The following is a 72,089-nucleotide window of genomic DNA, read 5'->3' on the forward strand; positions in this document are numbered from 1 at the left end:
TCTTGATGAATTGAACCGCCGTGGCTACGTCACACTTACTAACTGGCTCTGCCTCCACCCAATTGTGAACTTATCAACTGCCACCAAAAGGTGGGTCTTCTTGTCCTTGGACCTCTTGAAAGGCCCAACCATATCCAGCCCCCAAGTTGCAAACGGCCAGGTGATTGGAATCATCCTCAATTCTTGAGCCGGTACATGAGCGCGTCTTGAGAATTTCTGACAGCCATCACATCTTTTGACCAAGTCCTCAGCATCAGCATGAGCTGTCAACCAATAGAAACCGTGACGAAACGCCTTGGCCACCAAAGATTTTGAACCGGCGTGGTGACCACAATCTCCTTCGTGGATCTCACGCAAAATTTCACGGCCTTCCTCAGGAGACACACAGTGTTGAAACGCCCCTGTCACACTGCAATGATGTAACTCTCCATTGATAATAGTCATGGACTTGGACCGCCGGATTATCTGCCTGGCCAGAGTTTCATCCTCTGGTAACTCGCCCCGGTTCATATACGCCAGATATGGAACCGTCCGATCCGGGATAACATGAAGGGCTGCCACCAACTGAGCCTCCGGATCAGGAATAGCCAAATCCTCTTCACTAGGGAGCTTGACGGACGAATTGTGCAAAACATCCAGGAAGACATTAGGTGGAACCGGTTTACGTTGGGAACCCAGGCGGCTTAAAGCGTCCGCCGCTTCATTCTTCCGCCGGTCCACATGATCCACCTAATAACCATTAAAGTGACCTGCAACAATATCCACCTCACGACGATATGCTGCCATTAGTGGGTCCTTGGAATCCCAAGTGTCGGACACTTGTTGAGCCACCAGATCCGAGTCACCGAAGCACTTAACTCGGCTTAGGTTCATCTCCTTAGCCATCCGAAGACCATGGAGTAAAGCCTCATATTCAGCTGCATTGTTAGTGCAAGGGAACATTAAACGGAGAACATAACAAAACTTATCACCTCGTGGGGAAGTTAATACGACTCCAGCCCCCGAGCCCTCCAATTGTCTGGACCCATCAAAATGAATAGTCCAATAAGTATGATCCGGCTTCTCCTCTGGCGCTTGTAATTCTATCCAATCATTGATGAAATCCACAAGTGCCTGAGATTTGATCGCCGTTCGGGGTATGTATTTCAACCCGTGAGGCCCGAGCTCGATAGCCCACTTAGCAATCCGGCCAGTTGCTTCCCTGTTCTGGATTATATCCCCCAAAGGAGCAGAGCTGACCACCGTGATGGGATGACCTTGGAAATACTGCTTAAGCTTCCGGCTTGCCATAAAAACCCCATACACCAATTTGCCAATGCGGGTACATCTGCTTGGACTCAATAAGTACCTCACTGATATAGTAAACCGGCCGCTGAACCGGATATTCCTTTCCTGCCTCCTTGCGCTCCACCACAATAGCCACACTAACAGCCCGAGCATTAGCTGCCACATATAGCAACAATGGTTCTTTATCCACTGGAGCAGCGAGGATCGGCGGATTAGCCAGCTGCCGCTTTAAGTCCTCAAATGCTTCATTAGCGGCGTCACTCCAGACGAAGTTATCCGTCTTCTTCAACATCTGATACAAAGGGATGGCCTTCTCGCCAAGGTGACTGACGAACCGGCTCAACGCGGCAATCTAGCTTGCCAGGCGTTGAACATCATTGATACACTTCGGTTTAGCCAAGGAGGTGATGGCTTTGATCTCTTCCAGATTAGCTTCAATGCCCCTGTTAGACACCAAAAAGCCCAAGAGCTTGCCTGCAGGTACACCAAAGACACACTTGGCCGAATTGAGCATCATTTTATAAACCCGCAGGTTATCAAAGGTTTCCTTCAAGTCATCAACCAATGTCTCCTTCTTCCTTGATTTTACCACAATATCATCCACATAGGCATGAACATTGCGGCCGATCTGTTTGTGAAGACAATTCTGCACACACCGTTGATAAGTCGCCTGGGCACTCTTGAGCCCAAAGGGCATGGACACATAGCAGAAGGCTCCAAAGGGAGTTATGAAGGCTGTCTTCTCCTGGTCCTTAACTGCCATTTTGATCTAATGATAACCAGAATATGCATCCAAAAAGCTTAAACGCTCGCAACCTGCCGTAGCATCAATAATTTGATCAATACGGGGAAGGGCAAAAGGATCTGTTGGACAAGCTTTGTTGAGATCCGTGTAGTCCACACACATACGCCAAGTGCCATTCTTCTTGAGGACCAGCACCGGATTAGCCAACCACTCAGGATGGAATACTTGAACGATAAATCCAGCCGCCAAGAGCCTGGCTACTTCTTCTCCAATAGCTTTGCGTCTTTCTTCATTGAACCAGTGGAGAAACTGCTTGACCGGTTTATACTTGGGATCAACATTGAGAGTGTGCTCAGCGAGTTATCTCGGTACACCTGGCATGTCAGAAGGCTTCCATGCGAAGATGTCCCGATTCTCACGGATGAACTCGATGAGCGCGCCTTCCTATTTCGGATCCAAGTTAGTGCTGATGCTAAACTGCTTGGACGAATCGCCAGGCACGAAGTCAACAAGCTTAGTCTCATCAGCCGATTTAAACTTCAGGGCCGGATCATGCTCTGTAGTTGGTTTCTTCAACGAAGTCATATCCGCCGGATCAGCATTGTCCTTGTAAAACTTCAACTCTTCTGTTGCACAAACCGACTCAGCATAAGCCGCATCACCTTCTTCACACTCCAGAGCAATCTTGCGGCTCCCATGCACGGTTATAGTTCCCTTGTGACCCGGCATCTTGAGCTGTAGATAGACATAACAAGGCCGTGCCATAAACTTAGCATAAGCTGGCCGTCCAAATAGGGCATGATACGGGCTTTTGATTTTCGCCACTTCAAAGGTCAAGGTTTCTGATCTCGAGTCATGCTCATCTCCAAAAGCCACCTCCAGAGCTATCTTACCAACAGAATATGCCGACTTACCAGGCACCACACCATGGAACTTCGTATTGGACGGTTTAAGATTTTTATCTGTTAGTCCCATGCGACGGAAAGTTTCATGATAAAGGATATTGATACTACTCCCTCCATCCATGAGTACCTTAGTGAACTTATAACCTCCCACCTGAGGTGCCACCACTAGAGCCAGATGACCCGGATTGTCAACCCGGGGCGGATGATCTTCTCTACTCCACACAATTGGCTGCTCGGACCAGCACAAATAATGGGGCACCGCCGGTTCAACGGCATTCACCGCCCTTTTATGAAGCTTCTGATTGCGTTTGTCCAAGCTAGTGGTGAAGACATGATACTGTCCGCTATTCAACTGCTTCGGGTTGCTCTGGTAACCCGACTGCTGCTGCTGCTGCTGATTGCCCTGATGATTATAGCCACCTTGATTACCCTGATTACTTTGATTGTTATGTCCACCCTGATTACCGTGGAAGCCTGAACCGGAATTTCCTCCGCCATAACCCGGCCCATGAGAGCCGGGGCCCGAACTGCCTCCTGGTCCATGATCATGCCGGAAAGAATCAGAATTTTTGAACTCCTGCATGATGTAACAATCTTTCCAGAGGTGCGTGGACGGTTCCTCCTTCGTCCCATGCTTTGGACAGGGCTGGTTCAACAGATAAGACAAACGGTCCGGATTAGGACTTGGCCTTCCACCACACTGGGGCGGTTTACCCTTACGCCGCTGGCCCTTGTCATGTGCATTAGTGTTAGCCACAAAGTCTAAAGCGTGGTCCGCTTTACGCTTGCCGCCGTTTCCATGACCCGCCGGGTTGTGGTGCTGCCCCTTGGCGTTGCCGCTCTTTTTTCCCTTCCCTGTCTTATCATCGTCAGACTCGGGATCCTTGGTACTATCAGAGTCGGCATACTTCACCAGTGCAGCCATGAGGGTTCCCATGTCATTATAATGACGTTTGAGCCGTCCCAACTTTAACTTCAAGGGTTCAAACCGGCAATTGCCTTCCAATGTTAAAACTGCGGTGTCAGTGTTGATGCGGTCTGATGAATGCAAAATCTCCGAAACCCGGCGCACCCAATGGGTTGTTGACTCTCCTTCCTCCTGGACATAGGCAGCTAAGTCCACAATTCACATGGGCTGCTTGCATGTATCCTTGAAATTCTGAATAAACCGGGCTCTCAACTCGGCCCATGACCTGATAGAATTAGCCGGTAAGCTCTTTAGCCAAGTGCGGGCCGTCCCTTCTAGCATCATGGTGAAGTATTTCGCACATGCCGCATCATCCACATCCAGCATCTCCATGGCCATCTCATAGCTTTCGACCCATGTTTCAGGGGATAAATCGGCGGTGTAATTCGGCACCTTGCGCGGGCCCTTGAAATCCTTGGGCAGGCGCACATTGCGTAACGCCGGGACAAGGCACGACAACCCCAAGGAACTAGAGGTAACTCCTAGTTCCACCAATGTGTTTGGACGAACCGGAGTAAGCTGACGGGCCTCATGCTGCGCCGCCAATTTGGCCTCTCTACGTGCCCGAGCCCGGTCCACCACCTCCTGAGCATCACCAACACCACCCGTCGGGTTATTGCCACGGGGCAGATCGCGGTTCCGCGCATTGCTTGACACTGTTGGTTCCTCCATACGCCTGCTGTAACTCCGGCTTGGACGGGGAGTAGAATGAATCCGATCGCGACTATATGAATAAGCCTCCTGTTGAACCAAGGCTGTCTGAAGAAGCTCCTTAACCTGACGCGTCTCGACCGCCGCTGGAGAATCGCCTTCGATCGGGATGGCCGCCAGCCGTGAAGCGGCAGCGACAATGTTGTCCATTGGGTTAGAATAATGACCCAGTGGCGTGGGGACATGCGGTACTACAATGTTGTTCTGACGAGGCGGATCCACCAAACGTGGCTGAACTGGCGCCCCTGCTCCAGGTGCCTCCGCCCGGTTTACCACCGGCGGATTACTGGCCCCTGCTCCTGGGTGTTAAAGAGATTTCTAGCGTCATAAACCGGCGGCAGGCGAGATCGGTGCCTCCTCTTCAGGACTTCGTTCGACGCACTCTGATCCAGCATAATCCGGTAAGCTTGTGCATCCAAAGCGGCCCGCTCCGCGGCTATCCTGGTATCCTCAGCTGCTAAGTCGGCTTTGGCCTGGGTGATCTGATCTTTCACTTTCGCGATTTCCGCATTGTGTGCATCCTGATCCGCCGGGTTAACCTCCGCCATCAGTGTTGCCAACGCGTCAAACAAATCAGATAGAACCTGAGCTGGTGGTCGCACAGAGCCTCCTGCCCCGGCCGCTGCCGTCGCTGCCGATCCCGAAATCATCGCCGCTGCGGTCGAAGAGTGGAGCGCCGGTTGCGTGCCGGCCATGAAGATCGCAACCCGGTTTGGCAGATCAAAGGGGTCCGGGATACTGTCGCCATCGGAACAACCCCCAATCCGGCCATCTTGTAACTGATATAACGACTCGGTCTCTCCGGTCGATGACTCATCGCCGGAATAAACAACGGTCTCACCACCAGATTCCGATCTATCCTCAGATTCCCTTCCATGGATAACTCCCACGAAGGCACGCTTCATGACAGGCTTGACCCGGGCAGATCTCACACGCTGAGCCGTTTCGACGAGGTCGGTGCAGATGTCCGACTCAGGGCCCGGTTCACCGATCTTGCCAATGAAAACGTGTATGCCACCAAAGGGGACCCGGTACCCGTACTCGATTGAGCCGGCCTCGGGGCCCCAGCCTGCATCGTCGATGTAGAGCTTGCCGCGACGACTCTTGGTCATCCGGCCCACAGCGTAACCCTTGAGTCCTTCGAAGTTGCCCTCCAAGAACTTGAAACCATCGTGCAATAGCCCCACGGTGGGCGCTAACTGTCGTGGTTTTGTCACGGTAGATGTCCTAGAGAAAGGACTTAGTCGTGGAGCCATCGCTACGGGTTAACTTAAAGGGGTTAAAGAGGACAAGGGACGCAAGAGAGTTTTATACTAGTTCGGCCCCTTACGATGAAGGTAAAAGCCTACGTCTAGTTGTGATGGAATTGATGGGGTTTCGATGACCAGGGAGTGAATACGCTTTGCCCGAATCTTGAGTTGTTGTCTGTTGTCCTTGAACCGCCGCCGGGTCGTCCCCTTATATACATGGGTTGACGCCCGCCGGTTTACAGAATCCCGAGGCCGGCTCATAATCGTGTCCGGCTCGGTCTCTGCTACTTCTATTTTACAACACACGTTTACATATCAATGCCGGTTTATGTCTACAGGCCTTAAACCGGCTTTGGGCCCTGGGCCTTCATGAAGCGTCACCGTCTGTCTTCATGGACTTCAGATACAGATGAACTACTTATGGGGTTAACCCGGCCTCTCCTGGCCGGTTTACGCCCAGTGGTAATATCCCCAACACTGTGGCTCCAGAGACTGTGATTCTAGAGGCTGTCAAGACTTCAACTGCTAATCTTCAGCCCAAGCCACAGAATCCTCACTCCAAGAAGCAGAAGTTCAAGGCTGAAGACTTCTTCAATGAGCATATTTTCTTCACATATTACAATCCATATGACTCTGCAAGACTTAGACGCAAGCGCTTCTGGACAGTGAGTCAAATGAATTTCTATTCCTCACTGTTGTTTGATAAAGACAAGATCTTTGACGATGAGCAAATTCCTCATGTGGACATGGAGTCCCTACCGTGCTTCATCCCTGTCCTTAGTGTTCTTCATGACGCTGGGCTGCTCAACTTCTGCACCGACATCTGCGACTGGAATGAAGAACTCATTCTTCAGTTCTATGTCACGTTGCACATCACTGGCAACGTTGAAGATGTCAATTCATGGGTATTGGACTGGATGACAGAAAATACTCACTATAAAGCACCGGCCTCTGAATTGCTTCGTGCCGTCCCAGTCAGTCCTCTCGTTGAATGTGCAAGGCTCATCTATGCTGAACCTTAACTCTCAGACCATTTGATGCAAGTGCTAATGAAGCCTTTGGAGCCAGGCCAAGCTCCAAGGACCAAATTCATCATCAAGGAATTGCTCTATGTGCCAAGGACTATGTACAGGATATTGACCAAAACCCTCAGTCCAATCAAGGGCCACAACTCTGATGAAGAAGAGGTTGTTGGCATCATGAAGAATCTGCTTTTCAACATCATACATGGTATTCCTATCAACTACTACGGTTTCTTCATGAGGACTCTGGCCAATGTCGCTTTGTCACCGTTTGAATTGAAGCCTTACACTCCATGGATCATGAGATTCATCAGATCAAGGTCTTCAATCAACTACAAGGCTGATTGTCAACGACATCTCATCTACTTGCCGCCTATTGAAGTCCTCAAAAGGACTATTTCCTCAGCTGATGAGAAGGGCAAGGCTGATGTGATTGATGAAGGCACGCGTCCATTGGATGGACAGTTTCGCAAAGCTGCATCTTATTCCACCAATGATGACTCTGCCACACATGATTCTGCCGCAAATGCTTCAAAGCAATATCCTCAAGCCACAGCTCCGCGTGTGATGACTGATCGTGAGCTTCTCCTCAGTCTTCATCAGAAGGTCGATCGCAATCACAAGTGGGTCAAGCGTCAGTTTGGTTCAATTCTTCAGAATATGACAATCACGCAAAACACTGTGAAGAAGAACCATTACTACTTGCATGAAGTTTTTTATCGCACCTGAGTTGTATTGTCTCACCTCTACGGTGATGAAGATCTCAAGCAGATGGCCTTCAAGCAGGACTTTGACTGGTCTTAGCCACCTTTGAAGAAATTCAAGAAGGTTAAAGTTCCTCACTTGGTGGCCAGCTCATATTCTTCATCGCGCGAGACTGATGAACATGAAGACTTGGACGACACCGCGGCAGGCCCTACTCCAACGGACGACCCCAACGACACGGGTGCTCCCCCATCGACATCATGATGATATTCTTCAGGGGCGTTAGTCCTCATTTTTCGTCCCTTTTGGTCATTCGATGACAAAGGGGGAGAAATATGAGTTAGTCTTCAAGTGGGTCAATATATATGGGTGTTTTTTGCTAAGTTACAACTCTCATTCTTCTGAAGTATTTGTTGGATCGAGTTGTAAACTTAAGTCCTAGGGTGGTTTGATACTTTTGCTCTATTTTTCTGCATGCTATTTCCTCAAGTATGTTACTGCACGCATGCTGAATTACATTAGTCACCATATTTCATCATGCATTTCAAATTCTTCATATCATATGTTAAATGCGTGTATGAATTACAAGATATAGGGGGAGATCTCCATGATTCTACTCTACAATGTGCATTACTATTCAAAGCAAATTCCTCACATGTGCACATCTTCAGGGGGAGTTATTCTATATCTTGCAATCAAATTCCTCAATAACAATATTTACATTTCATATGTTTATCCCCATTGAAAACTTAACCTATATTGTCATCAATCCCAAAAAGGGGGAGATTGTAAGTGCGTCTAGTGCCCCTTAGTGATTTTGGTGTATTGAAGACTTATAAGTTAAGGGACTAATGAGTTTGTGAGTGTACACAGGTCTATAAGTCTATGAGGAGTTTGATATTTACAGAGAAAGTCGACCCCTAAAAATGAATGTCTTCAACAGAAGACTTTGGCTTTCTGAAGACTTCGAAAGTGAAGAAATTGGTGTGACCGTGAAGACTTGATATTCATGCGAGGAATATGAAGTGTGAAGACTTTTGTTTTCGTAGTTTCATTTTTCTCTTTCTTGAGTCATAGGAAACACCGTACTGTTAAAGGGGGTCGAGGTAAAACTAAGGAAAAGTTTCCAAGTGATGCTCATCTCAAAAACCTACACCTACCAATCCTTTCGAGTGAAGCCATTGGAAATATCATACAGTTCAGTCAATTTCTTCAGTGACAGAGACGGAGATCTTATGTTCTCTGAGGAATTTGTTCTGACTGAGGAGTTAGGAATTCGCCAGTGCGACTTTCCTACAAGTGAGGAACATGATAGCCCTGAGGAATTTGATACCAAAATATCCGACCGTTGATGTGCTACGCGCCAGCTGTCCCAAAATATCTACCCACCTAACGGTCATATCATTGAAGGGCATTTATGTCTTATCATGTCGGGCTGCTCCCTAGGCTATAAATAGCCGCCCCCTACAACCACTATTTGGTTGGATGCTCCAAGAGAAACTGACACTTGTCAATTGAGAGCATCCCATCCTCCGAGGACTTTGAGCGAAAATCATCGAGTGAGGAAAACCCAAACCCAAACACCTGCAAACCCAAAGTGATTGAGCATCACTAAAGAGATTGTTCCTGTGAGGAACTGATGCTTGTTACCTTTGAGGACTGTGCATCCTTCAGATGATTAGGCGTCATGGTCTAGAGCATCCAAGATGAAATTGTGGATCGCCGAGTGCTGAGTCTGTGAAGGTTTGGAAGTCACCTAAAGACTTACCATGAGTGATTGGGCGAGGTCTGTGTGACCTTAGCTCAAGGAGAATACGGTGAGGACTGTCTGTCTGGGACTGTGTGTCCTCAGGTTTAAATACCTAGCTGCTCCAACCAGATGTACGATTGTCACAGCAGTTGGAACTGGTCTACCAAATCACTGTCTTCACCGAGCTACTGGTTCTATTTCCTCAACCCTTCTATTTCCTCATTCATATACTGTTGTACTTGATCGTTACTGTTTGAAGACTTTGACTGAAGACTTTCTCAATTTCCTCAATCCTAATTCTTCAGTCACCTTGTCTTCAGCCTGCTTATCCTGTGTTTACGCTACTTGTACTATGTGCTTGTTTTCATTTCATCATGATGACTATGCTATTGCTCTGTTATGCTTGCATCTGAGTACTTATTCCGCTCTAGTTGTTCGTGACTTGGGAATTTCCTCACCTTGAAATTCCTCAGTTAAGAATTTGTAAAAATCGTCTAATGACCCCCCTCTAGTCGATATAACGCATTTTCATGGCCGTTGTTGATCCACTCGGAGCACAAGGTCTCCTTCTTGAAATGCTCGACCTTTGATGTTTCGGGCATGGAATCGACGAAGGTCTTGCTGATAAATGGTCGACCTGATCAAAGCCATCTCTCGCTCTTCCTCCAGAAGATCTACGACGTCCTGACGTGCTTGCTCTGCCTCAGCTTCTGAGAAAAGTTCCACTCGGGGTGCATTGTGCAGTAAGTCACTCGGAAGCACGGCTTCAGCCCCGTACACCATGAAGAAAGGGGTTCGATCGGTCGATCGGTTGGGGGTTGTCCTCAATCCCCACAAAACAGACGGCAATATATTCAGTCACCCAAGCCCCAGCTGCATGCTTAAGGTCGCGCATCAATCGGGGTTTCAGCCCTTGGAGGATCAAACCATTTGGTCTTTCAGCTTGCCCATTCGAATGCGGGTGCACAACAGATGCGTAGTCGACCCAAGTGCCTTGGGAAGCGCGGAATGCTCTGAACTCATCAAAATCAAAGTTTGAGCTGTTGTCTGCGATGATGTTGTGCGGAACTCCATATCGGAACACCAACTCTCTGATAAAACTGATGGCTATGCTTGAGTCAAGGTTCTTGATAGGATTGGCCTCAATCCACTTAGTGAACTTGTCGACCGCCACGAGCAGATGAGTGAAACCACTTCTGCCGGTTCTTAATAGCCCAATCATGTCCAACCCCCACACAGCAAATGGCCAGACGAGTGTAATAGTTTTCAAAGCTGATGCTGGCTTGTGGGACATGTTCGAGTAAAACTGGCAACCTTCACACTTCTCGACGATCTCTTTCGCCATTGCATTGGCCCGTGGCCAGTAAAATCCCGCTCAGTATGCTTTGGCCACGATGGTCCGGGAGGACGCATGGTGACCACAGGTCCCCGAGTGAATCTCATTCAAGATCAGTCGACCCTCTTCTGGAGAGATACATCATTGAGCCACGCCAGTAACACTTTCTCTGAAAAGGTGTCCGCCTATAACTGTGAAGGCTTTCGACCTACGGACGATCTGACATGCTTCAACTTCATCTTCAGGGAGCTCCTGCCTGAGCAAGGTATGCAATATATGGCACTGTCCAGTCGGGGGTGATTACCAAAATCTCCATTATCAGGTCAACAACTGCTGGCACCTCGACTTCAGTCGGGTTGGTAGAACTTATTGGTTGCGGGGGCTCTTCTGTAAAAGGATCTTCTTGCACTGAGAAATTTTTCCTTAGTATTTCCTCAACCCCCTTTAACAGTACAGTGTTTCCTATGACTCAAGAAAGAGAAAATGAAACTACGAAAACAAAAGTCTTCACGCTTCATGTTCCTCAAATGAATACCAAGTCTTCAAGGTCACACCAATTTCTTCATTTTCAAAGTCTTCAGGAAGTCTTCAGAAATCCAAAGTCTTCAGTCGAAGAACTTCATTTTTAGGGGTCGACTTTCTCTGTAAATATCAAACTCCTCATAGACTTATAGACATGTGTACACTCATAAACACATTTAGTCCCTTAACCTATAAGTCTTCAATACACCAAAATCACTAAGGGGCACTAGATGCACTTACAGATCTTCTTGCACTGACGGGGCATGGAGGCACTCCAAGAACACATTACTGGGAATAGGCTTCCGACTGGAACCTATTTTCGCAAGATCATCAGTTGCTTGATTCTTGAGTCGGGGAACGTGGTGGAGCTCCAACCCTTCAAACTTCTTTTCTAACTTCCTTACTACATTGCACTATCCGGTCATAGCAGGGCTCCTGACATCCCACTCCTTCATCACCTCATTAACCACCAAATCTGAGTCGCCGTATACCATCAAGCGACGGACGCCGAGTGAGATAGCCATACGCAACCCGTAGAGAAGTGCTTCGTACTCAGCTTCATTGTTGGAGGAATCAAAGTGAATCTAGAGAACATAACTGAGTTTGTCACCTCTTGGGGATACCAGGACCACTCCAGCACCAGAACCGTTTAACATCTTAGATCCATCAAAAAACATGGTCCAGTGTTTCGAGTGAACTTGAGTCGGCTGCTGCTGCTCAATCCACTCGGCGAGGAAATCTGCGATTGCTTGAGACTTGATTGCCTTCTTTGCTTCAAACTTGATATCTAGAGGAAGAAGTTCAATTGCCCACTTCGCCACTCGACCATTTGCATCTCGATTGTTCAAAATTTTAGACAACGGAGCGTCACTGACGACTGAAATTGAGTGGTCTTGGAAGTAATGTACAACTTTCTTCGTAGTTAAGTAAATTCCATAGACAAGCTTCTGGTAATGTGGATACCTTTGCTTGGATGGAGTCAAGAATTTAGAAATTTAATACACTGGGCGTTGAACTTTATAGGCCTTGCCTTCTTCCTCTCGCTCGACTGTGAGCACTATGCTGACAACCTGTCCAGTGGCTGGAATATATAACAATAGAGGCTCTTTGAAGATCGGAGCAGCAAGCACCGGCTGGGTGGAAAGCAGGACTTTGAGTTCCACAAACGCTGCTACAGCTTCAGGAGTCCACTCGAATGTATCAGACTTTTTCATCAGTCGGTAAAGAGGTAATGCCTTTTCACCGAGACGAGAAATGAATCAACTTAATGCAGCCAGACAACCCGTGAGCTTCTGAACGTCATGCACACGCATAGGGCGTTTCATTCGGAGAATTGCCCCAATATTTTCTGGGTTTGCATCAATCCCTCGTTTGGAAATGATAAAACCGAGTAACTATCCTCCTGGGACTCCGAATGTGCACTTGGATGGATTAAGCTTGATGTCATATCTTCTTAGATTGGCAAAGGTTTCAGCGAGGTCAGTCAGCAGGTCGGAACCCTTGCATGACTTGACCATGATATCATCCATGTATGCTTCCACGTTCCGACTGATCTGAGTGAGCAGGCACTTCTGGATCATGCGCATGAACGTGGCGCCACAATTCTTAAGACCAAAAGGCATGGTGGCGTAACAAAAACACCCGAATGGGGTGATGAAGGCCGTTTTTATTTCATCGGGTCCATACAGTCGAATCTGATGGTACCCGGAATATACATCCAAAAAGACAAACGCTCACACCCCATAGTCGGTGCCATTTTATTCTTTTTCTTTCTATTCATCCTTATCAGAGTCCTTCTCACTGAGATGACCCTCTCGGAACTGTTGAATCAGGAGTCGGCACTTGATACGTCCATTTTGCATCATGCTTTTATGACAATATTTATTGCATTATGGGTTGTTATTACACATTATGTAACTTTACTTATGGCTATTCTCTCTTATTTTACAAGGTTTACATGAAGAGGGAGAATGCCGGCATCTGGAATTCTGGACTAGAAAAGGAGCAAATATTAGAGACCTATTCTGCACAACTCCAAAAGTCCTGAAACTTCATGGAGATTATTTTTGGAATATATAAAAAATATTGGGCGAAGAAAGAACCAGAGGGGGGCCATCGGCCAGCCACAAGGGTAGAGGGCGCGCCCTACCCCCCTAGGCGCGCCCCCGACCTTGTGGGCCCCCTGGCAGGCCTCCGGTGCCCATCTTCTGCTATATGGTGTCTTTTACCTTGGAAAAAATCATAGAGAAGCTTTCGGGACGAAGCGCCGCCGTCTCGAGGCGGAACCTGGGAAGAACCAATCTAGGGCTCCATCGGAGCTGTTCTGCCGGGGAAACATCCCTCCGGGAGGGAGAATCATCGCCATCATCATCACCATCGATCCTCTCATCAAGGGAGGGTCAATCTCCATCGACATCTTCACCAGCAACATCTCCTCTCAAACCCTAGTTCATCTCTTGTATTCGGTCTTGGTCCCAAAACCTCAGATTGGTACCTGTGGGTTGCTAGTAGTGTTGATTACTCCTTGTAGTTGATGCTAGTTGGTTTATTCGGTGGAAGATCATATGTTCAGATCCTTAATGATAATTAATACTCCTCTGATTATGATTATGAATATGCTTTGTGAGTAGTTACGTTTGTTCCTGGGGACATGGGAGAAGTCTTGTTATAAGTAATCATGTGAATTTGGTATTCGATCGATATTTTGATGAGATGTATGTTGTCTCTCCTCTAGTGGTGTTATGTGAACGTCGACTACATGAAAATTCACCCTTATTTGGGCCTAGGGGAAGGCATTGGGAATTAATAAGTAGATGATGGGTTGCTAGAGTGACAGAAGCTTAAACCCTAGTTTATGCGTTGCTTCATAAGGGGCTGATTCGGATCCATATGTTTCATGATATAGTTAGGTTTACCTTAATACTTCTTTCGTAGTTGTGGATGCTTGCGAGAAGGGTTAATCATAAGTGGGAGGCTTGTCCAAGGAAGGGCAGCACCCAAGCACCGGTCCACGCACATATCAAATTATCAAAGTAACGAACGCGGATCATATTAGCATGATGAAAACTAGCTTGACAACGATTCCCATGTGTCCTCGGGAGCGCTTTGCTTTATATAAGAGTTCGTACAAGCTTGTCCTTTGCTAAAAAAGGATTGGGCCACCTTGTTGCACCTTGTTTACTTTTATTACTTGTTACCCGTTACGATTTATCCTATCACAAAACTATCTGTTACCGATAATTTTAGTGCTTGCAGAAAATACCTTGCTAAAAACCACTAGTCATTTCCTTCTGCTCCTCGTTGGGTTCGACACTCTTACTTATCATAAGGACTAAGATATATCCCCTATACTTGTGGGTCATCAAGACTCTTTTCTGGCGCCGTTGACAGGGAGTGCAGCGCCTTTGGTAAGTGGAATTTGGTAAGGAAACATTTATATAGTGTGCTGAAATTTACTGTCACTTGTTACTATGGAAAATAATTCTTTGAGGGGTTTGTTCGGGGTATCTTCACCTCGACCGGAACCACAACTAGTTACTCCTCAACCTACTGCACCTACTGAAAATATTTATTATGAAATTCCTTCGGGTATGATAGAGAAACTGCTAGCTAATCCTTATGCAGGAGATGGAACGTTACATCCCGATATGCACCTAATCTATGTGGATGAAGTTTGTAGATTATTTAAGCTTGCAGGTATTCCCGAGGATGTTGTCAAGAAGAAGGTCTTCCCTTTATCTTTGAAGGGAAAGGCATTGACATGGTATAGGCTATTGGATGATATCGGATCATGGAACTACAACCGATTGAAATTGGAATTTCGTCAGAAGTTTTATCCTATGCATCTGGTTCATCATGATCGGAATTATATCTATAATTTTTGGCCTCGTGAAGGAGAAAGTATCGCTCAAGCTCGGGGGAGGCTTAAGTAAATGTTATATTCATGCCCCAATCATGAGCTCTCAAGAGAAATTATTATTCAAAAAATTTATGCTCGACTTTCTCATAATGATCGATCCATGCTCGATACTTCTTGTACTGGTTCCTATATGAAGAAGGATATTGAATTCAAATGGAACTTATTGGAAAGAATTAAATGCAACTCTGAATATTGGGATCTCGACGCAGGTAAGGAGTCAGGTATAAACCTTAAGTTCGATTGTGTTAAATCTTTTATGGATACCGATGCTTTTCGTGATTTTAGCACTAAATATGGACTTGACTCTGAGATAGTAGCTTCTTTTTGTGAATCATTTGCTACTCATGCTGATATCCTAAGGAGAAGTGGTTTAAATATCATCCTCCCATTGAAGTTAAAGTAGTTGAACCTGTTAAAGTTGAAGAAGAAACTATTACTTATAATACTGATCCTATTGTTCATACTGCTTATATTGAGAAACTGCCATTCCCTGTTAGAATAAAGGATCATGCTAAAGCTTCAACTGTGGTTCGTAAGAGTTATACTAAAATACATACACCCTCTCGGCAAATTAAAGTTGAACCTAGTATTGCTATGGTTAAAGATCTCTTGGTTGATAATATTGATGGGCATGTTATTTACTTCTGTGATGAAGCTGCTAGAATTGCTAAACCCGATATTAAAGATAAACATAGACCTGTTGTTGGCATGTCTGTTGTTTCTGTTAAAATTGGAGATCATTGTTATCATGGCTTATGTGATGTGGGTGCCAGTGTGAGTGCAGTTCCTTACACCTTATATAAAGAAATTATGAATGATGTTGCTCCTGCCTAGATAGAAGCTATTGATGTTACTATTAAGCTTGCTAATAGAGAAACTATATCACCAATTGGGATTGTTATAGATGTTGAAGTCTTGTGTGGGAAAATTAAATATCCTACTGATTTTATTGTTCTTGGTTCCCCACAAGATAATTTTTGTCCCATTATATTTGGTAGACCCTTCTTGAATACTGTTAATGCTAAGATAGACTTCGAGAAAGATATTGTTACTGTTCGTTTAGGGGACATGTCTCATGATTTTAAGTTCTCTAAATTTCGTAGACAACCCCATGATAAAGAATTGCCTAGCAAGGATGAAATTATTGGTCTTGCTTCTATTGTCGTGCCTCCTAATGATCCTTTAGAACAATATTTGCTAGACCATGAAAATGATATGTTTATGAATGAAAGAAGGGAAATAGATGAAGTATTCTTTAATCAGGGACCTATTTTGAAACACATTTTGCCTGTTGAAATCCTTGGAGACCCTCCTCCACCTAAGGGTGATCCCTTGTTTGAGCTTAAACCATTACCAGATACTCTGAAATATGTGTATCTTGATGAAAAGAAGATATATCCTGTTATTATTAATGCTAACCTTTCAGAGCATGAAGAAAAGAAATTATTGAAAACTCTGAAGAAGCACCGTGCCGCTATTGGATATACTCTTGATGATCTTAAGGGCATTAGTCCCACTTTATGTCAGCACAAAATTAAATTGGAGAAAGATGCTAAACCAGTTGTTGATCATCAACGATGGTTAAATCCTAAGATGAAAAAAGTGGTAAGAAATGAGATACTAAAGCTTCTGGAGGCAGGTATAATTTATCCTATTGCTGATAGTCAACGGGTAAGTCTTGTTCATTGTGTCCCTAAGAAGGGAGGTATTACTGTTGTTCCTAATGATAAGAATGAATTGATTCCTCAAAGAATTGTTACAGGTTATAAAATGGTAATTGATTTCCGTAAATTAAATAAAGCTACTAGAAAAGATCATTACCCTCTACCTTTTATTGATCAAATGCTATAAAGTTTATTCAAACATACACATTCTTGCTTTCTAGATGGTTATTCTGGTTTCTCTCAAATACCCGTGTCAAAAGAGGATCAAGAGAAAACCACTTTTATTTGCCCTTTTGGTACCTTTGCTTATAGACGTATGCCTTTTGGTTTATGCAATGCACCTGCTACCTTTCAAAGATGTATGACTGCTATATTCTCTGACTTTTGTGAAAAGGTTGTTGAGGTTTTCATGGATGATTTCTCCGTTTACGGAACTTCTTTTGAAGATTGCTTAATCAACCTAGATCGAGTTTTGCAGAGATGTGAAGAAACTAATCTTGTCTTGAATTGGGAGAAGTGCCACTTTATGGTAAATGAAGGTATTCTCTTGGGGCATAAAATTTCTGAAAGAGGTATTGAAGTTGATAAAGCTAAAGTAGATGTTATTGAAAAGATGTCGAGTCCTAAAGATATCAAAGGTATAAGAAGCTTCCTTGATCATGCTGGCTTATATAGGAGGTTTATTAAAGACTTCTCTAAAATTTCTAGGCCTCTCACTAATCTCTTACAAAAAGATGTTCCTTTTGTTTTTGATGATGATTGTCTAGAAGCATTTGAAATACTTAAGAAAGCCTTGATTTCTGCACCTATCGTTCAGCCACCTGATTGGAATTTACCCTTTGAAATTATGTGTGATGCTAGTGATTATGCTGTTGGTGTTGTTCTAGGACAAAGAGTTTATAAGAAATTAAATATTATTCGGTATGCTAGTAAAACTCTAAACAGTGCCCAGAGAAATTATGCTACCACTGAAAAATAATTTTTAGCAGTTGTATTTGCATGTGATAAGTTCAGACCTTATATTGTTGATTCCAAAGTAACTGTTCACACTGATCATGCTGCTATTAAATATCTTATGGAAAAGAAAGATGCCAAACCTAGACTTATTAGATGGGTTCTCTTGCTAAAAGAATTTGATTTACACATTATTGATAGAAAGGGAGCTGAGAACCCCATTGCAGACAACTTGTCTAGGTTAGAAAATGTTCTTGATGACCCACTACCTATTGATGATAGCTTTCCTGATGAGCAACTAAATGTCATAAATGCTTCTCGTAATGCTCCATGGTATGCTGATTATGCGAATTATATTGTTGCTAAATTTATACCACCTAGTTTCACATACTAGCAAAAGAAAAAGTTTTTCTATGATTTAAGACATTACTTTTGGGATGATCCACACCTTTATAAAGAAGGAGTAGATGGTGTTATTAGACGTTGTGTACCTCAGCATGAACAAGAATAGATCCTACGCAAGTGCCACTCCGAAGCTTACGGAGGACGCCACGCTGGAGGTAGAACTGCACATAAGGTATTGCAATCCGGTTTCTATTGGCCCACTCTCTTTAAGGATGCTCGTAAGTTTGTCTTGTCTTGTGATGAATGCCAAAGGATTGGTAATATTAGTAGACGTCGGGAAATGCCTATGAATTATTCGCTTGTTATAGAACCATTTGATGTTTGGGGCTTTGATTATATGGGACCTTTTCCTTCCTCTAATGGGTATACACATATTTTAGTTGTTGTTGATTATGTTACTAAGTGGGTAGAAGCTAATCCTACTAGTAGTGCCGATCATAACACTTCTATTAAGATGCTTAAAGAAGTTATTTTTTCCAAGGTTTGGAGTCCCTAGATATTTAATGACTGGTGGTGGTTCATATTTTATTCATGGTGCTTTCCGTAAAATGCTTACTAAGTATGATGTTAATCATAGAATTGCATCTCCATATCATCCTCAGTCTAGTGGTCAAGTAGAATTGAGCAATAGAGAAATTAAATTGATATTGCAAAAGACTGTTAATAGATCTAGAAAGAATTGGTCTAAGAAATTGATGATGCTTTCTGGGCTTATAAGAATCCTATGGGTATGTCTCCGTATAAAATGGTTTATAGAAAAGCATGTCACTTACCTCTTAAGCTAGTACATAAGGCATATTGGGCTATTAAAGAGCTCAACTATGATTTCAAACTTGCCGGTGAGAAGAGGTTATTTGACATTAGCTCACTTGATGAATGGAGAACCCAAGCCTATGAGAATGCCAAGTTGTTTAAAGAAAAAGTTAAAAGATGGCATGACAAAAGGATACAAAAGCTTGAGTTTAATGTAGGTGATCATGTTTTGCTATACAACTCTCATTTAAGATTTTTTGCAGGAAAGCTTCTCTCTAAATGGGAAGGCCCTTACATTATCGAGGAGGTCTATCATTCCGGTGCCATAAAAATCAACAATGACGAAGGCAAAAATCCAAAGGTGGTAAGCGGTCAAAGACTCAAACATTATATCTCGTGTACTCCCATAAATGTTGAGACCAATATAATTGATACCGTAACCCCGGAGAAGTACATAAGTGACACTTTCCAGAATGTTTCAGACTCCAACAAGGAAGAGGTATGTGGTACAGTAAGTAAACCGACTCCAAAACATTTCCAATGATAAATTTTCTTTGTTTTAGAATATTAAAAAATAGGAAAATTAAAAGTAGTCTGACAGAGACACGAGGCCACCATAAGGGTGGAGGGCGCGCCCTACCCCCTGGGCGCCCCCCCCCCCCCCCCCCCGACCTTGTGGCCACCTCGTGTGCCCTCCAGACTCTGTTTTCTTGCATGATACTTCTTTTGGTCGATAAAAATTCTTTATATAATCTCCTGAAGGTTTTGACCACCGTACCACGCAAATATCTCCTATTCTTGTTTCGAGTTGTTTTTTGCCAGAGTTTTCAAGGCTAGGCATCATGTCGTCTCCCTCCTCCAATAACGCGGATGACGATGCTTGGCTAATATAGATAGAGACGAAAAGAGAAGAACTTGGGGAGATCAACAAGGGTGATAGGATCAAGAAGGCCGAGGAGGACCAAGCTCCGGCAGCGGAAGAAGAAGACAGCCTTCAACCCCATTACAATCTTCTTACCCCTACTGAAATTGAAGCTTTCAAGATGATTGAAATAGCTCGAGTGCAGAACAAGTATCTAACTCGTGAAAATATTCTGTTGCAAGAGCATATCATCGCACTCAAGGGCATTATTCGTAAGTTGGAGCACCTCCTACATTCGATGTTGGACGATAAGCCTGCTTCATCAACAACTCCATCATCACCACCTCCGAAGAAAGAGATCTAAATACATGGGTATGGGCACTCCCCTTGGCAACTGCCAAGCTTGGGGGAGTGCCCCGGTATCGTATCACCATCACACCTGTATCTTTATCGCTTTTCTCAGTTCGATCCTTTTGGTTATGTCTTGATCTAGTAGAATAAAGTTACTAGTATGATCTAGCTTTGAGTTTTGCTTTATGTTCCCTCTATGTAATCAAGTCCGTGAGATATATAATAAAGAGTAGTTTTGAGTTGATGGCTTTGCTTTCTTGCTATGATCTTGAGGGAACTAAATAAAAGAAAGAATAAAAGAAATAAAAAGATCATATATTGATCTTATGGAGAGTAATGACTTCACATATAAAGAGTATGATGAATAAAAGTTGTTGAGAGTTGACAAACATAGTTTTGGTCATTGTTGCAATTAATAGGAAGTAATAAAGAAAGAGAGGCCACACATATAAATATACTATCTTGGACATATTTTGTAATTGTGAGCACTCATAAAGTAATTGGTGATCTGATGGCTCTCCTCTCCCCTCCACCTGCCCTCCCATCACCCTAATGGAGATCTTCGCCGGCAACTTCAATGGAGGGTCATCTACATTGGGACTTCAACCCCGGCCTCGCGGTTGCGGATCAGGTGCGTCGACGTTTTGGCTCTATGGTTCATTTCTCCCCCGTCCATGGGACCAAGGAGTTTTTCTTGGTCGTCTACTTCTCGTCGGCTTCCTTCGTTCTATCGGAAGAATTAGTTGGTTTGGCGCTCCAATGTTGCATTGGTGGTTTACCTTCGGGCTTCAATGTTCAAACCCTAAGTGATCGGCGCTTTCGTTTCTCTGTGGCTTCCAACAAAGTTGGTCATTTCATATATCACCTCAAAGATCGCATCTGGCCGGATTTCATATGCCATTTTCAGTTATTCCGAACCACGGATCATGGCGCCGCTCACATTGACAACTTTTGGCACTCTGATGAAAATGCACATGAGATTGCTATACGTTCACCTATTGCTATCAGGTCTACTCTGGAGTTTTTACACCCTCCTGGCCAATTGAATTCGGATTCTCTTCATGGTCCGCATGGCATCGGGCCATCTTTGCCTCGTCAAGATCTGCCGGAATCCTTCCCGCCGACGACCACCACGTCCATTCCGGCCACCAATCTTCACTTTGGTAACTTGATACAGACAGTTAATGGTCTTAATGGTAATTATGGCTCCCAATATGCGGCCGGACTTTCCTTTGGGGATCTTGGTCGGCTTCATCAGTTTAATGAGCCGGCGGATATTCAGGAGAATCAGCATTTATTACCAGATAAAGTTTGTTTGGGCACAATATCTTGTGACTTGGTGAGTGACCGATCAACCCCAACTAATTTGAGATTTGAAGGCCAGTCTTTTAAGCAATCATATTGGGATTCCATCCCAACCTTCATGATCTACCACATTTTGGATCAACTTCGGTTTGGGTACTCTATTTCACATATTGCGACCATTTGGTCCCTCTCTTCCATTCCATCACTGGACTACATCTATAAGAGATTACATATTTGTGCAACTTGTCACATTGTGGGACATCTCTCTAATAATTGTCCGTGGAAACCATGTGATACTTGCTTTAAGGCGCCTTGTAAATGCACGGACATAAATCAGGGAATCCTTGGAGATACTCAAAATGTTGAACGAACCCACCCTGAGGCTGGCCCTTCGATCATTATATCTTGCCAAACGTGCAACTCTACCAACCATTCTTATTATAATTGCCCGGGCCTTAGATGGTGCTCCTCGTGCGGCTGGCTGGGCCACTTCTCTGGAGATTGTGGGGGAGCCCAGGTTTCCCCCCTTAAATGGGCCCCTAAACAGATGCTAGATCACCGGCCCACGAACCTCGGTCCGATCCAGGTTCCTAAGCCGCCTGGCCAGAGTACGGATTTCTTGCCGCCTGAAAGAATGGACAAATCAATTTCGACAGATTCTTTTCAAAATATTTCTGGCAACTTATCTCGGTCTATCCCAGTCAATTTCGTTCAGCGGCATCCAATCAACCAGCGTGATTTTAATGACTCGCTTTTCCCCACCCACCCCGGTCCCATAGCGGGCAGGAAAGACACCGATGCCGTCCGATGCAGATAGTGTGGTGACCCTGGCCACGTAGCAACATCTTGTTGGGTCAAGCAGAGGCAGGGCCGTAGCGTTTGGGTTCCCAAGAGGCAAAATACCCCTGCCGATACGCCTTCCTCTCTGTCACCTGTCATTCCCTCCGTCCCTTCCCCTGCCCCTCCACCGAGCTCTCCCATGGCGAACTACCCCATCAATGTCGTACTGTACCTGCCACAGGGCATGACAATCGAGCTGGGGCCTGAAGATCGACTGGTCAGAGACGAGATGGTGGTTAGTCCGGTGCCGCCGATCCGCCATGACTTCTTGGCCATTGCAGAGGTGAACCGCTTCGTCCCTTTCCATCAGAAAGCTCTGCTTCGCCACACCATCGAAGGTTTGCTCCATGAGTCCAACTTTTTCCCCACTGAAGTTGACGATTATCCACTAGGGATTGGCATCTTCGGTTTCGTGGATTCGGTTGTGAGAGATGTTGTAGTGGGCACGACCTTTGAGCTAGATGAGGATGAGGATAACCAAGGCACCATTGTTTCTTTTGTTCCTCACAATGCTGCTATCAATATGCGCCAAACTACCTTTGGGCCTCAAGTGTGGTTGCTTTATATTGGTTTTCCGCATGATTATCAGACGTCTCATTACATTCATAAGTCTGTGGACAAGTTTGGTGAGCTTATAACTTGGAATAATCCTAGAGGAGACAGGAAGTTTGTTCTGATCAAAGCTCGTGTTCTTAGTTTGCGCCGGGTCCCCAAAAGCTTTGTTATGCATCAGCTGGGTGGAGAGCGCCATTGCTGGACGGTCTGTGTCACAATCTTGCGCACCAGTGATTGGAACGCACATATCCCGGATGTGCCGCCAGCGGACATGGATCCACCTCCTGCTGATGGCATCCCCCACCCCCTGTTCGGACAAGGCCTCACTGCGGAGCAGATGTACCAAGCACAGCTGCACAATTGGCTTGCTCAGAATGCTGCGCTAAACCAAGCGGATGCTGCTCCGCACCACAATGATGCGCAAGGACATGATGTTCACTTCCCTGCTGGTTGGGGTGCATGGCCACCGTCTCCACCGCCTGCTCTGTATAACTTTCAAGCATGGTCTACAGCGGAAGGCCTTCAGGTTCAAGATGGAATTTTACCGGCCAACAATCTTCAGGATAGTCCAGGTACTACTTGGAACGACTCTTTCTCTGCATATGGCAGTTCAGATTCCAGTGAAACAGTTTCGGACAGTTATATCTTGGTTCCCAGCAACATCTTCCATGCTATGACAGTTGGGGAAAGCTCTGCCATGCCTGACAATAGTATTGTCCCTAGTCCAGCTACTAATGCTGCCCTGGAAATTCACGTCTCCCTGTCTGCTGCTGGTTTTCAGTTTGCTATGACTGCACAGGGTGATATTGTCAATTCTATGTTGATTCATACAGGCTTCCCCTTTGTCAGGCTCAAATCCTTCCTCAGGTCTGCAATCATGCCCATTATTGCTGCTTATGGCCCATGGAGCACAGGTTTTGGTCTTAGAGACGAAAGAGTGGAGTTTCATGTTGCCGTTACTGAGGAAGAGGGGACGTTCTCTATTACTGAAGCTACACAAACTGTCATGCTGCATAACTCTGCTACTACCATTATTGAACAGATAACCACGGCTACGGTCTTTGATCTGCCTGAACCGATCAATGAGGCTGAGGCTGAGGCTGACGGGATTCAAAGTGGCTCTGCACTGACCATTGCTTCTCCTCTGCTGCTCTCGGAACATGCCATTCCTCCTGCCAATTCGATGTTGCAGCTTCCAGGCCCCACTGTGCCTGATGCCTCTGCTGGCCTGCCTGCACACGTGCCCTCTCTGATCAGTCGTCATGGTAAAGCTCCAGTGCCTGAATCTTCGATCAATCTTCGTAGGAGTGCCCGCAAAAACAAGTATGATGGCTTTAAAGTACCACCGATTTCAGATACTAAGATCAGAGTCTCCAAGGTGAAGCCAAGGGTCATTCCATCGGCTGCAGCTGCTGTTACTATAACTGAAGTTGTTGATGATGCCGCACCGCCTCCTCCAACCCCAATTCCAGTCATTCAGCATGTTGGCCATGTCATGTGCGGAATCCCTGCTGCTGAACTCGCGGAGGAGGAACTCCTGGCTAGCAAGGATGCAGGGCCATCTTCTGATGCTGCCTAATTTATCTCTTTATACTTTTTATGCCTCTTTTGGTTAGCTGGAACGTTCTATGTTGGAATGTACGCGGGCTAAACTCTGAAGCCAAACAGCTAGCGCTTTCTAATGCTATCAACTCTAGTGGTTGTGCGGTTATCTGCTTGTAGGAAACGAAAAAATCTTCTTTTGATAATGCTTTTATTAAGTCCTGTTGCCCACGACGATTTGATAAGTATGATTTTATCCCCTCAAGAGGGGCTTCGGGGGGAATTTCCACAATTTGGAACAGTGCTATCTTCACAGCTACTACCGTGGCCTCTGAAGATTTTGGGCTCATTATTCGCTTTCACTCCACCCAGTCAGCTCAGTCCTGGACCCTAGTGAATGTTTACGGGCCTTGTCAAGGGGACCCAAGAAATAACTTTATTACATGGCTATTTTCACTAGATATACCTACTAATGAAGACTGGCTCCTGGGTGGAGATTTCAATTTCATTAGAGGGCCCGAAAATCGTAACAAACCAGGTGGTCATTTTGGCGACATGATAACTTTCAATGATTTCATCAGATCACAGGCTCTAATTGAATTGCCAATCAAAGGCAGAGCCTACACTTGGAGCAACATGCAAACTAATCCCCTCCTCGAGCAAATTGATTGGTTCTTCACTAGTAATCATTGGACCACCTCATATCCCAACACTACTGTTAAACCCCTCGGTAGGCCGGTCTCTGATCATATCCCTTGTGTCATCACTATTGAAATGAAGATCCCACGCTCCAAGTTGTTCAGATTTGAATCTTATTGGATCCATCACCCGGGGTTTCTAGATACTGTAAAGAGGGCTTGGGCCAAACCTGTGCACTCTACAAATATGGCGTCAAATCTGTGCAAAAAGTTTAAACACCTAAGGCACGACCTCAAAAGCTGGAGCAAGAACATCTCTAAGTTATCCATCGCTGTTGAGAACACTAATAAGCCTCTGCTTGAAATTGATGGCTTGGAAAACAAGAGACATCTCACAACATCAGAAGCCAATTTTAGGGCAATTCTCAAGAAACATTTACTCAGTCTTCTCGCATATCAACGGCAATACTGGAAGAAGCGTTGCACAATTCGGTGGGTCCAGTTTGGTGATGAAAATTCAAAAAAAAATCAAGCAATGGCTTCAGAGAGATATCGCAGAAACAACATACCCTCCCTCACCACTGATTCTGGATTTTGTGCAGAAGACCACGCAAGCAAAGAGGCCATCATCTTTCAGACCTTCAAGGATCGACTTGGCACTAAAACCAAACATGACATGAAGTTTGACTTGCCCAGACTCATCAAAAAAATTGATGGCCTTGATGAACTCACTGTACCTTTTACAGTGGCAGAGATAGACCATGTGATCAAAACGATGCCGGCCGATCGGGCTCCGGGCCCTGATGGATTTACAGGTATTTTCCTTAAAACTTGCTGGGAGGTGATCAAGGAGGACTTTTACAAGCTTTGCAACCAAATATTTGAGGGTAATCTGAACCTAGAGAGCATCAATGAAGGCCTAATCACTCTCATTCCAAAAGTTAATGCACCTTCAACAATTAATGATTACAGACCGACCACTCTACTTAATTGATGTCTTAAGGTAATAACTAAACTGCTGGCTAACCGACTGCAATGAATCGTCCTCAAAATTGTGCACCGCAATCAATACGATTTCCTCAAGGGACGCACGATCCAAGACTGTCTAGCCTGGGCCTTCGAATACATATATCAGTGCCAAGCCTCCAAGAAAGAGATCATACTACTTAAACTGGATTTTGGTAAGGCCTTCGACACCATTGATCATGATGCCATGATTGAGATCATGCGCCACATGGGATTTAATGAAAAGTGGCTTGGATGGATTAAGTGCATCTTTGCCTCGGGAAAGTCAGTTGTCTTACTTAATGGCGTACCCGGGAGACAGTTTCATTGCAAATGTGGTGTTCGCCAAGGTGACCCCTTGTCCCCCCTCTTTTTTGTCCTAGCCGCGGATCTTCTACAAGCTGCAATTAATGATGCATTTGCTCGAGACCTCATCAAATTACCCTTCCCATGCACTACCCAAAATGAATACCCTGTTATTCAATATGCGGACGACACGATCCTTGCAATGCCGGCTTGTCCCACTCAGGCTACAATCATCAAAGGCATTCTGACCGACTATGCCACTTCTATTGGCTTAAAAATAAACTTCCACAAATCCACACTTGTCCCGATCAACTGTGATGAAACACTATGCAACAACCTGGCGCATATTTTTGGATGTGTGGTGGGAAAGATGCCATTTACGTACCTCGGCCTCCCCATGGGGACTACTAAACCTTCCATGCATGATCTCATGCCTCTGGTTTGTCGGCTGGAAAGGAGGTTATCTGCCACACTGAATATGATATCCTACGGGGGCAAGCTATCCCTGCTCAACTCAGTTATTACCTCCCTGCTCATTTTCGCTATGTGCACACTCAAGCTTCCAGCTGGAATTGTTGAACTTTTGGACAAGATAAGAAGAAAATGTCTGTGGACAAAGAAAACGAATCAAGGTGACAAATGCACTTCCCTGGCTGCATGGGATATGGTCTGCAAACCAAAAAGATGTGGTGGTCTTGGGGTTCTAAATCTTAAAAATCCAGAATGAGGCCCTTCTACTCAAGCTCCTTCATAAATTTTACAATCATTGCCATCTACCCTGGGTGGAGCTGATTTGGAACTCTTATTACACCTCCCGGATACCCCATGCAACTGATCTTTGTGGTTCCTTCTGGTGGCGGGACGTTTCAAAGTTAATGCCTATTTATAGAGGAATCACCCAGGTGAATGTGAATAATGGTGCAACCACGCTCTTCTGGAAAGATATGTGGATGGATCAAATCCTGGCTGAAACCCACCCACGTGCCTTCTCTTTTGCAAAGGATGAAGACATCTCTGTTGCTGCGTTTCTGGGAACCACCAGTTTGCAAGAAACGTTTCACCTGCCTCTGTCTGAACAGGCACACGCCGAAACCAGAGACTTACAGCACTTGACCTCAGACGTTCAGCTCGAAGATCAACTAATACATGATGAATGGATCTACATCTGGGGTTCCAACTTCTACACGGCCAACAAATTTTATGAGTTCTACTTCAGAGACATCCAAGCTCACCCTGCATTTTCGTGGCTATGGAAGTCAAAAACCACGATGAAACTCAAAGTTTTTGGGTGGCTACTACTTTCGGACAGGCTGAACACCAGAAATGTGTTAAAACGCATGCATTATAACATTGGTAACACTTTCGGCTGCCTGCTTTGCCCTACATGCAATGATGAAACAGTGGAGCACCTATTCTTTGAATGTCCCTTTAGCTTGCATTGTTGGGCCAAAATTGGAATGCAAGGGACCACTCAAGGCTGCAGATTGGACTGGGTGGAATCTGCTAAAACTTCTTGGAACAGACCCTTATATGTGGAAATTCTCCTCCAATCTGCTTGGAGCATTTGGAAACAAAGGAACAATAAACACTTTCGAGGCATAACCCCATCCACAAGCTCCTGGCTCTCTAGATTGAAAGAAGACCTAGCTCTCCTTACTTATAGGGTGGGATATAAGAATAAACCCTTCTTACTTTCCTTTTTGCAAACCTTGTAATAAATATCTAAGTGTAGCTCCACCCCCCACCCCCCCTCCTCCACCCACAAAGTGGGATGGATTTGTAACATAACACTCATGTACAGTTGCTGATTATTTTATTTAATTAGCAGTAGGAGCCTCTCCTACTGTTTCAGTGGTTCAAAAATTGTGAGCACTCATTAAACTATGGCATGCTAAAAGGTTGATGTTGGACAAGGAAGACAACATAATGAGTTATGTCTTCTTATATCCGAATAGAAATTATATTGTTTTGGATCATCCAACATGTTGAGCCTGCCTTTCCCTCTCATGCTAGCCAAATTCTTTGCACCAAGTAGAGATACTACTTGTGCTTCCAAACATCCCTAAACCCAATTTTGCCATGAGAGTCCACCATACCTACCTATGGATTGAGTAAGATCCTTCAAGTAAGTTGTCATCGGTGCAAGCAATAAAAATTTCTCTCCCTAAATATGTATGATCTATTAGTGTGAAGAAAATAAGCTTTATACGAACTTGTGATATGGAAGAAATAAAAGCGACGGACTGCATAATAAAGGTCCTCATCACAAGCGGCAATATAGAGTGACGTTCTATTGAACTAAGATTTTATACATCACCATAAAAGCACGTGACAACCTATGCTTCTCTCTGCAAAGGGCCTATCTTTTATTTTTTATCTCCTGCCCTTACAAGAGTCATGGTGATCATCACTTTTCCTTTTTATACGTTTTCCTTTGGCAAGCTCTATGTGTTGAAGAGATCCGGATATATATCCACTCAGATGTAGGTTTTCATAAAGTATTATTGTTCACATTACCCTTGAGGTAAAAGGTTGGGAGGCGAAACTATAGGCCCCTATCATTCTCTGTGTCTGATTGAAGCTTTGAACCCATAAGTACTGCGTGAGTGTTAGCAATTGTGAAAGATTATATGATAGTCGAGTATGTGGACTTGCTGAAAAGCTCCTATATTGACTCTTTCCGATGTTATGATAAATTGCAATTGCCTCAATGACTGAGATCGTAGTTTGTTAGTTTTCAATGAAGTTTCTGATTCATACTTTACCTTGTGAACAAATTGTTACTTTAGCATAAGAAATTATATGACAATATATGTTGCTGTTCTAAAGATGATCATGATGCCCTCATGTCCGTATTTTATTTTTATCGAACCTCTATCTCTAATCATGTGGACATATTTATCGATATCGGCTTTCACTTGAGGACAAGCAAGGTCTAAGCTTGGGGGAGTCGATACGTCCATTTTGCATCATGCTTTTATGACAATATTTATTGCATTATGGGCTGTTATTACACATTATATCACTTTACTTATGGCTACTCTCTCCTATTTACAAGGTTTACATGAAGAGGGAGAATGCCGGTAGCTGGAATTCTGGACTGGAAAAGGAGCAAATATTAGAGACCTATTCTGCACAACTCCAAAAGTCCTGAAACTTCACGGAGATTATTTTTGGAATATACAAAAAATATTGGGCGAAGAAAGAACCAGAGGGAGGCCACTAACCAACCACAAGGGTGGAGGGCGCGCCCCCGACCTTGTGGGCCCCCTGGCAGGCCTCCGATGCCCATCTTCTGCTATATGGTGTCTTTTACCCTGGAAAAAATCATATAGAAGCTTTCAGGACGAAGCGCCGCCATCTCGAGGCGGAACCTGGGCAGAACCAATCTAGGGCTCAGGCGGAGCTGTTCTGCCGGGGAAACATCCCTCCGGGAGGGGGAAATCATCACCATCGTCATCACCATTGATCCTCTCATCAAGGGAGGGTCAATCTCCATCAACAACTTCACCAACACCATCTCCTCTCAAACCCTAGTTCATCTCTTGTATTCGATCTTGGTCCCAAAACCTCAGATTAGTACCTGTGGGTTGCTAGTAGTGTTGATTACTCCTTGTAGTTGATGCTAGTTGGTTTATTCGGTGGAAGATCATATGTTCAGATCCTTAATGATAATTAATACCCCTCTGATTATGATTATAATATGCTTTATGAGTAGTTATGTTTGTTCCTGAAGACATGGGAGAAGTCTTGTTATAAGTAATCATGTGAATTTGCTATTCGTTCGATATTTTGATGAGATGTATGTTGTCTCTCCTCTAGTGGTGTTATGTGAACGTCGACTACATGACACTTCACCATTATTTGGGCCTAGGGGAAGGCATTGGGAAGTAATAAGTAGATGATGGGTTGCTAGAGTGACAGAAGCTTAAACCCTAGTTTATGCGTTGCTTCGTAAGGGGCTGATTTGGATCCATATGTTTCATGCTATGGTTAGGTTTACCTTAATACTTCTTTCGTAGTTGCGGATGCTTGCGAGAGGGGTTAATCATAAGTGGGAGGCTTGTCCAAGAAAGGGCAGCACCCAAGCACCGGTCCACCCACATATCAAATTATTAAAGTAACGAACGCGAATCATATGAGCATGGTGAAAACTAGCTTGACAACAATTCCCATGTGTCCTCGGGAGCGCTTTGCTTTATATAAGAGTTCTTCCAGGCTTGTACTTTGCTAAAAAAGGATTGGGCCACCTTTGCTGCACCTTGTTTACTTTTATTACTTGTTACCCGTTACGATTTATCCTATCACAAAACTATCTGTTACCGATAATTTCAGTGCTTGCAGAAAATACCTTGCAGAAAACCACTTGTCATTTCCTTTTGCTCCTCGTTGGGTTCGACACTCTTACTTATCGAAAGGACTACGATAGGTCCCCTATACTTGCTGGTCATCAGCACTGTCGAGTGGTATGCTTGGGCAAAATCAAGTTACCCTCTTCATCTTTCTTTGTGTGAATATGACACGGCAAATCCAGGACGTCCTGGCCTGACTGATCTTTCACCTTTCTGGGCACCCACGGCCCCTTAGGATTTCCTTTAAACTTTCCTTGTGCATTCAGAACTGCGGCTTCGGCAGGACCTGCGGCCTCAGCTTTACGCTTTTGCTTCCGACTGGGGTTTCCACCTCTAGTGTCATGGTCGATTGGTTTCCACTTGCCATTGCGGAGCTGGTCTTCCTCTTCGCCATTTGCATATCGAGTGGCTATTTCCATCATTCTGCTCAGAGACATGTATTCGGAACGACCAAATTTCAGGATAAGCTCTCTGTATCTGACGCCATCCTTGAAGGTGCAAACGGCTTGATGCTCTAACACATTCTCCACTACATGGTTAAGGGTGGTCCATCTCTGGATGAAATCTCTCAAAATTTCACTCGGCTTCTGGATGCAATGCTGCAATTCAGTCAGACCAGCAGGTCGCTTGCAGGTGCCTTCGAATGTCTTGATAAAAACTAGGGCTAAATCTTCCCAACAGAAAATGCTTCCAGGAGCCAACTGATTCAGCCAGGCTCTAGCTGAGCCTTCAAGAATCAAGGGGAGGTGCTTCATGGCTACATCATCGTTGCCTCCACCAATATGCATTGCCACTCGATAGTCTTCCAGCCACGTGTCTGGCTTCGACTCACCAGTGCGCTTGCTCACACCAGCGGCCAATCTGAAGTTGGGCGGGATCTCAGCGGCTCGGATGGCTCTACTGAAACACTCGGGCCCAGAAATGAATGCTCTGCTTACAATTGGATGTTCTCTGTCTTGTCCTTCTCTGTTTGCTCTGCCCCTGTCAACCAAGCCTTGTACGAGGACTGGCCTCGCATCGAATCCAGGCTCCCTTGGGTCGACTGGAATTCTCTACTCATCACCATACGGGCGCATGTCATCATACCGCCGGGGCACGTACGACCCACCTCTCGGAGGAGGTGTAAGAACTCAGTGGCAGTCATCACGGTGGTATCGAGGATCAAATTGTCTGTGGCCTTGGCCTAGATACTGGTCCTGGCGATAACCACGATCTTCACGCTGCGGAGGCGACCTTGGACTATGTATCGACTGAACTGTGTCCGCCACCACAGACCTGCTGTGAATCTTGTTGCGCGACTGGGAAGCAGCTGAGTTCTTCTCCTCGACTGCTCTGAGCAGTACCCGAATTTGCTACAAACCTCACAAGCTTCCGAATGGGACGGCTGAATTGAATCTGCTATACGTGCAGCTGCTACAACATTCTGGATCGGGGTACGATATACCTGACAATCTTCCCGAGTTTCAGTCGGAAACAGCTGCCACGGCCGTCGACTGGAACCTGGAATCTGCTGGCGGGCACGATCGTCGAGTGCTTGTTGAAGATTCTCTAGATGCGTACGCTCAGCCAAAGTGGCTAAGCGCGCAGCCCCAAAGCCCGAGCCTCGGAGGTCTCCCCAACGATGGGGATTTGGAGGGCCTGGACGTTGCGGCGATGTAGTTCTTCCCTCTGCTCTGCAGTGAGGGCTTGGGGGTAGTATTCGTCATGATCACGTGACTGGCTGCCACTGCCGCCGCCTCCGCCACCGCCGCTGCGACGGAATCCAGGTGGGCTGCACTGGGAGTCGACCATGAGGACTTCCGCCGCGGGATCATTACTCTTGCACTCGGAAAGCGTATCTGAATGACCAGTCGGCAAATCGAACAACCCGTAGAGAGATTCGTCGGGCTCGATTGTCGTGACTTGAGGGGTGCTCGACTGGCGCGCCACCACGTGATTCACCCACCGCTGGAACCGCGACCGACCAGATCGCTTGCGACGGTGGACGGCGGGAACCGAAGACGCCATGGGAGCCGACCGATACTGAGTCGACGGCTGCCGTAGAAGGACGCCATAGGCACTCGCGTGGAAGTGCCCCGCCCCGCGGATGGGGAGGGCCTCGATGTCGAGGGGGGCTTCTTGGAGCCAGGCGGAGTCGTCGGCGATGAAGACGAGCGCGCCGGGATGGATCTCGTGACCCAGGGCCAAACCACTACCGAAAACCATGTTGATGGAGATCAAAATTTGCAACCTCACCGGAAGTCGCTCAGACGCCTGCCCCATGGTGGGCGCCAACTGTCGTGGGAATGAGTCTGACAGTAAGAGTAGGGGTACGTAGGAGGATGCAGTGTCCTAGCTACGGCGAGGTTGTACGTGCAGATTTACGAGTTCAGGCCCCTCTCGGAGGAGGTAACAGCCCTACATCTCGGTGCCGCGGAGGCTTGTCGACTGGATGTGTATAATAGTTACAGGGGGTGCGAACCCTTGTGCCAGAGGGGAGGGGTGGCTTATATAGAGTACGCCTGGCCCCTCACAGCCCTCCATTACATAGGGGTTCAATGTGAGTTATGTCCTGAACGTTACTGGTAACGCCCACAATAAATGATCTTTATGACTGTGGAGTGAATGCCTGACCGTTGTCATCCCGGGGTGACTTTAGGCCTTCCGTACTCCGAGTGGGTTCTTGTATGGTCGAGTGAAGTTATCATGGTCGAGTGGAATTGGGATATCTGATGGAATCTTTCGTTGAGTGGATTGCACTTCCTGACGATTTCAGTCGGTATCTTCTGTTGAAAATTGTAGGTCTTGGACTCTAGGGTAGTGTCCTTGGGTAGGGTGTCTAGGTCAGGCCTAAGACCCTACCCTAGGTACATGTCATCGTCAGGACTGGCCCGTGTCAAATCATGGTTCCGGCGCGGCTGGAGGTGGTCCACAGGGGCGACAGCGGCGAGTGGAGCGGCGGCGATGCTCGAGCCCCATCCGAAAGCAGGGTGGGAGCGTCCTAGGGAGTCAGCTGGGGCTCGGGGTCGATGATGCACGCGCCCTGGAGCGCGCTAGTGGCTGGCGCGGGCGGCGATCATGGTGGCGATGGAGCTCGATTACGCTAGGAGCTAGCTACGATGGAGGAAGAGATGCGCAAGGAGAGTGGAAAGGAGCCAGAGCTCACCTCGGGGGCACACGGTGGCCCGGTGGGTGACTAGGAGCAGCGGCGGCAAATCCGTCGGAGTTGCCCGCAGGTCAGAGGAATGAGACGATGGCGCTGGAGTCGAAGCAGGGGCTCCCAGCTCAAGTTGGTGGGGGCAGAGGACGAGATCGAGGCCGGTGGAGCTCCTAGACGACCTGGTGCAGGCCGAGGTGGCGTCGGAGCACGCCGACGGTGGTGGCGTGACGACCTCCCCGCTCAGGTGCTGGCGGAGAAGGTAAGGGAGATGGGGGAACAGTGAGTGGGAGTGGTGGTAGATGGAGGGAAGGGGTCCGAGGTGCCGCGGGTAGCGTCCTTATCCTCCCCGCGGCGGAGGCGGCGAGGTGGTTCGGCGGAGACGGCGGGCGCGCTTGGTCGGACACGCCAGGTGAACAGTGGAAAGGGGGAGACAGGGGAGTGGGGGAGTAGGCTGGGCCAACTAGGCCGGCCTGGGCCTGTCCCTGTGGCCTAAGGCCCAGGGGCAGGGGGTTTTCTTTTTTCTTTTTCTTTTTTTCTGTTTTCTTCTTATGTTTTCTGTTTTCTTTTGATAGCTAAATAGTTTTATTAAATGTAAAACTTGGTCCATTATTTATATTGCAAATTTAGACACCGCCACAAAAAGTTTAGGAGGCTTTTAAATTAGTTTGAATTCTTATAATTTGAAAAGCAATTAAAATATTGTTTTGGCCCCTGTTTTAATTATTTTAGTGCATTAAATTACTTTATAAAATGTTGGTTTCACCTTGACAATTACTCAGTGATTATTTGCAACATTATAAACATTTTTGTCCTAGTGTTGGTGAAATAATTTCTTGACTTTATATTTTAATTTGAATTTGAATTTAGAGGTGGAATTTGAAATGAAATATGAACTCTTATTTTTTTCAGAAAAAACTTCCAATCTATTTATCTTCAATCATGGCAGTACAACGAACACCAGAAATAAAAATTACATCCAGATCCATAGACCACCTAGCGACGACTACAAGCACTGAAGCGAGCCGAAGGCGCGCCGCCGTCATCACCCCTCCATCGCTGGAGTCGGGCACAACTTGTTGTAGTAGACAGTCGGGAAGTCGTCGTGCTAAGGCCCCATAGGACCAGCACATCAGAACAGCAACCGCCGCCGATGAAGAATAACGTAGGTTGGAAGGATTCAACCCGAAGACACACGAACGTAGACGAACAACGACGAGATCCGAGCAAATCCACCAAAGATAGATCCGCCGGAGACACACCTCCACACGCCCACCAACGATGTTAGATGCACCGCCGGAACGGGGGCTAGACGGGGAGACCTTTATTCCATCTTCAGGGAGCCGCCGCCGTCTCGCCTTCCTGAGCAGGACACAAACCCTAACAAGACAGAAAAAAAGACTGAAAACGGAGCCCTCCCGCCGGCCCTTGGCAGGATCCACCGCGCCCCATAGCCCTAGGGCCACCGGAGACGAGGCGGACCTGCGGCGGCGCCGGCGAGAGGCAGAAAGCCTAGCTTTCACTATTAACCACAGTGACTTGGCATAATCAGAGAGGACTTATTGTAGCTTTAATACATGGAGGTGTTAGAATGGCCCATAACATGACTGCCATGCGAACAAACTCACCATGTTTAAGAACCACCATCATGGAGAACAACCAGTTTTTGGCGGATGGTTCACGTGTTGCTATCATGTGCTCCAACAAAGTCATGGTCCACGAGCGCCAAACACATCACGCCGTTTTAGACTTCCACCATGGCTAATCGTGGGCTTTTCTAGTGTTTTTTTTCTTTTTGAGGAATTGACAGATTCCTGTAGTGTTTTACTATTCGGCGCTTTGGGCGCTGTTTCTTTTCTAACGGTACACGGCGCCCATGCTCGTTTCTATGGGCCGGTCCATTTAAAACATCCGGATCGGGTTTAGGGAAGGATCTAAATGCTTCCAGCCATTTTTTTAGTGTTTCTTTTGCTAGCTTCTCTATGTATTTGTCTGGGCAGTTTTTCTTCATTTTTTTTCTTTTTTATTTCCTTTTTCTGTTGTTTTCGTTATTCCTTTTCTCCGTTCTTTGTTCTTTTAGTTTCATTTTTAATTATGTGAACATTTAAAAAATCAAATTTTATAATTTCGTGAATATTCTTTCAAAAGCGTGAACTTTTTCAAATTCATCAATATTTATTTACTGCATGAACTTTTTTGAATCCATAAGTCCGCGAACATTTTTCCAATTCATGAACATTTCTCAAACTCTTGAAGTTTTAAAAAAATTGTTAAAAAAATAAATTCATGATTTTTGTGAATTCGTGAAATCCATGAATTTTTTTTCTGAATATGCGAACATTCCTCAAATTCGTGACCTTTTTTCAAATTTTTGAACTTTTTTCCAATCCGTGAACTTTTTTCAAACTCACAAAGTATTTTCAAATTTGTGAACTTCAAGTTTGCGAGTTCTTTTTTCAAATTTATGAACCGCATTCCAAATTTGTAAACCTTTTAAGATCTTTTTTTTAAGTCAGCGGTTGAGCCGTCAACCTAGACTGAGTGGACAAATGAACGACCCGCGACCAGCCAAGGAACGGACGGGAGACCAACCAGCGAACGAACAGGGAGTCGCGCAGGCGCTGGTTGAGAAACAGGCGCATCAAGCGCCGATTAGGAGCTCTCCTGCCTATATATTAAGAGGGAGAAAATAAATACAAATATCCTTATAGAGCAGTGCAGGATGTATTAGCACATTTTCAATTAATTTAATCTATAAGTAAATCATGATGCTATGAATAACCGTATGAAGCTCATACTAATATCTAAACAATATGAACACGCATTGGACATAACATACAACTGAAACATCTATTAATGCAGTATGATACCCTCCCGTAGGCCAAGCCAAGGCCACGATGGCGGCAACAGCAGCGGCTTCCTCCGCAACCTTCTTCTTGGCGGCAGCATCGCCAACCATGGGGTCGGTGTCGGGGAAGTAGTTGAAGCAGAGGACGAGTACGAAGACGAACAAGGAGTAGTCACGCCGAGATGCTCCCCAAAAATCTTATCGCCCTTCTCCCGGTGCAGAATCGCAAAGGACGGGGTGCCGAGGGCATGCTCTCCCAAACAGCCATGCACACGGTCGATAGGATGGGATCGCAACAACAATGAGTGGAAGGACAGTGGCAACTAGGGTTATGCACGCGGAGGAATTGAATGTGTCGATAGAGTTGCCGGCGCCTCCAATATATATAGGTTGTTGGGTAGGGAGTCGTGGGCCTGGGCTTAGACCCACAACTGAGTCGCAAACAATCCATGGTCCAATGTCTAGGAAAGTGGCACATCCATTAGCGACTCGTAATTAATCCCAGATTAATTAATTATTCATGGCTGGAAAAAATAAACGCAAGCTTGACATAGGATTGAGCTTGGATCGGCTCACTCACGAAACACGACGTGAGTGTGGGGGGGTGGCGAGGTGGGTGGCAGAGGAGGAGCACGCGTGTACCACTCCTCTTCTCGAGCTCCAATAGCATGTGGAAGAGAGACCCTTATATAGGGGTCTCAACTCTTCTCCACTAGGAGTTTTTTTTAGACAATCTCCACTAGAAGTATGGTACTAAACTTTCCACCATGTCAAGACACCCCACTTGGGCCTTAGATATTAACCAGGAGTTGTATTTTATATGGGCCCAATGTCAGTCCCGTCTATAATTCAACAACCCCCCACTAAATCTCAGAGGCGTATTATGTTGTCCTCTGTTCCAAACAATGTTTTGATGTACCAGAATTTTCACCGAAGGCCGGTTAAGATTAAACATCCACCTAGAGCAAGGGGTTACACTTCTTCACAACTGAACAATGGATTATGCCTTTAATTGTAAGTTTGGCATTCAGAAGTTTCACCAATTGTCTTACTAGTACTAGGCTAGCAAAGGCTAACCCTTTGGGTGGAGCATATTAGTCAGACTCCCAATTTTTTCATGAGCTTCCTAGAGACTACCCTATATCATAGACTGTGATGAGCAGTCGGGCTCATATAGGTGTGTTCTTCCAAAGATCGCTCTGTAGGATAGCATCTTCCTTATACAAGACTCAGAACACATTAAGACAAAGTCAAACTACCTTACTGATTTTGAGAGTATTGCATCTCCAACAAAGTGGGTTAATTAGGTTACTCTCCTCAATTGACCGGTAGCTTGTTTTTGAGGTCCTATTTCACAGTATCTCTGATCACACGGGTTGGGTTACCACTATGGCAACTTATGTGGGTCTCGTACCCATCTTACTCGATGTATTTTCTATAATGGTTCGTGATAGCCCTTTGTAAAGGGATCTGCCAGATTATTTGCCGATTGGATGTAATCTAATGCTCTTACTCCAGAGTTTCTTAAATGTCTAACAGATTTCAATCTTCTTATACGATTTGTGGATTCCATGTTGTCCTTTGAACTCTTTGCCATGAAAATTACTGTCTGATTGCCAAAGTTCATAATGATAGCTAGAATTAGCTTTTCAACCACTGGAAATCCATCAAAAGAACTCGAAGCCATTCTGCTTATGTACAAGATTTATCTAGTGTTGTGAGTTCTTCTTCCATTGCTGACTTCTTTAAGATAGTCTACTGCAAGACTACCAGGAAACAACGCCATCACTGTCGGCCCCGTGAAGACTAGGGTCCCATGGATCCATCTCACGTGGTCCACAGCAGCCCCGTGAAGGGGGCAACATGGGCAGGCAACCTATGTATTCAAAACGATGCTCCTTTTCGAGGTGGTATGCAGATCTTTGTCATCACCAAACCACAAGATGCATCATGTTGGAGAAAATTCATTCAGCACCAAAAGCAGCATCAAGACCATGATCTCAGCGGGGACGCCTTTCCTCCCGGGAATGTCCAGCCCCGCAGGCAGGCTCCCTAAGCCTCACCAGTGGCTAGTCACTGGCGGGCATGCCGATGGAACTTCTCGGGGGCTACAATGGCCTAGGCCTACGTCAGGTAGCCGTAGGGCAGGGCCAGCTAGCAAGCATGCACGACCTCCCTTGGAGGCCAAGTTCCCTGCATGCTGGCACCCTGTAAGCATCCTTCCGCATGCGTGCCACCTCGCCACGTATGCAAAGTCAACAAAGGCGTCTGATGGGACGAGCGTATGCTCCCTACAATGCACCACGCCGCCACGTACCTGTCGCATTTACTTTGTTAGGTACTCCACTATACTACCACCCATTTTTGCCACTTTGTAGCTATTGTGGAAACACCTTACATCTATAAAGGGAGGCCTAATCTAACTAGATCAAGGTTGGAACCCTAAGTAGGTTAGATTCTCAGTAGGAAGAACACCCACATATGGTGGTGCATTTCCTCGTTCCAACAAGCCCCAACAACGGAAATCACACCTTATAGCCATTGTTCACCACATCGATCAAAACAACCAAACAAGAAGTAGGGTTTTACGCTTCAGAGCAGCCTGAACCTGGGTAAAATCATCATGTCACTAAGGTGGGATTCATTCATCTCTTCGCCGCTCACCGAACCAAACAAGGAGAGCACCCAAAGCTCCCTGGTGTTGTGTATCAAGCCATGACAACCACCAAGTGTGAACATATATCCACTTGCGTATTTCATCTCATCAACATCAAATATCCAATTTACATCACTAAACCCTTGAAGTACCATCGGGTATCTGGTATAGTGAAGTACATGGCTCATAATATCTCTCATATAGCATGACTCTTTAAACAGCAAGCGAATGTAAATTTTCCGGATTGGAAAAAAACCGGCTCAGTTTGCTCATGGCAAACACAATGCCAGGCCTCATAATGCAAGTTAGGTACATGAGTGAACCAATCACTTGAGAGTATCTCATTTGATCTATAGCGGTGCCTTTGAACTTTCGAATCCGCACACTAGGTTCATATGGTGTTGGAGAAGATTTACAGTCTGAATACCCAAAGCGACACAGAATCTTATCGACATACTGGGAACGTAGAAGTGTAATCCCACCCTCATTATCTCTCGGTAGCTTAATGTTCAAGATAACATCAGCCACACCTAGGTCTTTCATCTCAAAGTTGTGAGATATAAAATCTTGAACCTCCGCAATGACTTTGAGGTTGGTTCCAATTATCATTATGTCATCTGAAGGAAATATGCCCTAGAGGCAATAATAAAGTTGTTATTTATATTTCCTTATATCATGATAAATGTTTATTATTCATGCTAGAATTGTATTAACCGGAAACTTAGTACATGTGTGAATACATAGACAAACAAGTGTGTCACTAGTATGCCTCTACTTGACTAGTTCGTTGAATCAAAGATGGTTAAGTTTCCTAGCCATAGACATGAGTTGTCATTTGATTAACGGGATCACATCATTAGAGAATGATGTGATTGACTTGACCCATTCTGTTAGCTTAGCACTTGATCGTTTAGTATGTTGCTATTGCTTTCTTCATGACTTATACATGTTCCTATGACTATGAGATTATGCAACTCCCGAATACCGAAGGAACACTTTGTGTGCTACCAAACGTCACAACGTAACTGGGTGATTATAAAGGTGCTCTACAGGTGTCTCCGATGGTACTTGCTGAGTTGGCATAGATCAAGATTAGGATTTGTCACTCCGATTGTAGGAGAGGTATCTCTGGGCCCTCTCGGTAATGCACATCAATATAAGCCTTGCAAGCAATGTCACTAATGAGTTAGTTGCGGGATGATGCATTACGGAACGAGTAAAAAGACTTGCCGGTAACGAGACTGAACTAGGTATTGATATACCGATGAACGAATCTCGGGCAAGTAACATACCGATGACAAAGGGAACAACGTATGTTGTTATGAGTTTGACCGATAAAGATCTTCGTAGAATATGTAGGAGCCAATATGAGCATCCAGGTTCCACTATTGGTTATTGACCGGAGGCATGTCTCGGTCATGTCTCCATAGTTCTCGAACCCGTAGGATCCGCACGCTTAACGTTCGGTGACGATCGGTATTATGAGTTTATGTGTTTTGATGTACCGAAGATAGTTCGGAGTCCCAATGTGATCACGGACATGATGAGGAGTCTCGAAATGGTCGAGACATAAAGATTGATATATTCGACGACTATATTCGGACACCGAATGAGTTCCGGGGGTCACCGGATATTTATCGGAGTCCCGGGGGGTTATCGGAACCCCCGGGGGAACTAATGGGCCAACTGTGACGCCCCCGATTCAATCGTACACTAATCATGCACGCAAACGTGTACGATCAAGATCAGGGACTCACGGGAAGATATCACAACACAACTCTAAAAACATAAATAAGTCATACAAGCATCATAATACAAGCCAGGGGCCTCGAGGGCTCGAATACAAGTACTCGATCATAGAGGAGTCAGCGGAAGCAACGATATCTGAGTACAGACATAAGTTAAACAAGTATGCCTTAAGAAGGCTAGCACAAACTGGGATACAGATCGAGAGAGGCGCAGGCCTCCTGCCTGGGATCCTCCTAAACTACTCCTGGTCGTCGTCAGCGGCCTGCACGTAGTAGTAGGCACCTCCGGTGTAGTAGGAGTCGTCGTCGACGGTGGCGTCTGGCTCCTGGGCTCCAGCATCTGGTTGCGACAACCAGGTAGAAGGAAAAGGGGGAAAAGAGGGAGAAAAGCAACCGTGAGTACTCATCCAAAGTACTCGCAAGCAAGGAGCTACACTACATATGCATGGGTATATGTGTAAAGGGCCATATCGGTGGACTGAACTGCAGAATGCCAGAATAAGAGGGGGATAGCTAATCCTGTCGAAGACTACGCTTCAGGCCACCTCCATCTTGCAGCATGTAGAAGAGAGTAGATGGTAAGTTCACCAAGTAGCATCGCATAGCATAAACCTACCCGGCGATCCCCTCCTCGTCGCCCTGTTAGAGAGCGATCACCGGGTTATATCTGGCACTTGGAAGGGTGTGTTTTATGAAGTATCCGGTTCTAGTTGTCATAAGGTCAAGGTACAACTCCAAGTCGTCCTGTTACCGAAGATCACGGCTATTCGAATAGATAAACTTCCCTGCAGGGGTGCACCACATAACCCAACACGCTCGATCCCATTTGGCCGAACACACTTTCCTGGGTCATGCCCGGCCTCGGACGATCAACACGTCGCAGCCCTACCTAGGCACAACAGAGAGGTCAGCACGTCGATCTAAATCCTATGGCGCAGGGGTCTGGGCCCATCGCCCATTGCACACCTGCACGTTGCGTGGGCGGCCGGAAGCAGAACTAGCCCCCTTAATACAAGAGCAGGCTTACGTTCCAATCCGGCGCGCGCCGCTCAGTCGCTGACGTCACGAAGGCTTCGGCTGATACCACGACGTCGAGTGCCCATATCTTTCCCACGTAGTTGGTTAGTGCGTATAGACCAAATGGCCTGACTCAGATCAAATACCAAGAACTCGTTAAGCGTGTTATTTTGAAGTAACCGCAGACGCCGAGCAGGGCCAGGCCCACCTCTCACCTAGGTAGTCTCAACCTGCCCTGTTGCTCCGCCACAAAGATCCACACAGAGGGCCATTGGGACAAAGGTCCTTTCAGCCCCCAATCCGTGAATCACTCGCAGGTACTCTTCGAACCAGCCCGACTTTAGTCACCACATGTATCATGTATAAACTATATAGTATATACCCGTGATCACCTCCCTAGTGATCACGGCCCGATAGTATAGCATAGCAGACGGACAAGGATGTAGGGCCACAGATGGAATACTAGCATCCTATACTAAGCATGTAGGATTGCAGGTAAAGGTAACAACAGTAGTGGCAAAGACAGGCTATGCAACAGAATAGGATTAACGGAAAGCAGTAACATGCTACACTACTCTAATGCAAGCAGTATAGAGAAGAATAGGCGATATGTGGTGATCAAGGGGGGGGCTTGCCTGGTTGCTCTGGCAAGAAGGAGGGGTCGTCAACAACGTAGTCGGTCGGGGCACCAGCAGCGGCGTCGGCCTCGTAGTCTACCAGAGAGAAGAGGGGGAAGAAACAATGAATACAATGCAAACAGATGCATAACGATGCATGGCAAAGCAAACAGCGGTGTTAGGTGTGCCCTAATGCGGTAAGAGGTGATACCGGCGAAGGGGGGAAACATCCGGGAAAGTATCCCGGTGTTTCGCGTTTTCAAACAGATGTACCAGAGGGGGAAAGTTGCGTGTATGCTATGCTAGGATGTGTAGCGGACGAACCGGCTGTGTATCCGGAATCGTCTCGTCGTTCTGAGCAACTTTCATGTACCAAGTTTTTTCATCCGAGCTACGGTTTATTTTATATTAATTTTAAAAGATTTAATCATTTTTAGAATTTATTTAATCATTTTAATTCAATATTATCCAGAATAGTGCTTGCTGACGTCAACATGACGTCAGCATGATGTCAGCAGTCAACAAGGTCTTGACTGGGTCAATCTGACGGTGGGTCCCGCATGTCATAGACTACTAACTAATTAACAGTCGGTTATTTTAGTTAGCAGGCTAATTAAGTTTAATTAGTTATCTAAACAGAATTAATTAAGTTAATTAATTTGTTTAATTAATTAATTAGTTTTCCTTTTTTTTATCTTCTCTCTTTTTTTTACAGGGGCTGAGCCCCTCTGATCATTGACCCAGCCGAATCGGGGCGGGTAAACGAGCGCTGGGCGCCGTGTGATCGGGCGCAGCCCCGGGGATGCGGGCGTGGCCGGAGTGGAGCCCCGGGGCGCTGGATGCCGGATCGAGCGGCAAGCTAGGCGGCAGTGTCGCAGGTGCGGAAGGCCGACGCGACCGCGACATGGCTGGGCGAGCTGGAGCAGGGAGCTGCGTGGGGCAGGGCACGACACGGCGTCGAGCACGCGCGTGCAAGGCGGGATGGGGCGAGGCCGCATCGGGGCCGCGCGCGTAAGCTGCGGCCGGCGCAGACGAGCGGGTGCGCGCGCAGGGCGGCACGAGCGGCAGTAGCTGGTGCGGTAGCAGCTTCAGCTAGCAGTAGCAGCGGGGGGGTGCGCGCCGGCGGGCGCATGAGTGAGGCGAGGAGGGTCGCCGGTGCACGCACAGGGTGCGGTCGACGGGGTTGGCCGTTGGCGCAGGTCCGAGCGGCGCGACGAGCTGCGGGCGGTTGCGGCGTGGTTGAGCACGGCGGGACTGGATGGAGCGGCAGTGGGGGTGAGGCCATGCGCGGGCGCGCACGGAGGCGAGATCGCCGGCGGCCAGAGGCCGCTGTGGTCGGGCGCGGCAGCGCGCCGGCGCAGACAGGCGCGTGCGGCAAACAGTAGCAATGGGGCAGTCGAGGCCGTAGGCGAGCGCGGGGCGCGCGGGTGCGGGGCGGCGTGCGAGCGAGGGGAAGGGGAGGCCGAGGGCCTCACCGTGGTTGCAGGGTTCGGGGCAGCGGGGGTTGAGGAGGAAGTCGGAGACGACGGCGGAGAGGAAGCAGGCCGGCGAGGGAGGTGCGGCGAGGTCCATGCGGGCTCCGGGCGGCGACGGACGACAGGAATCGGCGACGGGGTCGGGGGTTGGCGCTGCGAGCCCCGATCTAGATCTGGATCGGGGAGGAGTGGAGAGCGAGAGGGAGCGAGTGGGGGAAGTGGGGGCGACGGTTTAGGGTTTCCGGGTCCGGGGGGAATATGGGCGCAGTTGGGTCGGCCTGTTCGGACGATGGAGGCCAGCTGGGCCACTTGGCCCAGCGGGGGGGGGGGGGTTCTTCCTTGTTTTTTCTGTTTCGTTCTTCTCTTTTTATTTATTTTCTTTTCTGTTTTTTTTCATTTTATTGTATTTAGGCATTTTCTAAAAAGGTGTTTTCTGCACTATAATTACCTAGGCATTTAACTGCACAGTCCGAACATTTTTGTTTCAATGTTTGAAAACTTCTGTTGTTTGCCATATTTTGAATTGATTTTTGAATCGGTTTGGAATTAACGAAATATTAGCAACAGTAAGCATGGGGATGTGGCAGCATTAGCAGAGAATTACTGTAGCTTAATTATCCGGGCGTCACAATTCTCCACCACTACAAGAAAACTCGTCCCGAGATTTTAAGAGGGGGAGTAAGGGGGAAAGGTCTGGCTACAATATTCTAACGGATCTTCTCGTCTTGGTTGAGCTTCTCAAAGAGATCTATCCACTATGTTGATGTCTTCCCTTCTCTGCTTCAGGTCATCATGATGAAGTCGGCATCCTTCCTTTAGGAACTCCATTGTACTTACGTAAGAATAAAGGGTGGGCATTCCGGGAGAACAAACCTCTGCAAGGTCGATTATCTGGTCGATAACATCGGGGAAGGTGGCGGAAGTAACTCTCGAATTGAACTTAAGAAGATATCGAGAGAAAGTAAGAAGGTACCATGAGAAGTTTCAAGCAGGCAGGCAATCATTCGATGCCTGAAACGGGGCGTGAAAGGGGTTCAAATCAACGGGAATAAGTATTGTGTCTGATTCCAAAGTAGGTTACAAGGAAGGTGACCCCGTGAATTACCTACGAAGTCAAGCGCGAGGAATAGCTTTGGCAACAGGGGTGTACAGGAGAGTCAGGTTTCGATCCCGTGGAGCTTGTGGGTTATGGCCCACCATGTGGGTTGAAGGTAGAAAGGGCGCTGACATCTTGCACGACCATGTAAGCAAGGCCAGTCAGAGGGTAGCCTGTCAGTTATGTCGGCATCAACATCGATACCAAGGGCGAGGGACGAAGAGAACCATTTTCCTGCTCGTTGAACGAGGCGGACCAATAGGCAAAGTTCTCGTCCATCGGTGGTTACCGGAATGTCATCAGCAATAGTAACAGGGTCTTATCGACACGATTGTACACCTAGGCATTTACGTAAGCAGAAGAATATTACTGCTTAGATCATATAGATCACCGGAAATGTTAAACAAACCAATGTAAAGGAAATTTGACCATCAGATTAAACAGAACAATGGAAAGGAAAATGTGTTTAAACACATATTTTAGGGGTATATCCTTCCCAAGGGCAAGCAGAGCATGATATCCATGACGGGATATAACATAGAAAACCCTTTAGGAAAGGGGAGAGAACTTTCATGCCATTACCCATACGATGGTGTTTGGATAATTGATAAAGAAAATGTAGCTTTGTGCTTCAAATGCCCTTATTGAAAATCGGAGTACTAGTGACAAGCTTCGAGATAGCATTGACATGGTTTTCAAGCAAAGGTCAGACTCTGGATACACAAAGGATCCATCAGGAACAACTTGTAAGATAAGTCTTACAATTTCCTCATGGAAGAATGGCTAACCTTGCTAAAAAGAGGGGGTACTATAACAATGGGTCCCCCAGCCAGGTGTGCTAGGCATGACATCACCTTACCGGGTCATATAAAGACCAATGTTAAAACTCTTGGAAATATGTTCAAACCATCATATCTGACCCGAGATTTGGATCTGATTGGTGTCAGGATACCTCAGACTCATGATGCCTGAGAAGGAAGGGTGCAACTCAATTTGACGTGATGGAGTTGCAAGATTCTCGGGAAATAAACTATGGAAGCAAGTTCCGAATCATGAGTTCATCATTAAACCAAGGAGAGGATGAGGAGGTGGTTGATGAACTCAGTGACAATTCATCGAGATTTCCAAAAGATGGATTTCCACAATTATGTGAACAAGGAGATACCTTTTGTCAGTTCAAATGATATAATGAGGTATGCTAGAGGAAACATACACGATTAAACATTGGTTGACGGTGCACCCGAGATACGGACTTAGGTAGCACAAACAATGTTAGAATGGCGATTCGATAACCAATGGTCTATGAATAAAATGTTGACCATTAACTTCAAAGGAATAAGGTTGCTAGAAGTTTTAAAATTACTAGTCCATCTGTCGGTATTCCTGTTAGGAACAACACGGGGACCAAGAAAAGAATGGTGATGGTGAAGTATCACTTATATCAAGAATTCTCAAGAGGTGGTGAGATTCTCACGACATTCCTGACATAAAAGATGGTAATACTCCAAGGTAAAGAAGAACAATTGCTGGATAGCAAGGATCTCAAGGTATATCACAAAGCACGAACAAGTTTGTGTAGAACAAAAGGCAATAAAGTGGTCGATGATAACACAAATCATCGAGAGCAAAGGGTGGTATTTCTCATCAAGAATTCGATAGATATCTTGGAAGAGCTCAGAATGTTGATGTTGTTCACGACACATTTGTCGCGAGATTTCATGAAGATGTAATCGATCGGCGACGACATCAAGTCAAAGGAATGATGAGGCGAAAGATTATTGGAACTAAGAGTATGACACAAACTCGAAATCAAGCTTGGTGTTCAAGGCGAAATGATACGATGAGGAAGATCGGCGTAAGGTTACCTCATCATCCAAAATTGTGCTAGCCGATCAGGCTACGAATGACGTGATCAGGTACAGACTCGTAAGTAAAGAAGATTACTAAAAGTTGTTGAACCATAGTGCGTACTCGGTTCAGTTATTGGTGTCTTTGAGTGTTAATAACTCAGAGCCCGTGAAAAATTGGAATCGGTGAGAATGTAGTACTTGATGAAGAACTCATAAGAAGTTATGCAGTTCAATGATAATTTCAAGATACCAGGGGGTAATACTCGATGACAGATCAAAGTAGAGGTTGGACTAGGTTATTGCTCTCCAGAAGACAAGTGCTTGAACTTGTCCAAGAAATTGGATCAAAGAAGAACAATATGGTCGGAAACCACGATTGCAATAGACCAAATCCCAGATATAAGATGAAATTATATCAAGGGGATAATTATTGTTACAAGAAGCTTCCACGACAAGATCTACATCGTGTCCATGGGCATGAACACAAAGTTCAAGGTCGACTCCCACTTCTCTAATGCATAACCTTTCATTCACTTATCATTTTCGAAGAAGTTGTAATGTTGAAATTTTATCTAGCAAAATACCAGAAGAGTATGACTCATGAAAACTTTTGAGGTCACACATATTAAGGAAGGCCTAGGTTCAACCCATCGGGGCATCGTGGAAACATATATCACAAACTTCAGGGGTAAATAACTCAAGCTCGATAGTAGAGCATGGGTGACAAAACGAGAGGATGCAATTTACTGAAGGCATTATGTATCAAGGAAAGAACCTCTTCAGGTTTTTGTATACGAAAGACACTGTCGGATGATATTCCAACAAAGGATCCGACGGTCCATAGCGGAGCTGATGTGAGTATCGGCACACAACCAGAGGAAGAAACAATGTGAAGGCATTGGATTATAGAAGCAACTGACTAATTCAAATCTCACATGTAAAGGAATTATAATTTCCAAATCAAAGGATCAGAAGAAAATGCTCTGATTAAGGATGGATAAGTTGAGTAAGCTTAGGGGTAAAATCGACAACAATTTGATTGGCCGAGATCCAGATCATGTTTAAAATGACGTCTGAGCCGGAAAGATAATTTAAAAGGATCAACTGATGATTGCGTGCATTCGCACTCATGTTGAATCAATAGGATCAAAATCACGGTGCCTAAGGATACTAACGAATATTGCCAGACATATGGAAAGCATCCATAATGCAAGCAGACAAGTATTGCAGAGCAATAAGCTACTAAGGATTTCTGGAGGATCGAATAGTATTTCGAAGACCATTGTGAAACACATGAACAACTGGGGGATGAGCGGATACTCGATAAGGGCGAGAAATTATCCGTAGGGGTATTCATGTGGCAAAGAACTGCAAGGCAGTAGGCACAAAATATTCTCGGAAAAATAGAGAGGATTTCAGGGTATCTTGTAATAACAAGATCAACTGGGAATAAAAGTAAGAACGGCAAGTGTATGTATTTATCCATAGGGATATTTCGGTGGTAGGGAATTGCAAAAGCAACGGGCACAAAGTCTCAAAAGAGTATCGGAGAGTAACTTCGAAATCTTCTGGTGCAGCAGGCGGTCATCTGTGATAAGGGGCCCTCCGGGAGGAAGTAGTTACGAGAACCTAGAGACAGAGTTAGTAAATTCATTTTACCCGAATATAAGAGAGAACAGAGTCCCGGAGTAAAGATCGAGGAGTAAAAGATCCTAATACCATCCAAATGGCGACGTGGGCCCGCAAGACACACAACCATGTTAGTAAAAGTTTTGCAATGTCTAGACTCGACTTCGGCCAAGGAGTGTGTAAGGGGGATTCCTACAGGCAGTCAGCTCTAATACCAACTTGTGACGCCCCCGATTCAATCGTACACTAATCATGCATGCAAACATGTACGATCAAGATAAGGGACTCACGGGAAGATATCACAACACAACGCTAAAAACATAAATAAGTCATACAAGCATCATAATACAAGCCAGGGGCCTCGAGGGCTCGAATACAAGTGCTCAATCATAGACGAGTCAGCGGAAGCAACAATATCTGAGTACAACCATAAGTTAAACAAGTATGCGTTAAGAAGGCTAGCACAAACTGGGATACAGATCGAGAGAGGCACAGGCCTCCTGCCTGGGATCCTCCTGAACTACTCCTAGTCGTCGTCAGCGGCCTGCACGTAGTAGTAGGCACCTCCGGTGTAGTAGGAGTCATCGTCGACGGTGGCGTCTGGCTCCTGGGCTCCAGCATCTGGTTGCGACAACCAGGTAGAAGGGAAAGGGGGAAAAGAGGGAGAAAAGCAACCGTGAGTACTCATCCAAAGTACTCACAAGCAAGGAGCTACACTACATATGCATGGGTATATGTGTAAAGGGCCATATCGGTGGACTGAACTGCAGAATGCCAGAATAAGAGGGGGATAGCTAATCCTGTTGAAGACTACGCTTCAGGCCACCTCCATCTTGCAGCATGTAGAAGAGAGTAGATGGTAAGTTCACCAAGTAGCATCGCATAGCATAAACCTACCCGGCGATCCCCTCCACGTCGCCCTGTTAGAGAGCGATCACCAGGTTATATCTGGCACTTGGAAGGGTGTGTTTTATGAAGTATCCTGTTCTAGGTGTCATAAGGTCAAGGTACAACTCCAAGTCGTCCTGTTACCAAAGATCACGGCTCTTCGAATAGATAAACTTCCCTGCAGGGGTGCACCACATAACCCAACACGCTCGATCCCATTTGGCCGGACACACTTTCCTGGGTCATGCCCGGCCTCGGATGATCAACACGTCGCAGCCCTACCTAGGCACAACAGAGAGGTCAGCACGTCGATCTAAATCCTATGGCGCAGGGGTCTGGGCCCATCGCCCATTGCACACCTGCACGTTGCGTGGGCGGCCGGAAGCAGAACTAGCCCCCTTAATACAAGAGCAGGCTTACGTTCCAATCCGGCGCGCGCCGCTCAGTCGCTGACGTCACGAAGGCTTCGGCTGATACCACGACGTCGAGTGCCCATATCTTTCCCACGTAGTTGGTTAGTGCGTATAGACCAAATGGCCTGACTCAGATCAAATACCAAGAACTCGTTAAGCGTGTTATTTTGAAGTAACCGCAGACGCCGAGCAGGGCCAGGCCCACCTCTCACCTAGGTAGTCTCAACCTGCCCTATCGCTCCGCCACAAAGATCCACACAAAGGGCCGTTGGGACAAAGGTCCTTTCAGCCCCCAATCCGTGAATCACTCGCGGGTACTCTTCGAGCCAGCCCGACTTTAGTCACCACATGTATCATGTATAAAGTATATAGTATATACCCGTGATCACCTCCCTAGTAATCACGGCCCGATAGTATAGCATAGCAGACGGACAAGCATGTAGGGCCACAGATGGAATACTAGCATCCTATACTAAGCATGTAGGATTGCAGCTAAAGGTAACAACAGTAGTGGCAAAGACAGGCTATGCAGCAGAATAGGATTAACGAAAAGCAGTGACATGCTACACTACTCTAATGCAAGCAGTATAGAGAAGAATAGGCGATATGTGGTGATCAAGGGGGGGGGGGCTTGCCTGGTTGCTCTGGCAAGAAGGAGTGGTCGTCAACAACATAGTCGGTCGGGGCACCAGCAGCGGCGTCGGCCTCGTAGTATACCGAAGAGAAGAGGGGGAAGAAACAATGAATACAATGCAAACAGATGCATAACGATGCATGACAAAGCAAACATCGGTGTTAGGTGTGCCCTAACGCGGTAAGAGGTGATACCGGCGACGGGGGGGAACATCCGGGAAAGTATCCCGGTGTTTCGCGTTTTCGAGCAGATGTACCGGAGGGGGAAAGTTGTGTGTTTGCTATGCTAGGGATGTGTAGCGGACGAACGGGCGGCGTATCCGGAATTGTCTCGTCGTTCTGAGCAACTTTCATGTACAAAGTTTTTCCATCCGAGCTACGGTTTATTTTATATCAATTTTAAAATATTTAATCATTTTAGAATTTATTTAATTATTTTAATTCAACATTATCCAGAATAGTGCTTGTTGATGTCAGCATGATGTCAGCAGTCAACAAGGTGTTGACTGGGTCAATCTGACGGTGGGTCCCGCATGTCATAGACTACTAACTAATTAACAGTCGGTTATTTTAGTTAGCAGGATAATTAAGTTTAATTAGTTATCTAAACAGAATTAATTAAGTTAATTTATTTATTTAATTAATTAATTAGTTTTCCTTTTTTATCTTCTCTTTTTTAAGGGGCTGAGCCCCACTGGTCATTGACCCAGCCGAATCGGGGCAGGTAAACGGGCGCTGGGCGCCGTGTGATCGGGCGGAGCCCCGGCGGTGCAGGCTTGGCCGGAGTGGAGCCCGGGGGCGCTGGACGCCGGATCAAGCGGCAAGCTAGGCGGCAGTGTCGCAGGTGCGGAAGGCCGACGCGACCCCGACATGGCTGGGCGAGCTGGAGCAGGGAGCTGCCCGGGGCAGGGCATGACACGGCGTCGAGCGCGCACGTGCGAGGCGGGATGGGGTGAGGCCGCATCGGGGGCGCGCGCGTAAGCTGCGGCCGGCGCAAACGAGCGGGTGCGCGCGCGGGGCTGCACGAGCAGTAGTAGCTGGTGCGGTAGCAGCTTCGGCTAGCAGTAGCAGCAGCGGGGGGTGCGCGCCGGCGGGCGCGGGAGCGAGGCGAGTAGGGTCGCGGGTGCACGCACAGGGTGCGGTCGGCGGGGGTGGCCGTGGGCGCAGTTCTGAGTGGTGCGACGAGCTGCGGGCGGTTGCGGCGTGGTTGAGCACGGCGGGACTGGATGGAGCGGCAGTGGGGGTGAGGCCATGCGCGGGCGCTCACGGAGGCGAGATCGTCGGCGGCCAGAGGCCACTGTGGTCGGGCGCGGCAGCGTGCCGGCGCAGACAGGCGCGCGCGGCAAACAGCAGCAACGGGGGCAGTCGAGGCCGTAGGCGAGCGCGGGGCCGCGCGGGTGCTGGGCGGAGTGCGAGCGAGGGGAAGGGGAGGCCGAGGGCCTCACCGTGGTTGCAGGGTTCGGGGCAGCGGGGGTTGAGGAGGAAGTCGGAGACGAATGCGGAGAGGAAGCAGGCCGGCGAGGGTGGTCCGGCGAGGTCCAGGCTGGCTCCGGGCGGCGACGGACGGCAGGAATCAGCGACGGGGTCGGGGGTTGGCGCTGCGAGCCCCGATCCAGATCTGGATCGGGGGAGGAGGGGAGAGCGAGAGGGAGCGAGTGGGGGAAGTGGGGGCGACGGTTTAGGGTTTCGGGGTCCCGGGGGAATATGGGCGCAGTTGGGCCGGCCTGTTCGGACGACGGAGGCCAGCTGGGCCACTTGGCCCAGCGGGGGGGGGGGTTCTTCCTTTTTTCTGTTTGGTTCTTTTCTTTTTAGTTATTTTCTTTTCTATTTTTTTCATTTTAATGTATTTAGGCATTTTCTAAAAAGGTGTTTCTGCACTATAATTACCTAGGCATTTAACTGCACACTCCGAACATTTTTGTTTCAATGTTTGAAAACTTCTGTTGTTTGCCATATTTTGAATTGATTTTTGAATCGGTTTTGAATTAATGAAAGATTAGCAACAGTAACCGTGGTGACGTGGCACCATTAGCAGAGAATTACTGTAGCTTAATTATCCGGGCGTCACACCAACATGGGCCTTGCGGGAGAGAGAGGAGAGGGCCTAGGGCTGGCCGCCCCCCCTGGGAGTTCGAATTGGACAAGGAGGGGGCGGCGCCTCCTCTTCCTCCCTCTCTCCCTCTCCTTCCTTCCCCCTTCCTCCTTCCTAGTTGGACTAGGAAAGGGGAGTCCTACTCCCACTAGGAGGAGGACTCCCCCCTCTCCTTGGCGCGCCCCAAGGCCGGCCGGCCTCCCCCCTTGCTCCTTTATATACGGGGGCAGGGGGCACCCTAGGACACACAAGTTGATTGTTCCCAGCCGTGTGCGGTGCCCCACTCCACCATATTCCACCTCGGTCATATTGTTGCAGTGCTTAGGCGAAGCCCTGCGCCGGTAGCTTCATCATCACCGTCATCACGCCGTCGTGCTGACGAAGCTCTCCCTCGACACTCTGCTGGATCGTGAGTTCGTGGGACGTCACCGAGCTGAACATGTGCAGATCGCGGAGGTGTCGTGCATTCGGTACTAGGATCGGTCGATCGTGAAGACGTACGACTACATCAACCGTGTTGTCATAACGCTTCCGCTTACGGTCTATGAGGGTACGTGGACAACACTCTCCCCTCTCGTTGCTATGCATCACCATGATCTTGCGTGTGCGTAGGAATTTTTTTGAAATAACTATGTTCCCCAAAAGTGGCATCCGAGCCAGGTTTATGCGTAGATGTTATATGCACGAGTAGAACACAAGTGAGTTGATGTAGGGTGGAACCCTAGACGGCCGATCTTCACAAAAGGAGCGGATCCCAACTAAGAACACGAAGAACACGAGGGAAAACACAAGAGGAACTCTCAAACCAACAAGATATAGTCACACATATGCTAGATCCTCGAAACACAAGGGGAGATACAAGATCCAAATCCAACAAAGGATGATACAAAGGGTAACCGGTTCTTCTCCGTAGAGGAGGTCTTGATGGGGCCACCCAAGAGGGGGTCTTGAATCCGACGTGGATCGTCTCCATAGAGGGGCCGCGTCCTCTCTCGAGGAGCAAATCCGTATGGATGAGCAATGCTCTATCTCACATATGAGCTAAACCAATGCTAACCCTAGAAAGAGGGAGATGAGAGTATATATAGTCTAGGGGGGCAAAAGGGTACATGGGCCTCGGCCCTTTACTGTGCGCAGACAGACGGGGCCGGATGTCCGGGCCTTCCCAAAGGGCCGGATGTCCGGGCTGGTGGAGGCAGCTTCTGTAGGTTCTGGTGCGTGGCGTCAGATGTCTGGGCTTCTGGCCGGATTTCCGGGCTGGGGCCGGATGTCCGGGGCCTGTAGATGTTGGGTGGCTGGGAGGCTGCTAAGGAGGACGCTCGAGGGGCCGAATGTCCGGGGTCCTGGCCGGATGCCCGGGGCCTGGGAGGTGTTCTTGACTCTTCCCGTTGGTTCTCTTCATCCATGGACTTGGCGACTTTCCGTCTTCATGTACATCTCCGGGAGGGTCCTCTTGACACCTAATCATGCATAGCATATCGGACTTAGGTAGTAGCCATGTCTCGAGTGGATCATATGTGATATCACTAAGAAAAGAAGTCACCTCGTTCTCGAGAGCTCTAGCTCGTGCTCGTGTCATAGGTCCTCTTGGCTCTTGATGAGACGATGGTAGGTCCATGGGGATGGATGTAGGATGCTCCGCATCATCTCCCCTCCTTGGGAAAGATCCGACCTTGGATCGAAATCCTCATCACCATGGTACGGGGAGAGATCTTTGATGTTGAAGATGTCGCTCACGGAGTACTTGTCGCGTGGGAGGTCGATCTTGTAGGCGTTGTTGTTGTAGCATGCAAGTACCTTGAAGGGTCCATCTGCTCGTGGTAGAAGTTTGGACTTGCGTTCGTTGGGGAAGCGTTCCTTGCGAAGGTGTAGCCACACAAGATCTCCAATGTTGAATATCATGGGTTGCTTGTTGACGTTGATCTTGGTTGCTAGTTGTTGTACTTGGCGCTCGATGGTGTGCCTTGTATCTTCATGCATCTTCTTGAGGTAGTTGACTCGGGCACTCGCGTCCATGTTTGTGCGCTCTTGTAGCGGTAGAGGTAGAATGTCCAATGGGGACAATGGGTTGAAGCCGTAGACGACCTCGAAGGGGGACTTGCTGGTAGTCGAATGTCTTGCACGATTGTAGGCGTACTCGGCGATAGGTAGACACTCCTCCCACTCCTTGATGTTCTTCTTTATCAACACGCGTAGTAGAGCGGAGAGCATGCGGTTCGTCACCTCCGTTTGGCCGTCGGTTTGTGGATGGTATGCCGAAGAGAACAAAAGCTTGATTCTGAGCTTGGCGCACAAGGTCTTCCAAAAGTAACTCAAGAACTTGACGTTGCGGTCCGAGATAATCGTCTTTGGCACTCCATGAAGGTGCAAGATTTCCCTACAAAACAAATTTGCAACATGTGAAGCATCGTCTATCTTGTTGCAAGGAATGAAATGAGCCATTTTGGAGAATCGGTCCACAACAACAAAAACGGAATCCTTGCCATTTTTAGTTCTAGGCAAACCAAGCACAAAATCCATGCTAATATCTTCCCATGGTTGATACGGAATTGGAAGAGGCATATAGAGTCCATGAGATTGAGCTTTAGACTTAGCTTTGCGACATGTAGAGTATCGGTTGGTGAAGCGGTTGACGTCACGAAACATCTTAGGCCAAAAGTAGTTCTTGGAGAGCGTGGCAAATATCTTGTCGCGTCTGAAATGTCCCATTAGTCCTCCGCCATGATATTCTTGCAAAAGCAACAAAGGAAGAGAAGAGTCGGGGATGCATAGTTTGTTAGCTTTCATAAGATAACCATCTTTGATGTAATAGCGTTCCCAAGATGTATGCGTCAAACACTTGGCATAAGGAATAGCAAAAGTAGGATCATGCTCATACAAGTCTTTTATATGCTCAAAGCCAATGACATTCAATTAAAGTTGAGTAACAAGCATGCATATACGGGAAAGTGCATCCGCCACAACATTTTCCTTTCCTTTGATATACTTGATGACATAAGGAAATGACTCAATAAACTCACTCCATTTAGCATGACACTTGTTCAACTTAGTTTGACCCTTAAGATACTTAAGTGTTTCATGGTCGGTATGGATGAAAAATTCATCAGGGCGAAGGTAATGTTCCCATTCATGCAAAAATTGCACTAAAGCATATAGCTCTTTGTCATAGATGGGGTAATTGAGTTGTGCTCCGGAAAGTTTCTCACTAAAGTATGCTATGGGGCGCTTCTCTTGCGTTAACACACCTCCTATGACATTACCACTAGCATCACAATGAATTTCAAAAGGTTTGTCAAAATTGGGTAATGCAAGCACGCGAGCATGAGTAAGCAAATTCTTAAGCTCATTGAATGCGCTATCTTGCGATGGTCCCCAAACAAAGGGTGCATTCTTATTGCTCAAAGCATGTAAAGGAGATGCAATAGTGCTAAAATCCTTCACAAATCTACAGTAGAAACCGGCTAAACCAAGAAAAATACGCACTTGTTGCAAATTGGTTGGTTGGGGCCAACTCTTAATAGCATTGATCTTAGATTCATCAACATGAACACCCTTAGAAGATACTACAGAACCCAAGAAAACAAGCTTATCAACACCGAAAAGGCATTTTTCCATATTAGCATAAAGTTGCTCTTTTCGAAGAGTTTGTAGCACGGTGCGAAGGTGGGTGACATGCTCTTTGAGAGATTTGCTAAAAACAAGGATATCATCGAAGTAGACCACAACAAACTCACCATTGTAAGGGCGAAACACATAATGCATAAGACGCATGAAGGTACCGGGTGCTTCGGATAAACCCATAGGCATGACTAACCACTCATACAAACCAAACTTAGTTTTGAACGCGGTTTTCCATTCATCACCCTCTTGTATGCGGATTTGATAGTAACCACTTTTGAGATCAATTTTGGAAAAAAAAATAGTGGCACCGCTAAGCTCATCAAGCGTATCATCAAGGCGTGGAATGGGATACCTATAGCGAACGGTGATAGCATTGATGGATCTATAATCGGAACACATGCGAAAGCTACCGTCTCTTTTTGGCAGAAGAATGACCGGTATGGCACAAGGACTCAAACTTTCACGCATATGTCCATGATCTATGAGATGCATTACTTGCCTTTGTATTTCTTTGGTTTCTCTGGGGTTGACTCGGTAGGGAGCCTTGTTTGGAAGTGGCGCTCCAGGGATGAGGTCGATGCGGTGCTCGATGCCTCGTAGTGGAGGTAGACCCGGAGGTAGCTCGTCGGGGAAAACATCTTGGAATTCCTGCAATAGAGAATATAACACTAAAGGTAGATCGTGAGAGGTGTTAGCTTTTGGTGCTTCGTCCTTGCACAAAAGGACATAGTGCATAACACTTGATGGGTTCTCACACACTTCTCTCATCTCACGTTTGGTGGCAAATAGGACTAAGTTCTTCTTGTCGCTCATCGTGAAGGCACTCAATTTGGGCTTGTGGCGCTCACTCTCTTTTTGGTGGCTCACTCTCTCACTATTCTCTCCACGATGGGTTGCTTGCTTGTCGGCGATCACTTGGCTTGGAGACATAGGTCGTAGCACATACTCTTTTCCTTTCATCTTGAAGCTATAATGATTTGTACGCCCGTTGTGGATGACACCTCGGTCGAATTGCCATGGCCGTCCAAGAAGGAGGTGGCACACGTTCATCGGGATGACATCACACTCCAAAGTGTCTTCGTAAGCTCCAATATTGAAAGAAACTTGTACTCTATGCTCGATTTGCAAAGTGCCGGTGTCGCTTAGCCATTGAACCTTGTATGGGTGCGGGTGCTTCATCTTGACCAATTGAAGCTTGGAGCATAGTTCTTCACTTGCTAAGTTATGGCAACTCCCTCCATCGATGATGACCTTGACGGACCGTCCATTGATGCCGGCCTTGGTGTGGAAAATGTGGCATCGTTGGTCTTCATCTTGTTGATGTTGAAGAGTCAAGAACTTGGAGACAAAAAGAGCGGGGCTTGAATCTTCATCGCAAAATACTTGATCATCTTCATCTTCGTTGTTCCCTTGACGGTGCATGGCCACTTGCTCAAGGGCTTCCATTTCTCCTTCACTCATTGAATCATAGGTTCCGTCGTCGTTGAGGATCATGGTGCGCTTGTTGGTGCACTCGAAGGACTTGTGGCCTCGACCGCCGCATGTGAAGCATTTGAAGGAACTTGTCTTGATGGTCTCATCGGTTGGGGTAGATGATGAAGAAGCTTTCGGCTTGAAGTTGCTTGTAGTAGGATGACGACTTGAGGTTGTCGAAGTTTTCTTGTAACTTGCCTTGTCGTCGTTGCTTGTAGATGGCTTGGTTGAGGTAGAAGGTGTTGGAGTCGTTGACGCTTGAGAGTTGGAGAAGCCATATGACTTGGATGAGAACTTGGCATATTTGATGTCATCTTGCACTTGACGTTCCGCTTTGGTAGCTTGGTGCACTAGCTCGATGAGGTTCGAGTATGGTTGGAAGTCGGCGATCTTCTTGATAGGATGGTTGAGTCCATTCAAGAAACGTGCCATAGTTTGCTCATCATCTTCCGTGACATTGGCTCTTATCATGGCAATCTCCATTTCCTTGTAGTACTCTTCAACGCTCTTGGTTCCTTGCTTGAGGAGTTGGAGTTTCTTGAAGAGGTCGCGGTTGTAGTAGTTTGGCACGAATCGTGCTCTCATGACATCCTTCATTTGCGCCCAAGTAGTGATGGGTGGTTCACCTCTTGCCTCTCGGCACTCAATGACTTGTTCCCACCAAATGAGGACATAGTCTTGGAACTCAAGGGATGCCATTGAGATCTTCTTCTCTTCTTCGTAGTTGTGCAAGCGGAAGATTTTGTCAACTTTCAATGCCCATGATATGTACTCTTCGGGGTCATTGCTTCCGGTGAACTTGGGCATGGTGAACTTTAGCTTGCCATATCGTTGCTCTTCATTGTGTTGGGGTTGGGGATGATGACGCCCATGTCCTTGAGGATTGACAATCTCATGTTGCTCTTGACGAGGAGGGTTGTCGAATTCATGTTGCTCTTGTCTTGGAGGATGTCCATTGTCATGTTGCTCTCGTTGAACTTGATGTTCTTGGCGAGCTTGTGGAGGAGCTTGTCGAGCTTGTTGAGGAGCTTGTCGATGCACACGTGCTTGGAAAATCCTCTCTTGAGCTTCATCGCGAAGCGCTTCTTGATGTAGACGAGCTTGTCGGCCTCGGTTGGCTACGGCACGACTTGAATCTCGAAGGGCACGTTGCGCCTCAAGTGCTTGAGCTTCACGAAGTTGTTGTTCTTGGCATTGTGCCTCGGCGTCTTGTGCATCTTGATGTTATCGCGCTCGTTCCTCTTGTTCTTGTTGTCGTTGGCGTTGTCGTTCTTGTGCTTGCGCGAATGTAGCTTGATTTTGACGGTGTCAACGTTCTTGCGTGCGAGCTTGCTCTTGAGAGTTGTTGTCGTGTAGAGGATTGCGTTTTGCTTGATAATCTTGACGCGCGGCATGACAAAGAGTGTTTGATGTCGGGGTACTTGAGCCGGAGATAGTGTCGTCGGAGTGTCGACTCGAGCGGCTCCGTCTTGAGTAGGACGAAGTGGTAGAAGAGCGGTTGACCAACAAGGCACGAATCTCGTCCATTATTGCGTCATTCTCAAGCTTGTGCTCATCGAGCTTGTTGTCGAAGTAGTCTCTTGTATGTTGCTCGGAGAGTCGCAAGTTGGTGACGAGGTTGTCGATGCGGTCGCTCATTGCTAGTTGCTCTTCATGCAAAGCTCGTTGTGTACCAAATAGGTGTAGTTTGGTGACATAGTTGTTCGGGTCGTCGTCTTGCTCAAGGAAGAGTGGGTTGGTAGAGGTACTTGGCCTATCCATCATTCCAAACAAAGATATGTGAGTGGGAGAAAGAGAAGAACTTATACCAAATGTACCTTGACCGATGTTGAAAATGGATCAATGATCACTCCAATGTGGAACAAGGAAATAACACAATTGGTACCAATTCTTGTCGGTTTCTCACACCTACACAAGTAAAAGCTTATGGTGGAGCTCGGTTAGGATGGTGGCACAAAATTTGATGCAATTGTAAGTGAGACTCAATAATGTTGGAAAAGATTCGCAAATTTGCAAATGCAACAAGTAGACCAATAGCAAGATAAGGAACACGGAAACACACACGCAAATAGATAAGTGGGGTCATGCAACCAAGGGGTGAGCCAAAATGTGGAGTCCACGAAAATTCTCTTGTTGCCCAACACTAGAGAGACGCTAGTACGATTGCACAATAGGCGGATACGAACTTGTGCACAACCTACTAAGCAAAAATGCAACGACTTCTACCCCAAGTATGCTATATGTATGGTATTCCGATGATATGATCCAAGATGATCAAGTATGACAATCTTAATGTTGTATGATGCTATGGTTCTTGCTTATAAGCTCTTTTCTTATCTTTCCTCTGTGCTTAAAAGCTTGTTTGGCTCTTTGTTGTTTGAGCTCTTTTCTCATGCAATGCTTCACGAAGCAAGATAGCAATTTTGTATGCGACGACAACTTTGTGACACAACAGATGATACCAAGATATGCAACACGATGATATTGTATGTATGCTATGGGAAGTATGATCACTAATGTGCACAAGTCACGTTGCCAGCAATACTCAAAGGCTAGTCTTGATGGGTAAGTGACGCAAAAGTAAGGCTATGGGGTTATCAATGCAAATGCAAGAAAGTATGATGATATCACGATACCAAGATGATACCAAGGTGAGGGTGATACCAAAGTGATGTAGCCGTTCGTAGTAGTCCTTGGCGAAGATGAGCGGTGGTGATGTTGATGTCGAACCATACCTAGATAGCCGAAACACAATAGGACACGAAAACCACAACTCAAATTCTCAAAGCAAAACGGGTCAAAATTGACGGAGTTGGTAGCGGAAAGGCTATGGTGGTGCTATGCGGAAGTGGTGGTGGTATGCAGAAGTGTATGTGGGCACCGGGACAAAATTGGACTAAAGTTAGGAGGAATTGGAGCGGTGGATGGAAGTGTTGCTGTCAGGGACCGGATGTCCAGGGTGCCGGATGTCTGGGCTGTCGGCCGGATGTCCGGGCTCTAGATCCGTGGACGAACTCGATGAACACCTCGTGTAGAGGTTAAATCCGGTGCAAAATTTGGAAGATTTTGTGGATGGAAATTGGGGAAAAGATGGGGGAAAGCTAGATCTACCAGCAACACACGAAATCCACGGATCAAATCCAACAAAACTTCATCACACCAACAAATCACAAAAAAAATTGGGGCTATTTTTGTGGGGCAATTTTCGAATTAGGAACAAAATCAACAAAACTAGGCTAGAAAGCAAAGAGAGGGGGCTCCGAAATCGTGATCAACTTGGCTCATGATACCAAGATGATGTAGGGTGGAACCCTAGACGGCTGATCTTTCACGAAAGGAGCGGATCCCAACTAAGAACACGAAGAACACAAGGGGAAAACGAGGGAAAACACAAGAGGAACTCTCAAACCAACAAGATATAGTCACACATATGCTAGATCCTCGAAACACAAGGGGAGATACAAGATCCAAATCCAACAAAAGACGATACAAAGGGTAACCGGTTCTTCTCCGTAGAGGAGGTCTTGATGGGGCCACCCAAGAGGGGGTCTTGAATCCAACGTGGATCGTCTCCGTAGAGGGGCCGCGGTCTCTCTCGAGGAGCAGATCCGTATGGATGAGCAATGCTCTATCTCACATATGAGCTAAACCAATGCTAACCCTAGAAAGAGGGAGATGGGAGATTATATATAGTCTAGGGGGGCAAAAGGGTACATGGGCCTCGGCCCTTTACTGTGCGCAGACAGACGGGGCCGGATGTCCGGGCGACGGGCTGGATGTCCGGGCTAGGAGGCCGGATGTCCGGGCTGGTGGAGGCAGCTTGTGTAGGTTCTGGTCCATGGCGCCAGATGTCCGGGCTTCTGGCCGGATTTCAGGGCTGGGGCCGGATGTCTAGGGCCTGTAGATGTTGGGCGGTTGGGAGGCTGCTGAGAAGGACGCTCCAGGGGCCGGATGTCCGGGGTCCTGGCCGGATGTTCGGGGCCTGGGAGGTGTTCGTGACTCTTCCCGTTGGTTCTCTTCATCCATGGACTTGGCGACTTGTTCGTCTTCATGTACATCTCCGGGAGGGTCCTCTTGACACCTAATCATGCATAGCATATCGGACTTAGGTAGTAGCCATGTCTCGAGTGGATCATATGTGATATCACTAAGGAAAGAAGTCACCTCGTTCTCGAGAGCTCTAGCTCGTGCTCATGTCATAGGTCCTCTTGGCTCTTGATGAGACGATGGTAGGTCCATGGGGATGGTTGTAGGATGCTCCGCATCATGAGTTGTGGGCGATACTAGTCATACTGCTTACTAGCATGTCATACTTTGATTCGGCGGTATTGTTGGATGAAGCGGCCCGGACCGACATTACGCGTACGCCTACGCGAGACTGGTTCTACTGACGTGCTTCGCACACAGGTGGCTGGTGGGTGTCAGTTTCTCCAACTTTATTTGAATCAATTATGGCTACGCCCGGTCCTTGTTGAAGGTTAAAACAACACATACTTGACGAAATGTCGTTGTGGTTTTGATGCATAGGTAAGAACAGTTCTTGCTCAGCCCGTAGCAGCCACGTAAAACTTGCAACAACAAAGTAGAGGACGTCTAATTTGTTTTTGCAGGGCATGTTGTGATGTGATATGGTCAAGACATGATGCTAAATTTTATTTTATGAGATGATCATGTTTTTGTAACAAAGTTATCGGCAACTGGCAGGAGCCATATGGTTGTCGCTTTATTTTATGAAATGCAATCGCCATGTAATTGCTTTACTTTATCACTAAGCGATAGCGATAGTCGTAGAAGCAATAGTTGGCAAGACGACAACGATGCTACGATGGAGATCAAGGTGTCGCACCGGTGACGATGGTGATCATGACGGTGCTTTGGAGATGGAGATCAAAGGCACAAGATGATGATGGCCATATCATATCACTTATATTGATTGCATGTGATGTTTATCCTTTATGCATCTTATTTTGCTTAGATCGACAGTAGCATTATAAGATGATCTCTCACTAAATTTCAAGGTATAAGTGTTCTCCCTGAGTATGCACTGTTGCGAAAGTTCGTCGTGCCGAGACACCACGTGATGATCGGGTGTGATAAGCTCTACGTTCACATACAACGGGTGCAAGCCAGTTTTGCACACACAGAATACTCGGGTTAAACTTGACGAGCCTAGCATATGCAGATATGGCCTCAGAACACCGAGACCGAAAGGTCGAGCGTGAATCATATAGTAGATATGATCAACATAGTGATGTTCACCATTGAAAACTACTCCATCTCACGTGATGATTGTACATGGTTTAGTTGATATGGATCACGTGGTCACTTAGATGATTAGAGGGATGTCTATCTAAGTGGGAGTTCTTAAGTAATTTGATTAATTGAACTTTAATTTATCATGAACTTAGTACCTGATAGTATTTTGCATGTCTATGTTGTTGTAGATAGATGGCCCGTGCTGTTGTTCCGTTGAATTTTAATGCGTTCCTAGAGAAAGCTAAGTTGAAAGATGATGGTAGCAACTACACGGACTGGGTCCATAACTTGAGGATTATCCTCATTGCTGCACAGAAGAATTACGTCCTGGAAGCACCGCTAGGTGCCAAACCCGCTGCAGGAGCAACATCAAATGTTATGAACATCTGGCAGAGCAAAGCTGATGACTACTCGATAGTTCAGTGTGCCATGCTTTACGGCTTAGAACCGGGACTTCAACGACGTTTTGAACGTCATGCATATGAGATGTTCCAGGAGTTGAAGTTAATATTTCAAGAAAATGCCCGGATTGAGAGATATGAAGTCTCCAATAAGTTCTAAAGCTGCAAGATGGAGGAGAATAGTTCTGTCAGTGAGCATATACTCAAAATGTCTGGGTATAATAATCACTTAATTCAACTGGGAGTTAATCTTCCTGATGATAGTGTCATTGACAGAATTCTTCAATCACTGCCACCAAGCTACAAGAGCTTCGTGATGAACTATAATATGCAAGGGATGGATAAGACAATTCCCGAGCTCTTCGCAATGCTAAAGGCTGCGGAGGTAGAAATCAAGAAGGAGCATCAAGTGTTGATGGTCAACAAGACCACCAGTTTCAAGAAAAATGGTAAAGGGAAGAAGGGGAACTTCAAGAAGAATGGCAAGCAAGTTGCTGCAAGTGAAGAAGCCCAAGTCTGGACCTAAGCCTGAGACTGAGTGCTTCTACTTCAAAGGGACTGATCACTGGAAGCAGAACTGCCCCAAGTATTTGGCGAATAAGAAGGATGGCAAGGTGAACAAAGGTATATGTGATATACATGTTATTGATGTGTACCTTACTAATGCTCCCAGTAGCACCTAGGTATTTGATACTGGTTCTGTTGCTAATATTTGCAACTCGAAACAGGGACTACGGGTTAAGCGAAGATTGGCTAAGGACGAGGTGACGATGCCCGTGGGAAATGGTTCCAAAGTCGATGTGATCGCAGTCGGCACACAACCTCTACATCTACCTTCGGGGTTAGTTTTAGACCTAAATAATTGTTATTTGGTGCCAGCGTTGAGCATGAACATTATATCTGGATCTTGTTTGATCGAGACGGTTATTCGTTTAAATCAGAGAATAATGGTTGTTCTATTTATATGAGTAATATCTTTTATTGTCATGCACCCTTGAAGAGTGGTCTATTTATGTTGAATCTCGATAGTAGTGATACACATATTCATAATATTGAAGCCAAAAGATGTAGAGTTGATAATGATAGTGCAACTTATTTGTGGCATTGTCGTTTAGGTCATATTGGTGTAAAGCGCATGAAGAAACTCCATTCTGATGGACTTTTGGAATCACTTGATTATGAATCACTTGGTACTTGTGAACCATGCCTCATGGGCAAGATGTAACACCCCGGATGTAACTTTCCATATTTGTAACTCCAACTCTTGCCATTTTCGGCTATGTGTTATGATATTCCCTTCGTGGTCGGATTTTGTCTTTCGTTTTGCATTTTGTCCATGTCATGCATTTCATATCATGCATCATGTGCATTGCATTTGCATACGTGTTTGTCTCTTGCATCCGAGCATTTTCCCCGTTGTCCGTTTTGCAATCCGGCGCTCCCATCTCCTCCGGTGCACCCCTCTTGTTTTCTTTCATGAGCGGGTGTCAAACGTTCTCGGAATGGACCGAGGCTTGTCAAGTGGCCTTGGTATACCACCGGTAGACCACCGGTCAAGTTTCGTTCCATTTGGAGGTCGTTTGGTACTCCAACGGTTAACCGGGTAACCGCGGATGCCTTCGGTGTGTTGCAGCAAAAACCCCCTCAAAACCAGCCCAAAACCCCTCCAAGTCATATCCATGCTGTAGGTCGTTCGATCACGACCGTGTGGGCGAAAACCGCACCTCATTTGGACTCTCCTAGCTCCCTCTACCTATATATATGCCTTCCCTCCCGAAATAAATCGCAGACGAAACCCTAACCACCTTCCTCTCCGCGGCCGGACGCGTCCAGCCACCGCCGGACGAAGCCGCAGCCACCCTGTCGTGGAATTGTCACAGCAGATGTCCTCGTGTAAGGACTTAGTCGTGGAGCCATCGCAGCTAGGAAGCTTAAAGGGGTTAAACGGGACAAGGAACACGAGGGTTATACTGGTTCGGGCCCTTACGGTGAAGGTAAAAGCCTACGTCCAGTTGAGATGGTATTGATTATGGTTTCGATGACCAGGGAGCTAATTGCTATGCCTGGCTCTCGATGAGATCTTACTTCTCCCTAAACCGCCGCCGGGTCGCCCCTTTATATAGAGAGGTTGACGCCCAGCGGCTCTCAGAGTCCCGGCCGGCTCATAAGAGTGTCCGGCTCGGACTCTCAACTATTCTTGCCTTACACTACAAGTCTTGCCATACGGCGGTTTATCACTATGGGCCTTAAGCCTCCTCCGGGTCTTAAGCCCATTATCTAACCCGCTGTCTTCAAGCTTGGTACTGGGCTTCGCATGATGACCATTATAACGTAACCCGGCCCCTCCTGGGCGGGTGACTCTAATGGTTATATCCTCAACATTAGGCCCCAGATTGATTTGAACCGGTTCATGTCAATCTTCAATTATTTTGAGGGAAAAGATCTTCCGGCTTATGGTCGTGTGAAAGTTATAACCCGCCGTGACGTCATCTTCTGGATTTCTGGTAACCCGCCATGACGTCATCTTCCATTAAGTCCGTTTTTTACTCCACCATATCCGCAACGGATCTTATCTTTAATTGCCGTCCTGAAAATCGAGGCGTTTTTATGGCGAGATAACCACACCGCGGCCTCCTCGTTTCTCGCGCCCACTTATGAGCCTCATCTTATAAATAGCCCGGCCCATGAGTCTCTGGTCACTCGTCGCCTCCATCTTCTTCCTCCTCTCGCCACTGTGCTGCCGCCCGAGCTCCACTGCCGCCGCCGTGGGTCTCCTAGTCTTCCCCGACTCCGGCCGCTGCATCAACCTGACGTGACCAGAGAAACGGCGGCGACCTCCGCAACTCTCCAGCACCCGTAAGCCCTTGCCACTCCGTAGAATAGATCTGCATTAGGGTTCTTTCCTGTTCTTCCCGTGTTCATCGCCGTTCATCGCGAGCTTCTTGATAGATTTCATTATTACTACCTTTTCTTGATCTTTAGACTGTACAGAAGTCCTGCGGTAGCTGTTTCACTCCCATTACCAATGTACATTGATCCCCTTTCATTGCATAAAGGCTCCGTTCAAACCCTCGAACTTCTTCTGTGTCTGTTCTAGGTCTAGAAATTTTTCCTTTTAGCCAACCGTTTGATCCAAAATAATTACTGCGATCTGTGAAACTTGTTTTCACCACACTTAGTCAAAAACTGCATCTGCTGAGCTTGGCGGCTCACATTTCCGGCTTAAAGAAGCCACGCGCCGTAAAATTTTCTGGCTCAAAAGAAGCCACGCGCCGTAAAATTTTCCGGCTCATTTATGATAAAGCTGTAAATAATTTGAATTACTCTCGATACCTTCAGCGGCTTAGATAACCCGATGCACTTTAACCATATGTCATTAGGCCCCTCTCATAAGCCGCCATTTGAGTATTTAAACTGTAGACATCTGCCGGCTTATAATTGAACCGGACATTTTCCTTTTGTCATAGGCTTCATCTCTCACAATGCCTCCCAAAGCTCCCAAAGCACCCATCACGTGCAACTGGATGAGGTCCAACGTTACCGACGACACCTTAGCTGATTTCGTAAAGACAGGTTACTTGCCCAAGAAAGAGATCATGTCTTATCGTGCCCCTGACCCGTCGGAGGAGACACCTCAACCCAGAGATGGTGAGGTGGTTATATTTGCTGATCACATGAGCCGGGGCTTCACACCGCCCGGCTCAAAATTCTTTAGGGATGTTCTGAACTTCTTTGATCTGCGGCCACAAGACATAGGACCCAATTCCGTGTCAAATATATGCAACTTCCAAGTATTCTGCGAAGTCTATCTTGGAGAAGAGCCCAGCTTATCGCTTTTTAGGGAGCTGTTCTATCTAAACCGTCAGAACGAGTGCGCCAATGGGCCGAGCTTGGAACTTGGGGGAATCTCCATTCAACGACGGAGAGATTGCCTTTTTCCTTACGCTGAACCGCCAAGCCATCCAAAGGATTGGAACCAGACATGGTTCTATTGCCAGGATACTTCGCCGGCTGACGAGAGCCCTCTGCCCGGCTTTCGTGCCCTGCGTCTGGAGCCAAGTCACTCTCTGCCGGATAAGCTAACTCAAGCCGAGCATCAACCTCTGATCCCCACCATCAACAAAATTAAGGCTCTCCTGAGAAATGGCCTCAACGGCATTGATCTGGTCCGGGTCTGGATCTCTTGGTGGGTGATCCCCTTAAGCCGCCGCCCCGGCTTAATGTGTGATTACACGGGCCGGAAAGATGACCCTCTGCGACACAGCCGCAACGATCTTCCTGAAGACGTTGTTGACGACATGACTAAGTCCCTCTTGAATGAGAGCTTGACAGACTGCGGGAGGACTGGCTTAAGCCCCTTCTGCAAGACTAACCCGGCCCCAGCGGTAAGCCACTAATCTGAACACCTTATTTTCTCCTTAGATAGTTTTCATCTGAACCTTAAGAAGTCTTCATTGTATTTTTCAGGCTGATGATAAATTCGGGAAGGTCAAGTATGACCATGAGGCGGCTAAAAAAGCCAGAAAGGCTAAGAAAGCCGCCAGGAGAGCCGCTCCCCGCAAGAAGGGAAGCAGGCCTACTGCCTCAGAGCTGCTTCAACTGAGTGACAGCTCCGAGTCAGAGGTAACCCCTGAACCTGTAAGCTCTTATTCTGTTTCTTGTTTATTCCTATCTACCTTATTGATACTGATCATCAGCAGGATGACACCGGAGCAAGTAACCCGGTGACTGAAGAGGTAATGACACTTTCCTCCGACTCGGAGCCCTTGCCAAGGCTGAAAGTCCGAAGAGTAACCCGGAAAGTAAGATTTTCACATCCTTTAGCTTATCAAGATCCTCAATTTCTTTTGAAGCAACAGATTCATGAGAGCCGGCGGCACACCCGGACCAACAAGGATGCAGACCTCTCCTCCGGCTTACCTGAAGCGTCAAGGAAGCGCCGGACCGAGGTTATCTCCAACTTATATCCTTTTCATCCTTTGGCGGGCGTTATACGTCAACCGCTCAATTCTTTTGATTCAAATTATCAGGAAACTTCACCTTCCTCTGGTGACTCTATGCAATCAAACCTGCCGGCTTTCAAGACCGTACCCGGGTAATGATGATCATCCCTTGTTGTGCTTATCTTTACTCATGCTTTTGTACTAACTTTTTGTCCTTTCAGTGCCCAGGCAAAGCTCAGTAAGAGAGCAAAGAAGAATAAGTCGGTCGAAGAGCCGGTCTTGACTGAGCCGGAGGTGTCAGCTCAATAGCCGCCAGCTGCCTCTGCTCCTGAAGCCACCGCTCCAACCGACGAGCCAGCCATGGAGACTTCCACCAACCCGGACATCTCCAGCCCGGCTCAGCTGGCCGATGACCCGGACATGGTAGTCACCCGGACGGAGTTTGTCGAGCCGGGGAGACCCACTGCGCTGGCTAAGTGCTCTGCCAAGGAAGAGTTGCTAGAGCGCCGCAGGGCCAAGCTGGACATCACCAACTACGCTAACCTGAGCATTGGAGATATCATCTCTGGCTATGTCAATCAGGTGCACAGCAGCCGGGACCTGGAGATTGACATGGTGAAGCAGATACAGCAGAAGTCTGAGGTACCACTCTATTGCTTACTGCATAGTCATCTTTACCATACTCTAGCCCCCAAGTCTACTACTTATGATAAAATATGTTGTAGACTTAACTTCCGTCTTACTTTCATGAACCGGTAATTTTGTAGATAGAAACTTTCGACATGCATTAGCCCCCAAGTGCCAGATGTCTTTGCTTGGAAAGTGCTTGGGACTTTAAAGTTGCATAATAATTATTCATACTATAACCCGGAAATTGTACAGGCTGCTTGCAAGAAATTTGAGGCTGATATCTCTGAGCTGAAGAACCGCCTGAAGACTCAGGAAACTGAGACCCGGAAGGCCAACGCTAAATTTGAATCCAGTATTGCTGCTCAAGAAAAACTGAAGAAGAAGTTTGAAGCTGAAAGGAAGACTTGGGCCGAAGAGAAGGCTGCTCTGGTAAGCCGGGCCGAACAGGCGGAGAAGGCTCTGACAGAGAGAACCGCCGAACTCTCCGGCTTAAAGCGCCATGTGTCACAGATGGTCGCCGCAATCTTTGGTAAGTCATTATGCAGGCTTTGAACAAGTTTACAGTCTTTATGTCTCATAACTCCCATCATTGCTAGCGCCTTATCTTACTTTGTTAAACAGGTCCCAGAAGCGCCAACCTCAATCAGAACGTGCTGACCAAGCTGAAGGCCGTGTACACCTTGGTGGAGCAACTCTACACCGGGTCACAGCGCGCCTTGGCCGTTGTGGCCCTATCCAATGAGGTTCCGACTCACCTGACAGACGTACTTCGCCGGCTTGCCGTTCTTCCTCAGCATTTCCAAGAGCTGCGACGGGCTTCTGCAAGAGCCGGAGCCATAGCTGCTCTGAGCCGGGCCAAGGCTTTCCTTCCAGAGCTAGACCCGGCTGACATAGCACTTGGATATCCCAGCCTGAAGGAAGACGGCACCCCCTTCGACCAAAAGGACTTGGCTGCCTGTGTGAAGATCGTGCGCCCGGTGGCCACCCTGATTGGGAATGACACCGATCTGACCAAGTACCAGCCGGGCTACGATGCAGAGAATCAGAGGATCCCCACTCCGCGTTATGAAGCCATCAGCTTGGTCCCGCCGACTCGTAAGCACACCTTTGCCCCGGAAATTGACCCGGCCGGGTTAATTGACGAGGAATCTCAATTTGAAGTTTTGAGCGGCATTGACTGGAAATCGTCAACCTTCCAGGTCATGGGAACAGCCGGAGGAGCGGAGAGGGATGAGCCGGAAGCTTCGACCCGGCAAGCATCTTGACTCTTTAGGCGGCCCATGATTATGCCTGTTAATCAATGCTTCACCCTTTTGGACTCGGGGAGTCTTGTAATAGAGTAGGACCAACATTTTAACTTTGTCGTGCCATCGTGCATGTGTTGAATGCTTAACTCCATTGAAGTTGCTTCCTTATATTCTTCCGGGTCATAATTGATCATTTATTTTCCTTAAGCTCGAATAGCTGTCTTTAACCATCCTGCATAGAAAAACAAGTCACAAGTCTCTAGGCGGCTTACCGCACTGAGAATCATAGTCTCATACATATAACCCAGAATATGAATCTAAGTCACCAAAGACTGGTCCTCAATTATGTCCTTGATGTAACCATAATAGCATACTTACAGGCCTTCAAGTATACTTCCGGTTTATGTAACCCGGATAATAGGTTGGTACCTCAACTCCGGTTTACCAGTTTTGATAATGCTGATTGTGTGTGACTAACACTGTGAATCAAAGTTAAGTCGGCGGAATAAGAACCGCCGTGTACACTGTTGATACAACCAGAAGAACTTGTTGTAAATCAGAAAATCAAAACTTTGGGGCTTCCGGTTCGAATACGACCAGAGACCCGTCCCAAAGGGGTTAAGCTAAGATTCGAATGCGATCATATAGCCCCCAGTGGGTTTGGCGATGCCGATCAAGAGGGTACCGACAGCTATGTTCTCTTTGGTTCGAATACGACCCATGTTTGAACAGAAAGCCCCCAAATGACCTTAAGAGTTGTTTAACGACGCTGATTCAAATACGATCCACGTCGGTTCCCAAAGGGGGTTGAGCTATGATTCAAATATGATCAAAGAAAACTCCCCAATGAGCTCGGCACTTTGCCAATCAAGTGGGTATCGACAGCTATGTTCTCTTTGGTTCGAATACGACCTATGTTTGAACAGGAAGCCCCCAAGTGATTACATTGCGTGCGGCTAGATTCGAATACGATCATGAGCCGGATCCACCTCCAAGTGACCATGTGATGGTGTAATGGAAACAACACTTTTATCTTTGGAGGAGAAAAGGACAGAGGTCCTGCTTTATTATTTAACATAATATATACATGGCTATGGAAATATGTACATTATGAAAGCCGGTGGCTCAAGTGTAATAAGGCCGAAGTTGAGCTATGTTCCACGGCCGACGGGTCTCTTCCTCCGACTTGCGTGAATCTTTATGCTCCCGAACGTCAATAAGGTAGTATGACCCGTTGTGCAAGTTCTTGCTGACCACAAAGGGTCCTTCCCAAGGCGGGGATAGCTTGTGTGCATCTGTTTGATCTTGGATGAGCCGGAGCACCAGATCACCTTCCTGGAAGACCCGGGACTTAACCCGGCGACTGTGATAACGGCGCAGGTCTTGCTGGTAAATTGCTGAGCGAGCTGCTGCCACGTCACGCTGCTCGTCCAACAAGTCAAGAGCATCTTGGCGTGCCTGTTCATTATCCGCCTCAACATAAGCCGCCACTCGAGGCGAGTCATGACGGATGTCACTGGGGAGGACTGCTTCCGCTCCATAAACCATGAAGAAAGGCGTGTAACCCGTAGACCTGTTAGGAGTAGTATTGATGCTCCATAACACGGAGGGTAACTCCTCCACCCAACAACCCGGCGTCCGTTGCAAAGGGACTAAAAGCCGGGGTTTAATGCCCTTCAAGATCTCATGATTAGCTCTCTCATCTTGACCATTGGATTGAGGATGAGCCACTGATGAAACATCAAGTCGAATATGCTCTCGTTGACAAA

Source organism: Aegilops tauschii, chromosome 5 (genome assembly GCF_002575655.3).
Source record: "Aegilops tauschii subsp. strangulata cultivar AL8/78 chromosome 5, Aet v6.0, whole genome shotgun sequence".
Taxonomy (NCBI): domain Eukaryota; kingdom Viridiplantae; phylum Streptophyta; class Magnoliopsida; order Poales; family Poaceae; genus Aegilops; species Aegilops tauschii.